The 72,089-nt window shown below is 40.0% G+C and overlaps 1 protein-coding gene and 1 long non-coding RNA gene across 3 annotated transcripts; one reads left to right on the forward strand and one right to left on the reverse strand.

The window, feature by feature from the left end:
• Positions 1-13,131: 13,131 nt before the first annotated feature.
• On the reverse strand, positions 13,132-14,911 carry LOC127106124 (uncharacterized). 2 transcript variants are annotated; one of them, XR_007795280.1, is made up of 2 exons: positions 14,369-14,911; positions 13,132-13,488 (listed from the first exon to the last, which is right to left on the reverse strand). It is a non-coding gene; the product is annotated as an uncharacterized LOC127106124 (long non-coding RNA). The 2 variants fall into 2 exon arrangements; XR_007795279.1 differs by having other exon boundaries at positions 13,132-13,511.
• A 35,755-nt stretch (positions 14,912-50,666) lies between these two features.
• LOC127103844 (uncharacterized) lies at positions 50,667-51,518 on the forward strand. Its single transcript, XM_051041085.1, has 2 exons — positions 50,667-50,857; positions 51,122-51,518. The coding sequence occupies exons 1-2, from the start codon at positions 50,667-50,669 to the stop codon at positions 51,516-51,518; spliced, it is 588 nt and encodes a 195-aa protein (XP_050897042.1).
• The last annotated feature ends 20,571 nt before the right edge of the window (positions 51,519-72,089 follow it).

Genomic DNA, 72,089 nt, shown 5'->3' on the forward strand with positions numbered 1-72,089 from the left:
AGGATATCTGGTGAATATCCTAACTCCCTTGTGGAGGTCTTGAAGACTCAATCAGAATATATATATAGGCTCTAAATATGGAGATATATATGGAGAGAGTTTAGGAACTTGAAGACCTTGTTTGTAGCAGAATTTTTCTGCTGAAGTTGCAACAGCAAAGAACAAGTCTGCTGCAATTTTCTGAAGGCCCAAATCCAGTTGGGTGATTAGTTTATAAATAGCTGATTGTAATCTAGTATTGGTAAGCCTCTTAGAATGAATTTTTAGGGGTGTGTGTAAGGTAAACCTCCCAATCTGTGGGAAGGGTACCATGTGTTTCTCAGTGGTAAACCTGAGAGTGTTTGTTACTCAAAGCCTGTAGGCAAGAGTAATTATGTTCTTGAATGAAGTTGTGAAGCAAGTTCAAGGTGTTTGCACATTACATTGTATTTGTAGTGATAGGAATGGAAACTGGAGGTTTCTATCTAGGAGTTCCTAGGTATAGATTGCATTGGGTAGGGATTAAGTGATGAGTTGTAAACGGGGGAGTTTAACTCTGAATTGATACTACTAATAGTGGATCTTCTTCCTGGCTTGGTAGCCCCCAGATGTAGGTCATGTTGGATTGAACTGGGTTAACAATTTCCTGTGTTTGTTTTCCTTCTGTATGATATAATCATGTCTGCCAAACTGAGCATGTAATTCAGTCTGTTCAGCAAGATAATAGTAGACCTGATACATAGCCTTCTGTTGGAATGTCAAGCAGAGTGTTTTGACATTCATCAACAACAGCACATACTGTATAATAAGCTGATGATCTCAGTTCAGTATGTAGTGAAGTCTGGATTTCAAAATCATCACAGACCTGGCCAAAAGATCATTGTGAACCTGTCAAACTGGGTGTCTTGACAGTTCTTCCAGAAAGCTAATACTGATGTAGAGACTGGTTGGTCTTTTACAGTACAGCAAATTTAGCTCAGTCTGTTTTCAGGAACCAAACAGACTTAGCATATGGTTCTGGACTTGGATGTCAAACGGAATGTTGTGACATTCACTCCTCACTGCATATGCTAAATTGTTGGATGGTTAGTTTTCTGTTTCAGGATTTTTCTCAGGCTATTCTTCAGGAATCCACCAGCTGATCTAAAATCTAGGAAACTAACAACTAAGCCACAATTAATGAACCTGGCAAATAATCTATTTGCTAGCTCCTTAATAAGTGAAGATTAGTTTAACTTGTTATAACCTTTAATTTAGGAAATACAAGTACATGACCAACAAACTGGAACAATGTAACAGATGATGTTCAAAACAGGATTGAGACATCGTGCTGATATCTGTGTAGGAAAACAACAGAAGTGAAGGTTATGGTGCACATAACTAAGGGTTCCTCCTTTCTAGGATGACATAGAAGGAGAGGTCGTGACACTGTGAAAAGGTGCACATTAGTACAGAGTGTAATAACTGTCTTGCTGTAATAGGTACAATGTTAGATCAGATGTCGTGACTTGAAGTAGAACATCTGAATACTGACTACGCCAGAATTTCAATTGGTATCAGAGCAGGCATCCTGTTCTGTCTCTGGATGAGATCCATGGGTGATACTTTCTGGTAGCTGGCAAGGAGTTATGTTAGTACTGATGCTGGAACCTGTGTAAGGTTCTGTAATTCCCTGAATGGTCCCTTGAAGTAGGTGGATGGACTACGCCAGAATTTCACTCCTATTTAAGTTTCCTCCATTAGGAGATATGAAGGTTGAAATCTTCATCTCGATGATATTGGGGAGACTTAAATATTAAAATGCAAAATTTTTGACCCTAAGATGCCGCAATGATGCTTATGATATGAATTATCTCGTAATAAATTATCTCAAATAAATAGAAAAGAAAAAGTGATAATTTTTGACAAACTTCTCTGACGGGATTTTTTCGGAGAGATAGTCATTTGACGGAAGAGTAATTGATATGTTGATAAACTTCAACTGGGGAACGGATAAACTTCTCGGAGAAGAGATTGTCATTTGTTATTCAGAATGAAACAAGCTTCTCAAATAAGATACTGCCACTTGTCGCCAGATAATAAACTTCAACCATGATTTGGATTGTATGCCCAAAATGGGTTTCCATTTCTTCTTTAATAAAGTATTCCACTTGAAAAGGGTAAATAAATTTCAACAAACTATTATGGTTGTATGCCGCGAACGAGTCTCTGTCTCTTCTTTAATCAAGTATTCCACTTAAAAAGGGTAAAAAGAGCTCCAACAAACTTCTCTGACGGGAATTTTCCGGAGAGATAACCATTTGGTGAAAGGACCTCACTGGGGATAAACAAACTCATCGGAAAAGACTTCCATTTGTCATCCAAAACAAAATAAGCTTCTCAAATAAAGAGACCACCACTTGTATTCGAATAAATTTCCACACGATTTTGGTTATATGCCACGAATGGGTTTCAATTTCTTCTTTAATCAAGTCTTCAACTTGAAAAGGGTAAAATAAACTTCAACAAATGATTCGAGTTGTATGCCACAAACAAGTCTTGGTTTCTTATTTAATCAAGACTTTCTCTTAAAAAGGGCAAATGAATTTCAACAAACTTCTCTTACGGGAATTTTACAGAGAGATAACCATTTAATGGAAGAATGAGGAAGTTGATATGTGTGCTAGCTCCACTGGGAAGAGACAAACTTCTCGGAAAAGAGACCTCCATTTGTCATACGAAACAAAATCTGGGAACAAAATAAGCTTTTCAAATAAAGAGACTGCCACTTCTTGTAGAGATTTCAAAGGGAGTGTTACAAGAACACTAATGGGGAACAAAATTCTTCTTTGATGGGGAACCATAAATAAGTTTTTCACGGGGGATCGAAGTATTTGGAGGTACAAAATAAATGTACCATCAGTCTAGGTTTTTACAGCTTAGAGAGATTCAATATCAAACCTGTCAAAGATCAGGTTCAATCCAGGAATAAACTGGAGAGGGATAGTCAGACAACACTATTCTCAGTGAGGAATGATCTCAAACTGGGGATTTATCCCATCCAAGTATGAAAAGGAGAGCTAAAGCAAAATCTTCCACGAGGAATAAACTCAGTGGGGATTTAGAAAGGGTATACACTTTCTGCTTAAGGTCGACAACATTACTGAAGAGAGGAAATATATATCACTTGGGGATAAACGCAATCAAGTAAAGTAAAGCAACACAGGGGATGCAATATGAAGTTGAACTATAAATTTAATTACACATGATGTATATGCATGCGCAAATGCGTGTTATGACAAAACAAACAATAAAAGATGAATTGGAGATTAAGTAAACATTTCGGTAAAAATGAACACTCGGCTAATACCAACAGGATGGAAACCTCACTGAGATAAAACAAGAAGTCGTAAATGGAGTAAAGGCCCAATCTTCTCTAGGGATACTAACATAATGGTGCAAAATGGGGGAAGGTCTCCTATAGAAGCAAGAATCATCCAATGCTGCAATTTTATTGGGGATAACAAAGACATTATTTTAAGAAAGCGCTGGGCTCCACACATCAGGATCCAACCTTTTATGGGATTACTGTCGATATTCCTTATTGTGTTCATAAATTAAAAGAAACACACACACACTTCTTAAAAGCAAGAACAAATTTTTTTAAACTTTTTGTTTCAAGAATTTCTCATCAAAAGTAAAAAAAGTCATTTTGCAATAAGGAAGTAAAATAAGAGTTGTAAACAAATGGATAAAGTCTTGAATTTTATTGATGGAATGGTAGTCCACGAATGGAGGGACTCCATAGATCATTTACAAAGGTGGAAAATGGTAAATACAAGAAAAGGCTACATTAAAATGCAATGGCCACTATTCTCCCTATCAATTTTGAAATCCATTGTGTTCGAGCTTCTGGAGAGAGTAATTTGATTGAGAAGTCTTTGATGGGCGGGGTCGCTTTAAATTGATCAAGTCTGGCCTGATGCAATTACTCTCCATAATCCCTAACTTTTGCCTAGATTTTCCCTTGCGGGTATCAATCTACCGGGATAATCATTTTCTGTTTATGTCTCTAACATTTTCCCGGACCGCCCTTTCGGGTTTTCAGTCCACTGAGACGTTCTTTTTTTTGCCTAAGCTGCCTTTTCGGGTTTTCAAATTAGCGAGTTATTCTTTTATGTTATTTTAGATGAAGTATTTCTTGATTGCATCAGCATTCACATGACGAATGAGCTCCTCACCATCCATGGTCGTAAGGATTAAATCCCCGCCCAAGAAGGCTTTCTTAACAACATATGGTCCTTCATAATTAGGAGTCCACTTGCCCATAGAATAAATAATGAAAGACAAGACCTTCTTGAGTACAAGGTTGCCTTCTCTGAACACACGAGGTCAAACCTTCTTATCAAAAGCTTTCTTCATTCTTTGTTGATACAATTGACCATAACATAAAGCCGTCATATTCTTTTAATTAAATTCAACTGATCAAATTTACTCTGACACCATTCAGCCTCAGACAATTCTGCTTCCATCAAGACTCTCATTGACGGGATCTCAACCTCCACGGGGAGTATTTCTTCCATGCCATATACAAGAGAGAAAGGGTTTTCCCCAGTTGAAGTAAGGACAGGTGTATGATACCCATGTAGAGAAAAAGGGAGCATCTCATGCCAGTCATTGTAAGTCATAACCATTTTCTGGATGATCTTCTTTATATTCTTATTCGCAGCTTCAATGGCCCCATTCATCTTGGGTCTATAAGGAGATGAGTTATGGTATTCAATCTTGAATTCTGCACACATTTCTTTTATCATCTTGTTGTTCAAGTTTGATCCATTATCACTAATGATCTTACTTGGAACACTATAACGGTAGATTAGTTGATTCTTGATAAATCATACCACCACTTGCATGGTTACATTGGCGTACGATGCAACTTCTACCCATTTGGTAAAGTAATCAATGGCCACTAGAATGAAATGAAGTCGGTTCGAAGCTTTAGGTTATATCATACCAATCATGTCAATTCCCCATATAGACAAAGGCCAAAGATAGGAGATAACATTGAGAAGAGTTAACGGTACATGAATCTTATCAGCATAAACCTGACATTTATGGAACTTCTTCACATATTTGCAGCAGTCAGATTCTATTATTAGCGAATAGTAACCTGATCTTAACATCCTTTTAGCCATTTCATGTCCATTGGCATGGGTACCAAAGGATCCTTCATGAATTTCCGTCATCGGCATGTTTGCTTCGTGTCTATCCATACATACGAGCAAGACCATGTCAAAGTTTCTCTTGTACAACACGTCTTCATTAAAAACTAAGGTACCAACCAACCTTCCAAGAGTCTTCTTATCTTTGTTTGATGACCCAGGTGGGTACTCTTGTCTTTGAATAAAGCATTTAATATCATGATACCATGGCTTGTCATTAATGACCTCTTCTGCAGCGAACACATGAGCAAGTTTGTCAAGGCGCATAACATTTATTATGGGCACATCATTCTACCGGTTCATAACAATCATGGAGGATAAAGTTTCCAAAGCATCTTCTATTTGATTCTCCCCACGAGGTATATGATAAAATTCAATTTGGTTGAAGAAAGTTGACAACCTCCTCACATAATCTTTGTAAGGAATTGATCGGTCACCATTTTCACTATGTTTTCGTTGCTTATCCGACAAAAAACCAAGGATTTTGGGACACGGTGTACGCATTATGGTACCTTTAAAGTTAATTTTCATTTCCGTAAGTTATTTAAGCATTTTTATTAATTTTCAGTTTTATTTTATGTTTTTGCAATTTTATGTGTTGGTTGTCTGTGTTTATGTCCTCCAGGTCCAGGTAGAAGATCCAAGGGATTCGAGGAAAGACAGTGAGAAGTTCCGACAATCGAGGAAAAAAGAATTCTCAACACACGAGGCCTGACACGGCCACCCGTGTCACCTGACACGGGCAGTGTCAGGAAGAAGGCAACTCAACGCAGGAAGGACCAAGATAGGGGCCTGACACGGCCGCCCGTGTCAGCTGACATGACATGTGTCAGGTCACCTAGGGCGTGTCAGGAAAGGAAGAGAGCTGACACAACCACCCGTGTCAGCTGACACGGGCCATGTTAGCCCAGACGCACATTTTTCCAATTTTCGGGCTTTTCGCCGGGCTTGAGTTGCAGGGACGTTTTGGAGTTTTCCACCTTTTGCCAAGGGATTTTTCACTATATTGGGAGAGTTTCTACAAGAGAAAAGGATATCTGGGAACGAGGCGAACACATAATTGTCATACGATCGAGGATTACCGAGATCAAGGAATTCGGAGAGCGGAAGGTTTTCATGAGCAGAAGCGATTGAAGATCCAAGTCATCCAATTACTTGTAATGTGTATTTTTTATCTTGAATCTGTTTTGAATAATATGAATATCTAAACCCCCCAATGCTAGTGGGGTGTCCCTGATTTATAGTTGTAATAACTTTGAGTTTACGATTGCATTTATAATATTGTTTTTACGGTAATCTTTTGATGTGTTTAATGCTTTCTCTTTCGGACCAATCGAGATTGTTATATGGTTATCAATTAGACTGGACCGCCATTGATAAGATTTTCATAAGATTACTCTGCAGTAGATATCACCTAGGACTAGGGATTATTAAAGGTTTTCTCACAAAGGACTTGGGAGAAAATACACTTGAGAATTGATAGTAATTGATATTTGTTGATGCAATAGTGTCTCAGAGTTGTTATAGGGACAAATTATACACCTTTCCTGGCATTGTTTCTCTTCCCTTGCAAACCCTTATTTTTCATTATTATTTTCCTTTGCCTTTAGTTTTATAATTTTGAATAAAAAAGCCCTACACCAGTTTTTGTTTAATTGAAGATGATTTGAACTCAATATTAGCTTGCAGTCCTTGAGATCGACATTCGGGGAATTTCCCCTTTATTACTATAACATGCAAAATAGTACACTTGCTATTTTTTCGATCAAGAATCCAACCGGAGTGATGGGTTTCCCATTCTCCTTTGATCTGATTAATCATAAAAGTTCAATCTCCATATATGTCCAGAATTTTGATTCTCAAGTCGATAGCCTCTTCAAGACCCATAATGCACGCTTCATACTCTGCCACGTTGTTCGTACAAGTGAACGTCAATCTTGCGGTAAATGAAATATTAGAACCTTGACGACTGACAATGACTTCCCCAATTCCATTTCCATAAGCATTAATAACTCCATCAAATATCAAGCCCCAACGGGATTCTGGATTTGGCCCTTCACTTGGCAACAGTTCATCATAATCTTTCGCTTTTAAGTACATTACATCCTCATTGGGGAAGTCAAATTGAATGGATTGATAGTCGTCAATTGGCGGGTGAGCTAAATGGTCAGCCAATATACTTCCTTTTATTGCCTTCTGGGTATGATACTCAATATTGTATTCTAACAACAACATCTGCCAACGAGCAATTCTTCCAGTTAAAGCAGGCTTTTCAAAGATGTACTTGATTGGATCCATTTTGGAGATCAACCAAGTAGTACGATTGAGCATATATTTGCGAAGACAACGGGAAGCCCAAGCTAAATCATAATAAGTCTTTTCGAGCATAGAGTATTGAGACTCACCATCTGTGAATTTCTTACTCAAATAGTAAATGGCATGCTCCTTTCTTCCAGTTTCATATTGTTGACCGAGCACACAACCCATGGAATCTTCTAATATGGTGAAATACATAATCAAAGATCTTCCTTCCATTGGAGGAATCAGAATAGGAGGCTCCAGCAGGTACTCCTTGATACTATAAAAAGCTTTCTGGCAGTCTTCAGTCCACACACAACCTTGATATTTGCGAAGAAGCTTGAAAATTGGCCCACATGTAGCAGTCATGTGAGATATAAATCTGGCCATGTAATTCAAACGTTCGAGGAATCCTCTGACTTGTTTCTATATTTTAGGTGCGGGCATTTCTTGAATGGCTCTGACTTTATCAGGGTCCACCTCAATACCTTGCTGACTGACGATAAAGCCTATGAGCTATCCTGAACGGACGTCAAAAGTACATTTGTTGGGATTTAGACGGAGTTTGTACTTCCTCATACATTGAAACAACTTTAATAAATACTAAACATGTTCTTCTTCAGTCTTGGATTTAGCAATCATGTCGTCTACATAGACCTCAATTTCCTTGTGCATCATGTCATGAAAGAGCATTGTCATGGCTCGTCGATAGGTTGCACCAACATTCTTCAAGCCGAAAGGAATCACTCTGTAGTAAAATGTTCCCCAAGGTGTAATAAATGATGTTTACTCCCTATCTTTGGGCGCCATTATGACCTGATTGTATCCAGAGAATCCATCCATGAAAAAAAGCCCTTGAATTTGGTAGTGCTTTCGACCTACATATCAATATTAGGAAAAGGGAAATCATCCTTTGGTCTGGCCTTGTTCAAATCTCTGTAGTCGACACACATTCAAACTTTACCATCTTTCTTTGGAACGGGCACTATGTTGGCCAACCATTGAGGATACTCAGATGTAACAAGAAAACCGACATCAATTTGCTTTTGAACCTCTTCTTTGATCTTGAGAGCCATGTCTGGGCGTGTTCTTCTTAATTTCTGTTTGACCAGTGGACGTTCTGATTTTAATGGCAAATGGTGCTCCACAATATCAGTATCAAGACCTGACATGTCTTAATAAGACCAAGCAAACACATCTGTATATTCTCTTAGTAGATCTACCATTTTCTCCTTGACATTCGGGACAAGCGATATCCCAATCTTGACCTCCTTTCTATCTTCTTCGGAACCCAAGTTAATCACTTCTATTGGCTCTTTGTGAGGTTGAATGGCCTTTTCTTCTTGCTCAAGTAGCCGGGAGATCTCATATGGAATCTCTTCATCACTTTCTTCTTCGGCCTCAAATACAGGGAAATCAAAGTTAGGATAGGGCATAGGGTCATTGCTTTCAATGGGTGTGACATTGCTTAATCTGCAAACATGATTTATGCTTGTTTTTTAGGATAAAATAAAAATGGAATTTGCATGCAGATATTGAAAATGATTTTGTTTGTTTGTTTTAGGTTACCATTTTCTCGAAAGGAAAAAAGTAAAACAAAATGGAAGATAAATTGAATATTTTTATTAATGATAATGGGAAATTGAAACAAAGCCCAACAAAATACTCTTTCGTCTTGGGTAGAGCAAAAGATTTTTTTTTTTGAAATAACGACAAAATATCACTTAGAAACATGAACAATTGTAAGAACATCAACAAATATCCATTTTTGGTAGACCATCCCATGCGTCACAAAGCTTTATGCATCCTCTTCGAGATTCTCTTCAATGACAACATTTGTTTCAAGTTGAGTAGGGTCGATGAATCCTCCACTTCGGAAAGTCTCTTGAATAGGACGGAGAATCGTGTCTCGTTGAGCAACCATTGAAGATGTAGGTGAGAAGCCATGGCCTTCACGAAATTTGTTTTCAGGGAGACTCACAACTTGTCCCCGTCCACCTGCTGAACCATCTTTGACTAACTGTCGTGCATCGTTGAAGGAACGAATGGAAGCTCCATTCTCTTGTACATTCTTGTTAGTCATAGATAGAGTCTGAAATTGGGTTCCCACCTCGTCCTCGGCATCGATGAAAGAAAATGATGATAGGTGACTCACCACTAAAGCTTCTCCTCAACATATTGTGACCAACTTCCCCTTCATTACAAACTTGATCCTCTGGTGAAGAATTGAAGTGACATCCATTGCCTCATTGATCCATTGTCATCACTTGGAAGGTGACTTGAAATGTATGTGAGCCAATGGTTATGGGGAGATCGACCTCGCCGATGACAGTCTTTTTGGAGCCTTCTAAAGCTTTAACAATAACCCCACTAGGTCTCATAGGAGCTCCTTGAAAAGTCAATCTAGACAAGGTTGATTTTGGCATGACATTGAGTGAAGAACTCGTGTCCACTAACACACCGGATAGAGAATCAGTAAAGAAATTCGTGAAAATATGCAAAGCTATGTTGTGATTCTTGCCTTCTACTGGGAGTTCTTCATGACTGAAACTCAAATTATTGCAGGCAGTTATATTGGCGATGATGTTGTCAAATTGGTCAATTGTTACGTCATGGTCGACATAAGCTTGCTCAAGAACCTTTTGTAGAGCCTCCCTATGAGCCTCAAAATTTACCAGCATGGATAAAACAGATATCTTGGAAGGGGTTTGTAGGAGCTGATCTACAATTTTGTATTCGCTCTTCTTGATTAATCTTAGAACCTCATCAAATTTTGAGTTGATATTATCCCCAATGGACTCTCCCACAACATCAGGTTTATTATTCACAATTGGCGTCTCAACTTGCGTTTTCTTCCCAACTGAAGCTTCAATATTTCTTGGCGGTACCATAGCGAATACGCGCCCGCTTCTCATGACCCCACTTACATCGACAATGTTAACGACGAAAGGCATAGGGGGAAGAGGAACCTCTTTTACATCTTCGATCATGGTAGCTTGTCCCTTGTAGGGTACGGCTTTGTCAGATTGGTAAGAAGCTGGACCTAGAAAATAGATAACCAAAGGCAAAATCACAGAGTTGCGACTATCGAATGTATTCTCCAAGGGTTCGGGAATGTTGAACTAAGGGATTATAACATTGACATCGTTCTCGAGATCTATGGGATAAGTAATAGTGATAGTTCTTGCGTCCAAATTCTTGGATATCCTGTCGTACAAGGGGACATGTGTATGAGTTTATTGAACAAACTCTGCAGGCGGTATAATCATGTGATAAAATAAAAGCAAGCCGAAATAAACTTTTGTGCATCCTAACCAAAGATCCTCTCATGAATCTCACATCATAGACTTGGTAATTACCCTGGCATCCTTCAACCATATTGATAGGAGCTTTCTCAGGTTGGGGTAAAGGGTTAGCTTGTACAATGTTGACTTGATTGAAGTTTCGGTCCCTATCAACTTGGATAATCCCGTTGTCTACTTCTCTTTGCAAATCTTCCCTTACAATACGGAAACCACGAAGGGTTGAACGACAAAGTCTGCAAGCCGCGTAGTTGTGTGGTGTCATATGGATGAGCTCACCCAATTTAAGGTGCATCTCAACCAGATCTCCTTATAAATAATGTACATCGTAAACTCTGAAAGTGTCAAGACAACCTTCCACCATGTTGATAGAAGCTCCTCCATGTTGAGGTAGGGGATTGACTTGTACATTTGGGTTGACATCTCTGAAAGACTGAATTCCGCTCTTGATCAATCTTTGGACATCAGACTTCAAGCTATAACAATCTTCTAAATTGTGTCTGGGTGCCCCTTAGTGGTAGGCACAAAACTGGTCAGCTTTGTACCAATATGGAAGTTTGTTTGGAACAGGGGGAAAAGGTTTGGTTTGAATGTGCTTCTTGGCAACCAGAGATGGGAATAGTTCTGTGTAAGTCATAGGTATCTGATCGAATTGCGACCTTCTTTGAACTTGATTATTGTTGTATTATGGACGAGCCTGTTGTTGAGGTTGTTGTTGCGGTTGCGGGATATTCTGCTTAATGTATTGAGGTTATTGTTGTGTAAATTGTGGTTGTTGTTGTCGTTGTTGAACTTGTGGTTGAGATTGTTTTAAGAACTATGGCTGGTAGGCTAGAGCTACCGCTGCTGAGTTGAGAACTGGAGTAGTTGCTGCAATATGTTGTTGTTGATATCTCTGCCTTGGTCTTCTGTGTACCACCGCACTGACATCTTGCACTTTCTTCTTAGGGAACCTAACTCTGAACTTTTTGACGTCGTTAGATGAACCACCTTCCTTAGCCAATCGTACCTCACAGACACCTTCCTCGAGACGTATCCCCATATTCACCATGTCAGTGAAATCACTTGGTTCACTCGCTATCATTCGTTCATATTAGAAAGGACTTAGAGTCTTCAAGTAGATTTTAGTCATTTCGCTTTCTTCGAGAGGGGGACAAATAAGGGCGTCAACCTCGCACCACCTTTGTGCATATTCGTTGAAAGTTTCCTTGTCTCTTTGGGACATAGCCTGTAATTGATCTCTGTCCGGCTGTCATACCCCAAAGTTTACCATACCCTTCACAAGTTCATCTAGGTCACCAACCCTAAGCATTTTCATCTCATGATAAGCACTCATCTCATATACATATCCATGGTATCATAACACATTCTGCTTGCACTTGAAAGAGCATAAAATCATGAATTCAAGGGTTTTTATCACACATGGAATTGAATAAGCTGTGAGCCCTTCATCGTGGGTGTATGCATCATGGAGCATAGCTTGAAACCCTAGTTCTTGGATGTGAGCATCATCAAGATCATTTCAAATCCCTAAAACCTTAGTTATTGGTTGTGGCATCATCACCATTTGTGTACAGTCAATTTGAGGATTCATCTTATTCATTTGGTCTGTTATGGATGGTTCATTTGCTTGATAAAAATTCATGGTTCTGATTCATTGTTTAGGATTCATTCAAGGTGTTACAATTTATTGCTTGATTAAGTACAATTTGGTTGGTTTGACATGATTGAACTTGAAGTCTTGGAACTTGACATGTTTCATTTGGTTTAAGAACATTGGACTTTCCAGTCATATCCATATTCGGTCATGGTGCATTCATGTTCATAGTTAGTCAAGACTTTAGCTTATGTTTGGTTCATTAGATAATCAATTCACAATAGTTCCAGTTCATCAATGCGTTTCATTGTCATCATGGTCCACATTCATTTGTCCACAAGAAATTACACATTTTTACATAAGTTGACTTTTGGTCAACTATTGACTTTTTGGTCAACCAGTTGACCAAAGTCAACCATCTTATTTTTCAAATCATAATACATGAACCCACTTTCCATCTTTTTAAGCACTGAACATTTCAACATCATTTCATTCTAAATCATAAACCAAACTCATACTACAAAATAATCCCAAATTCCATTCAATTTACATCAATAACCATTTTCAATTCAATTTCCATTCTAGAACATAGACCATTACACTTTCAATTTCAAAATTTCATTCATACAAAAATTATATACAAATCACATACAATTTCTATGATATACCATGTTCATTTTATAAATCAACATTCAAATTACAACCACATTTTTCATCACAAATCACTAAATCCAATTCTATAGGACACTCAAAATAGCATACATTCCAATTTTTCCATTTATAAATCAACATTCAATTTCACTACATCGTTTAATTCCAATTCCATACAACAATGACCCAATTCAAGAAGCGGATCGAGAGGTGGTGGAAGAACTAAGATCCATTTCAGAATTGAAAAGAAGGTTCTTGAAAAAAGAGCTTGATCTTTCACCTCAAGTTACAATAATGCTGGCAGAGATTCAAGAATCAGCAAATCACTTGAGAAAACGCTGAATTCAAATGCTTCTTTGTCACTCTTTGTTAACCTTGAACTTTCATTGTTGAAGCATACTCACTTTGTTTTTTCTTCACCATACATTACATCAATAGCATGTCCAATGAACGAACCTACCTGCAAGTGCAAACCAAATGATCCTACAATGCATCAGTAACAACAAGTCAGCAATAAGGCAATACAATACCAACTAAATTTAGGTCAGGAGCATAACAATTCAAATGCAAAATCGAGCAGAGCCAATTAAAGCATCACAACTGAACTTACATTCAGCATTAACTAACTCGAGCCAATTCCACAGCAGAAAATTAACTAACTCGAAATTAACACAAAGTCAGTTAAATTTCCTAACCGAGATTGTTAACTGAATTCATCAATCCCTAAAACACTAGCAACCTATATAATTCTCTCATCATTCATTTTCTCTCACCCGGGATCATTCTTCACTCAAACTTCTATAACCACTCAACCATCATTCCTCATTCTATTTGACATAACCCCCCTTTATCTCAACCTTTCACTCCAACCAGATCCTCCTTCAACCTATCCCATAACCTGTAACCAAAAAATGGCAGAATCAATCCCTCACTGAAACCAATTTTTCAAGAACTCCTACACAACTTGATAATAACTCCTCAACCTCCACCAAAACTCTTCATAACCACAATTATTCAACCTACATAATTTTCCGCAGCCACCAATCTAACCCTCTTTCAACCAAACTCTCAACCTTCATCACCCTCCTCCAAAACAGAATCGCGAACCACTGCAACACCTAATGGAATTCGCCGACAAACACACAACCGACAAGAAAACCAATCTCCTGAATCATCTTCGATCCCTAACCGATCTCACCAAGAAAAAGCAATAACATAAAGGAACAGATTCAAGACAGGAACACAAGAAATCGGTGACAGGAAATCGGGAAACAAACAGAGGCATAATAGAGAAGAAGAAGAGAGGGGAGGAGATCGCAGAAAGAAAAAGGGGGAAGTACCGAAAACTCAGGCATTTCTTGGAGAGGAGGGAACGAAACTCTTCGATGTGTATCATCGTGAATCCTTCAACAAACGATTCATGAAGAAATTAATTCACTGCTTCAACCACAGATCTCATCATATTTCCAACGCGGTACACGAATACGAACATGTTCGTCCTTATCTCCATGCAATGTCGGCAACACAAACGATAAAGTAACAGAAGTGAAATTGAAGGCGCAAAGAAGAGTACTGAAGGAATAGGTTACCCATAGCCACCGCACCGGAATCAATCGGTAAATATCTCTCCCTCCGACTTCTTCGATTTACGCGCGAGAAAGAACCTCCATTGGTTATGATGTCGATGTTGATTCACGGTGTCTTGTTCTTGCCATCGATTGTTTACTTGAATTTCGAAAGGAGGTATTTTGAATTGAACATTTGAAAGTTTTCTCAGTATGCCGCGTTGATTGGCGACGGTGCGTTGGGTTTGAGGATACACTGATTTCTTTAGCAGGTTCTTGGGTTGCATATGTTTGAACCCGGGTGCAAGACTTGGAATTTGGGCCTTTTGGCCCAAGAAAACTTCTCTTTGCTTTTCCACCCCTTCAATCTGTTTTCACACCCCCATGGCCCATCTTTAATTTATTTCCTAATCTTTTGTTAATCCTTTGATTAATTCTTAATCTGTTTTAATTCCAATTTTTTGTATTAATCTTTCTAATTAGATTAGTTTAATCTTGTAATTTCTTGATCTTTAGAGTTTAGATATTAGGATTAGTTCATTAATTGTTAGATTAGATAATATGGTTAGTTGTAGACTTTTACCATGTTAGATTATATTGAATTCTCCTTAATTTTCCTAAATTTACTTGATTTGATTAACCATGCCATGAGTAGAATTTAGTCATTAGGGCTTGATATTCCTTTTTGTGGATTTTGTTTTGAGATTAAGATGGTTAAATATTGATTTTACTATGATTTTCCCATTAGGTTAATTTGCATTCAATTGGACTATTGTGTAATTCATTTGTATGATCATATTCATTAGAATTCAATTCTTGATTCGGATTATTAATTTACCATTTTGGTTAATTTTTATCCTATTCTTGTTTAGGTATATTTAGAATTAATAGTCACTTTAATTGTCCATTTAATCGATTCCTTTAGTTTGTCATCATATTGTAAATTGAAAATCTCATTTCAATTTAGGTGATGGATGTCTTGTATGTCTATTTTCATTTGTCATGATCACATGATAGATCTTTGATCGGTTTTCATTGATTAATCCATTCCCTTTTGAATTGATTTTAACCATTGAATGTGCTTACATATTTTTGCATCATTCTCATTCATTTGACTTGATCTCATGCTAACCCGTTTGTTGTTTTGTGTCCACATGTGACTTTAAGATTCAAGCTCACTCCTAGCTAGTCATGCTCCTAACCATTTCAGTCTCATTCAATAGCCTTGTATTGTTTGAAGTACTGATCGGTCTCCAATTCTACTTGTTTTCTGACACTTATTCGACACCTTTTCACGAAATCGATAACACATTAGTCTACTTATTTTATTATTCTATTTAGTAAATTAGATGTTTTGCATTGTTGTTTCCAGTTGTTGATTACATTTGGTTTGCATCATTATACTCCATTTTATGTCTCTTTGTGGTAGTTCTATTGGTTTCAGGTGTAAGTAAGAGTACCAGAGGGATTGACAAGCGAATCGGACGTTCCGGGTCCGTCGGAGGAGGAAATTGGGCAACACAATAGTCCTGACACGACCACCTGTGTTGCCCAACACGGGCCGTGTCAGGAGAGGACAACTAGAAGAAGAAAACAGGGAGCTGACACAGCTTGTGTCAATCTCCCTAGAGGGGCGTGTCAAGGCTTCTTCATCAGACAGCCAACACGGCATGTCGTGTTGCCTGACACGGCCAGTGTTGGCTTGTACACCTCATTTTCCAATTTTTGTTGTATTTTGGTATTGCTGATCCCGAAGGACATTTTGGACTTTTTCTACATCAAATTAGTCATCAGGAACTATTTAGGGGATTTTTGAATATGGAGAAGGAACTTTTCATGATCACAAATTGGAGACGATAAAGATTGAAGCGGTCAAAAGCGGCGAAGAACGGAGATCCTTCAAGAGCGGATGCAATTGAAGATCAATGGAATTCCCATTCTTTTGTAATGTCTCGTTTTCATTTTGTATCTTATTTGAATAATATGAGAGGCTAAACCCCCAAATGCCAGGGGAGTGTCCTTGAATTAATCGTGTAATGACTGAAGTTTTAATTTCCTTAATACATGTTATTTGTTGTTAATTTCACTGTGTAATTTGCGTAATGCTTTCTTTATCAGAAAAATCAAGATTGATGTATGGTTAACGATTAGAAGGATTGCAATTGTTAAGGTTTTTATATAGTGAAACCATAGTAGATATCACCTAGGACTAGGGATACCCTATGGTTACCGGGTTATTCTTGTTAAAGAAAAAATTGTTTGGTTTCATCATAATCACCTAAGGACTTAGAGGTTAGATTGAATACCAAAGGTTTCCCTCCGAGGTCTTAGGGGGAAACAATCTTAAGATACAGTAATTGAAACAATTTTCATTATTAAAGAGATATACACTCAAGGATCATTATAGGAGATTTTCACACACTAACCTTGGCATATTATTATAATCTGTGAAAATATTTGTTCTGTGTTATTTTCTCTTACAATGATTTTTACAAAACCCCCAACTATTAGTTTTGTTCAATTGAGTTACAATATACACATATATTTTTGCGCAATCCTCGAGATCGATCTTTGGGAAACATCCCTATTATTACTACATCAGCAAAATAGTACACTTGTTATTTTCCCGATCAAGTTTTTGGCGTCGTTGCCGGGGATTGCCAAATATAAGTTTAAATTATCACAATTGAAATTTTGTTGCTCTGCAACTAAAATTTACTTTTCATTATTGTAATAATTTATTTCAATTATATCAACTAATATGTGTCTGATATTTGTATGCGAGGTAATGCCTCAGTTGATTTTCCTTTTGACTCAAAAATCGAGAGAACCTTGCGGGCGAGGCTCAGGCAAGCTCGATTGGCCAAATTGGAATCAAACAAAGAACAATTTTCCATTCATTCAGGTTCAGATTCAGGTTCCGATAGAGAGATCGAAATTATGGCTAATGCTCCACCGCCACCAGAAAGATTGTTGGGTGACTACGGAGGTGCAAATGCACCAACCGGCAGATTAACTATTCTCAACCAACTAGTGAACGTGGCTAATTTCCAGTTGTATGCTAGTACTATTAATCAGCTTGAAAGGAAGCATTTTACTGGAAAAGTGAATGAAGATGCAAACAAGCATTTGCAGAGGTTTCAGACCATGAGCAACACTCTAAAAATTGATGGTCACACCGAAGAAGCCAAGAAATTGAGAATGTTCACGTTTACCTTAGCGGAAGAAGCCGAAGAATGGTTTTATTCTCTACCTGCCGGTAGCATCACATCTTGGGAAGAAATGGAAAAAGCCTTCCTGAATGAGTATTTTCCAGCGTCGGTATTTCTGCGGAAGAGGTATGAAATTCTGAATTTTAAGCAGAAGGATGGGGAAACTTTGGGAGACGCTTACAAGAGATTCAAGAGAGTCTTGTTCGCCTGCCCAACTCATAATATGGATCCAACTGAACAGATGCAGATGTTTGTGAATGGTCTCAAAATAAAGACCAAACAACTGATTGATACCTTAGCCGGTGGTTGCACAAATTTTTCAACAGCCACCGGTGTCAAGAAGATCATTGAAGCTATTGCTGCTAATGAGCACTTGGAGTTGTAAGATAGATGTCAAAGCAAACCAGAAGGGGTTATAGATTTAAAGATGGAAACTAATAAAATCTGTATTAAAGATACTATAGTTGCTGAAGTTAAGAAGAAGCTGAAGGCGATGAATATAGGTACCCAACAGGTTGTGTAGGTCCAACCGGCCCCTACAGTCTGTTGTGAAATTTTTTAGTGGTCCGCACCAAACTGTTTATTGTTTTGCAACTCCTTAACAAGTGGAGGAAATCAAATTTTTGAAGCAGAATAATCCTTATTCCAACACGTACAATCCGGGTTGGAAGAATCATCCCAACTTCTCATGGAAAGACCAAAAAGGAACCACTCCTCAACATGGTCGGTACCAAACTCAATATCAACAATAGGAGCAACAATAGGCCCCTAAGAAAGTTGATTGGGAAATTGCAATTAAAAGGATGGAAGCTCATAATGTTCAATTTCAAGAAGAAACCCAGAACAATTAGAAAAACACCACAACATCCATAAAGAATCTTGAAGTCCAAATGGGTCAAATCGCTCAACAATTAGCTTCGATTTATCAAGCACAAGGTGCTCTACCGAGTGAAACCGTGACAAATCCTAGAGAGTATAATAATGTGAGTGTTGTGACAACAAGAAGTGGTAAATCTGATGAAGTAGTCGAGGAGGTGGATGAAGAGGAAGATCAATTGATCAAAGTGGATCTTGAGATCAAAGTAAATGAAGTTGTGAGGGAAGAAGTGGTAGCACTGAAACCTATTGTGAAAGAAACAGTCATTGAGCCTAAACCGATTGTTAAGCTTCCCTTCCCCACTAGGAACAATAAAAAGGGACAACATGAGAAAAAATTTGAAAAATTCTTAGAGTTGTTCAAGAAGCTGGAGATCAACATTCCTCTGTTGGAGGCACTTGAACAAATGCCTACTTATGCCAAGTTCATGAAAGACATCATTTCGAAGAGGCAAACCGCCGACACCAACCCAATTATCCTAACCGAAACTTATAGTTATATTTTACAGGGTAGGAAGATTCTGATAAAGAAGAAAGATCGAGGAGTTGTTACCATCCCTTGTACTATTGGAGATAGGTCATTCAACACAGCTCTTATTGATATGGGAGCTAGTGTGAGTCTTATGCCGTTATCCATTTACAAGAAGCTTGGTATAGGAATTGTGCAAGACACCAGGATGACACTCCAATTCGTTGATCATTTGGTCAAGAAATTGTATGGTATTGTTGAAGATGTTCTTGTGAAAATTGACAAGTTTGTATTTCCGGTAGATTTTGTAATTCTTGAAATGTCGGAAGATGAAGAGATCCCTCTCATTCTTGGGAGACCCTTTTTAGAAATGGGACGGTACTTGATAAACATAGAAGAAAGAACTATGACGTTGAAGGTTTACGATGAGGAATTGAAAATCGATGTTTGAAACACCATGAGGTACAAGGATGATATTTGTACCAGTCACACTATAGAGGTTCTGGATCAGGTGATGACATATGATAGTCCTTTGAATTCACCACACTCACCTTTGGAAAGAGTGTTGAGTTTGTCCATTTTCGATAGTGATAAAGAAGTGGACAATGGGGAATCTGAAGTGCTGGCCTTATTAGACGCACAACCTCCGTGGAAAGGACCTCGACCACACCGGTGGGAGGATTTACGCCCACCTCAATCTAGTGAGGAGGATGAAGAGCCAAAGAAGGGAACGAGGTTGAAACAATTTCCTGAGAATCTTAAATATATCTTTCTCGATCCTGAAGGAAAATGTCCTGCTATCATAAACTCGAGCCTACAGAATATCCAAGAAGAAAATCTCATCCAAGTCTTGAAAAAGTACAAAAATGCTATTGGATGGGCAATTGAAGATTTGAAAGGTATTAGCCCTATTGTGTACATGCATAAAATTCTCATGGAAGAAGACCACAAACCGGTAGTCCAACCACAGAGAAGACTCAATCTTGCAATGAAAGAATCAGTTCGGAAAGAGGTGGTAAAAATTTTAGACGCAGGTCTTATATATCCTATTTCTGACAACCCTTAGGTGAGCCCGGTGCATGTTATCCCTAAGAAAGGCGGGACCACCATAATAAGGAATGAAAAAAATGAGTTAATTCCTACTCGGACAATTACCGGGTGGTACGTTTGCGTTAACTATAGAAGGTTGAACACAACAACTAGGAATGACCACTTCCCTTTGCCATTTATTGACCAGATGTTGGAAAGGTTAGCTGGACATGATTACTACTGTTTTCTAGATGGATACTACGGGTATAATCAGATTGTTGTCGCTCCGGAAGACCAAGAAAAGACAACATTCACATGCCCGTATGGTGTATTTGCTTACCGAAGAATGCCATTCGGGTTATGTAATGCCCCAACCACCTTCCAACGATGTATGACTTCCATTTTCATCGACATGCTCGAAAAGCATATGGAAGTCTTCATGGATGACTTCTCGGTCTTTGGATCCTTATTTGATAGTTGTTTAACTAATCTCTCTCTCTCTCTCTCTCTTGTTTTAGACAGGTGCCAAAAAACAAATTTAATTATGAACTGGGAGAAATGTCACTTCATGGTGCGAGAAGGGATAATATTGGGTCAATAAATTTCCTACAAGGGAATTGAAGTTGACCAAGCAAAAGTGGAAGTGATATCTAAACTCCCACCTCCTGTTAATGAGAAGGGTATCAGGAGTTTCTTAGGACACGCAGGTTTTTACCACAGGTTCATAAGAGATTTCTCAAAAATCACAAAACCGCTGACAACTATATTGGTTAAGGATAAGGCATTTCTGTTCGACAAAGAATGCACCATGGACTTTGCGACATTGAAGAGCAAACTGGTTAGTGATATTGCTGTAGGGGCAGTTCTAGGACAATGAAGAGAGAAGTTATTACATGTCATTTACTATGCTAGTCATGTGTTGAATCCTGTACAGATGAACTACGCAACCACTGAGAAAGAGTTGTTGGTCGTGGTTTACGCATTTGACAAGTTCAGGAAATATTTGTTAGGATCAAAGGTTGTCGTGTATACGGACCATGCCGCTTTGAAATATCTGTTTTCTAAACAAGACTCTAAGTCGAGACTTCTTAGGTGGATCTCACTCCTCCAAGAATTTGATGTAGAGATCCGGGACAAAAGAGGGTGTGAAAACACAATGGAGGATCATTTATATCGCATGTCACCAATTGAAGAAACAGAAGAGAAAAGACCGATAAAGGATGGGTTCGTTGATGAACAGATCCTCACTATTATCGGTATCCCGTGGTTCGCAGACTACGCGAATTATTTGGTAGGAGGTGTAATCCCCAACGATTTTGATTCTAACAAAAAGAAAAAATTTGTTCATGATTGCAGGTTTTACTTGTGGGATGACCCATTCCTATACAAGAGAGGAGTGGATGTGCTGGTCAGAAGATTCATCCTGGAGAAGGAACAAAGGGATGTACTTAGAGCTTGTCATGACTCGGATTATGGAGGACACTTCAGTGGTGACCGAACAGCGGCCAAAGTTCTTCAGTCAGGTCTATATTGGCCTACATTGTTCAAAGATGCCCAAGACATCGTCGAAGAATGCGACAGATGTCAAAGAACGGTGAACATTTCTAAGAGAAATCAAATGCCGCAGAATGCTATGTTGGAGATTGAATTGTTTGATGTCTGGGGAATAGACTTCATGGGGCTATTTCCACCATCCTTTGGGAATAATTACATCTTGGTAGCAGTAGACTACGTATCGAAATGGGTGGAAGCAGTGGCATTGCCCACCAATGACTTTAAAGTGGTTGTGACTTTTCTAAAGAACAATATCTTTTCGAGATTCGTCGTGCCGAGAGAACTTATTAGCGATGAAGGTACTCACTTTTTGAACAAACTGATGGAGAATATACTGAAGAAGTACAATGTTAAACACAAGATCTCCACTCCGTATCACCCTCAAACGATTGGCCAGGTCGAACTATCCAATAGGCAGATAAAGCAAATATTGGAAAAGACTGTTTGCACATCTAGAAAATGCTAGGCACTAAAGTTAGAAGATGCACTATGGGCGTACATAACGGCTTTCAAAACGCCCATAAGTATGTCTCCATATCAGTTGGTTTACGGTAAAGCTTTTCACTTGCCACTAGAGTTGGAGCACAAAGCATTTTGGACATCCAAATTCTTGAATTATGATCTGGCTAAAGCGGGTGAATCCCGAATCCTTCAGATCCACGAGTTAGAGGAGTTTCAGAATCAAGCATATGAGAACGCCAAACTCTACAAAGAAAAGACAAAAAGATGGCACGATCAGAAGCTGCAGAGAAAGGAGTTTGTCGAGGGACAAATGGTGCTCTTGTTCAACTCCAGATTAAAGCTCTTTCCAGGAAAGTTGAAATCCAAGTGGTCAGGTTCGTTTGTGGTTCACAAAGTGTTTCCCCATGGAGCAATAGAACTTAAAAATCCAAATAATGGGGATACATTCAAGGTAAATGGACAAAGGTTGAAGCACTATTATAAGGGGCAGGAAAGTGGTTTGATCGATAATGTTCGTCTCCAAGGATGATGGAGACGACCGTCGAGCCATGCGCCGTTAAACACAATGCTTCGTGGGAGGCAACCCACGCGGTTTTATTCTAATTATTTCAGTGTTTGGTGTGTTTCCAAGTTTATTTGTAGGTTCACAGGTACACCGCATAGTGAAGAAGAAGAAGGTTGAGCGAAACTCATAAAAGACGGTTGGATACCAGAGAACAGGAAAACAATGAAAAAACACCAAATTTTTGAAAAAACAGGGCCCTGACACGGGTGCCCATGTCACCTGACATGGCCCGTGTCAGGAAAGCAGCTGAGATGAGGAATTTTACAGTTGGCTGACACGGCCGCCCGTGTCAGCCCTACTAGAGGAACACACAAAAAATAGTGGCCTGACACGGCCGCTCGCGTCAGTTGACACGGCCCATGTCAGACCCAACAACCATATTTTTTCAAATTGTGGATTTTTTGATTTTATGGACCCCACCTGGATTTTCCACCACTTAAACTCATTCTACCCTAAATTAACCAATTAAATCTGATTTTCTCACCTTCTCTCTCCCATTTTCAACAAATTTTTCTCCTTCCTCCATTGTTATTCAACTTTCTTCATAACCTCACCTCCAAAAAGCTCTCAACTTTGCCACTCTACTTTGTCCAAATCGCCGACAACCTTCACAAAAGTCGCTCTACTCTCCATCCTCTACACGACTACGGTTATCGTTTTTCCATTTTCCATACTTATTTTTTGGGTGATAAAATTTTTGTTGCAGGTATCAATAATGCCGTCGAAGCGAATTTCCAAGGGGAAGAAAACAGAAGCGAAATCATCCCATCCTCGGAAATGGACCATCCATCATCCAAATTCACATGATATCATCTTTGATAACCCGGAGCATGAACGGAGGTACTCTTCTCACGTGGAATGGAAGATAACTCCGACAAGGTACCTATGCTCTGATACTTTATTTCAATTGGGTTTGTCGGAAGAATTGGATAGGATGTTCCATGTCCTCATAATGCTTGAATTTGTGCATTATGAAGCACCATTGAGTTCACCATTGAGTTCAAGTTGAAAAAAGGTTGGACAGGTGTAGCACCTCAAATTTGCACCCCCCATTTGTACATTCATTTCATTTTTAGGTCATTAACATTGCATTAACATTGCATTGCATCTTATTAGTCAAAACTGATATCAGGAGAATTCATATGTGCAAAGGAGCAAAGCATTTCCATGAGAAAAAGGCCCTATGGTTGTTCTAGAGAGCTTATGTGAACCCAAGGTTCATTTTGAAGCAACTTGACCAGGTGCTAGAGGCTCAAAGTCCACAGTGCAGTTTCAGGTCATCTGGGCCCCATAAAAGTCAACTGCAAGTCAACTGAGGGCTAAGAAATGGAGAAATGGTTTGAGACACTTCATTCATGTCCCAAAGAGGTTTATTCAACATGTCAAACATCTACCTTGAAGATTTTGAAGTCAGATCAAAGGTTTCCAAAAATGGAAAGTGACCTGTAATTTCAAGTTTCCAAAAATGGCAAGTTTTTGAACCAACTTCAACTTGACTTTCCAACATCAAAGAGGCTTCAAATGAAATTTTGTCCAACATTAAAGTTTAAGATCTTTCTCTCCCATTTCCAAAAAGTCTAAGATCATGAGCATCTGATGAATGGTTGAGAAGATATGATCAAATCATTGCCAAGTGTGCATGGAACTTCAAAAGGCCATATCTTTTGACTCATAACTCCAAATTGAGTGGCTCTTTTTGCATTTTGCTCCTCATGACATGTAGTTTCTAAAGGATTCATCACATTGCATGAAAATTCATCACATGGCCATTTGTTATTTCATGACTATTTTGGAGGGAAAATGCTAAATTTAAAATTGGTGCATCATGAGAACAAATCACCATTGCCATTGTGTTCTTTAGAAGTTTTTAAGTGAAATTAATCATGCATTGGCTACTGTTCACGTGAGAATGCTTCATGCACCACCAATTTTCCAAATTTGCCAAAACACCTTATTTTCACTTAATCACACTTAACCATGCTTAATTTTAATTAGAAGGTGATTAAGACATCATATAAATACATAATCCTAACAGAATTGGAGGATTTTCACCATTTCTAGATCTAAATTTTCTTTCCCTCCAATTTTCTCTCTCCATTGAAATTCAAATTTCTTCCACATAACCTTGCTATTTTCTTGCATATTCTTGTTCTCTGGTATGGATTTGGTGTAGATCAAGCATTGGATCATCAAAATTGGACCAGATTCGAGTGGTGCCACCTCAAGAACACAAGTATGGAAGTTCAGATTTGAGCAAGATCTAAGTTGTTCCAAGCCTCAATTCCTTCATCAAGCTTCATAACAAGTGATCAGGAGTGGATTTGCACGATTGCCAAGCCTTGAATCCCCAGATTTCACCGTTCTGCTCTTCAAGAGGTAAGAACTCGAATCTCTCAATTCTTCAAATAATTGCCATGAAGTTGTAGATCCTTGCTTGCTGATAATTCTGGTATAAAATTCGTGTGAAATGGATGAGAAATGGCTGAGATATGCTTGATTAAAGTTTTGAATCCAAAAATGTTTTTGCTCGATTTGCTTTGTACATGATGAATTGATGTGAATTATTAGTGGATTCGTGTTCCTTGTGTGATAACGGTTCGAATGATGTAAAGTTTGGCCAATTCTGGAAATTTTTTTGATGTTGCTTACTGTTCCCTCACCGTCTTCGCGAAGAAGACGGTTGTTTCTGCCTTGCCCCGCCGCTAGCACCTCCGTCTGCAATTGATGAGGTGGACTAGGGTTTTGTCCCATTCAGATGCTTGCGTGTGCACTTCGTGGCACAATGATTGGCCTAGCTTCTTTTGACCGCTGCCACATATGCGTTTGACCTTGACTAGACGCGCCAGCTCATTTAAATGAAACTCAGTGTTTTGATACGCACGCGGTTCGATCCTGGCCGGTTCCATATTTTCAAATTACTTTCCATTTCCCTCCAATTTCTTCATATACTTTGTCACATTTTATTTCATTTTTTATCCAACTTTGAAAATGCATATCAAATTGAAAAATGATCCAATTAGTTCCAGGTTTTTGCTAAATGATCCTTGAAATGTCTAGAATTTTATGGTTTTGATTTTATGATTTTACCATTTCTGGATTTTGAATTGTGGTTGATTGATTGAACATGTATGCTTTTGTGACCTTGCTTCATTCTTTCTATCATAAAATGCTCAATAATGATCCAAGTGCCATGAAATTTTGCATGATGATTTCTAACATGTTGTTGGATTTGTGTGATTTTATTTGGCATTTTTTGCTATTGTCTTCACTGTTTGGGACACATGTACTTTAGGTGTGACAAATTGTGTCACACAATTGGATGTCTTGCTTGTGCATTTTCATTTCTAGGTCAAATGGATTCTGTTGATTATAATTTTTGACATGATGATTGTACTTGACATGTTGTATGCTCATGAAAATTTCCAGAATTGTTTGAGTCTTTTCTGTTTTAATATGGAATTTTGATTCTCAATGGTCAATTGTGAGCTTTGAATTTGCCTTTGCCTTCTCTTGCACATGAAATGACTTTGTTTGATGATTTTAACTTGGTCCTTTTTAGGACATGTCCATATGTGTTTAAAGTTGCTTTAGGTTGAATATTGGTTGCTGTTTTGACTTTTTTCTCCATCTTTGACCCTAGGATTTGCCCTAGGGGTTTAGACTCACATTTGCGCTTTTGTATTTCAGTATCAAGCCTTTAGCTCCATGGTTGATGTTGCTTCCTCATTTGAGATTTTGATTTTGCTTTGTTTAACTAATGTTGATTGTGTTGTAGGTCCTTGGGTGGACTCACTTGAGTTGCATTTGGCTTGCATTGTGTATATTGGTTGTCTGACTGTTGTTTGTCTGTTAATAGTTCGTCTGAATACCATACTGATTGATTGGTTGTTTACACAGGTACTTTAGCCGCTTTAACTCATTGCTTGAGTTGCTTTGCTTGTGGTTGGCATACCACCTAGGTAACTTCCTATTCTCCATGTAGTCTGGAAGACCTGTCATGTTATTTTGGCAGGCACCTATCTGAAGCCCTCCTTAAGAGGCAATGTTTGTGTTTGTTTATCTTTGTGCCTTGTACATGTAAAGACCTCCTAAGTGAAGAGGCATTGGCAGATAGAAGGGATGTGCAATCCATCCCCTGCTATTCAGTTGAGTCTTTCATATTGCTCGCACTACGTGCTGATGCATTTTGACTATACACCCAAGATCATTGTATATCGAGTCAGTCATGTGGAGTAGAGTTCCTCATTCTGGACTCCCACACTTTCATTGATTGAAGCTCTCCCAGGCCAGGGATAAGAGCTATGAGGTCTGACCCTCATTACCTTTTCATCCGCTTCACCCTAACTCTCAATGTTAGGGTTTAGAGCTAATAACACCTCATTCCAGTTGGCTTGTTTGTCGAGGTTGATTTGACCCCTTGACTAAAGCTCAGCCTTGTATGAGCCACTTGTTTGCATATAGTGTGTGTGCTTGCTCTCTGGTGCATGTGTTTGCTTATTTGCTGTTTAGGCTAGCTTGCTCCCTGTGCGAGTTAGGTGCTGATTAGAGACCTCAACATAGGGATCGTATGCATGACAACTTCTAGGCTCGAGTCGTAGTCTCCCTAGTAGCTTGTTATCTCCCTAGTCTCTAGTTAGGATAGAAGTTTCTTTCCCTGTTAAGGGGAACTACGTCGCCCTGATCCTCATACCAGATGAGGTATATAGGCAGGAGATGAGCAGATCTCTCCGGGCGCCCCTTTTTCTTTTTCAACCTTCTTGTCTGCTTGTTGGAGTCTGACGTAAGTCCAGCGATTGGTAGTCGGTTTCCTATGTGTATTTGTCTGGAGTCTGACATAAGTCCAGCGATTGGCAGTCGGTTTCCCGTGTGTGGTTGTGCGTTTGGAGTCTGACGTAAGTCCAGCGATTGGCAGTCGGTTTCCTGGTTGTGTTTTGTTTGGCGTGCGTTAGCCGAACTACGACAACTCTGATTCTCATGTTCAGATGAGATACGTAGGCACGAGATGCGATGTCTTGTCGAGTTTGACTGACGACTAACACTAATCCTTGCTGGTTTTCGCCCTTGTTGTGATCCTTTTCTCTCGCCCTCGTTGCGATCGAGACCTTCCTTTTCTCTTGCCCTAGTTGCAATCGAGACCCTTCTTCTTTTTGTGTGTGTTTGTTAGGAGTCGGATGTAAGTCCATTTATTGGCACTCCGTTTCCTGTTTCCTTGGAGTTTGTTTGGAGTCGGATGTAAGTCCATTTATTGGCAGTCTATTTCCTGTTTGCGTTTGTTTGTTGTTTGTTTAGAGTCTGATGTAAGTCCATCTATTGGCATTTGGTTTCATGTTTGTGTTTGCTTGTCTGGAGTTGGATGTAAGCCCATTTATTGGCATTCCGTTTCATGTTGTGTGTTTCGTTTGACGTCTTAGTGTCTCCTTTCAGTGTTTTGTTTCGGCGTGTGTTAGCCGAGCTACGAGTGCTCTGATTCTTCTCTGGTTAAAGAAGATACGTATGCATAGGATGCGACGTCCTAGCGAGCACGTTTCCCATTTCCCCGAACTACGTCGACTCTGATGTTTGTGTCTGACAAACTACGTAGGCCCAGGATGCGACATCCTGCCGAGTCCGCTTTCTCCGTTTTCTTTCACCTGTTTTTATTCCAGTGTGTGTGCAGTTTTTGAGCAGTTATTTAGCAACCTTTCGTCTATTCTTTCTGAGCATGGATCCCGTCGAGTACGAAGGATGCGTAGGGGTGCTAATACCTTCCCTTCGCATAACCGACTCCCGATCCTATCAATATCTGGTCGTAAGACCATTTCCTTTCCAGGTTTACTTCGAGCGTTTCCTTTCCCTCCTTTGGGATAAATAACGCACGGTGGCGACTCTGTGTCTTTTCCCGCCGGTTTTTCGCGTAATGCGACAACTGGCGACTCTGCTGGGGACCTAAAGAAGTTGACCTCCTGCTGGTCCATCTTCCCTAAGCGAGTCAATCCTAGCGCTCTTTAGGATAGTGTTGTGGTTGCTTTTACTGTTTTATTTATGGCATTTATGATTATGATGTGGCTGTATATATGTACATTATGTGTTTGCATGCATCATATTATCATTATGCTGGCTGTGTATCTGTTTCTCTGTTGGGTGGGAGTTACAAGAGGTAAAAGGCCCAATACCCAGGCTATGAGTGAACTTTAGGACACCTAGGAATAAAGTGATTCATGGGAAGCGGGTGGTATAACGCCACTTAGCGGAACATGGCATCACGAGCAGTTCAGATCCTGATGGGGTATTATCGTTGCATACATCTGGTGTGTATATGATGATATTCTTGAAAGGGTTGTTTATCTTGCGTTTCTCTTGACCTTACCCTGGCCTAGATGACACCCGTGAGCGGGGAGGGTTTGAATCATTTACAGGTACCGTGGGTGACTTGATCTGTTGGTGACTGTATCCTGTTGGTGACTCTTGGGTCCTGTTGGTGACTTAGTTCTGAAGTTTGGGTCTCAGATGACTTTGGGTTCCAAATGACTTTGATTTGTGGTTTCCGGTTCCGAATTCATGCCGAAGTTCTGAACCTGTGCCTTGTGATACACAGTCAACCAGTCATATTTGCATCATTTGCATCATATCATGTTTATTTTTAAAAAAATAATGCAACAAAAAAATAAAAATAAAAGAAATGAAAAAAAAAAGAAAAGAGAAAAGAAAAAAGCTAATATCCTCATGCATATCATTTCTTAGGTTCATTCAGGAGTCTGTTCACTGTGAGAGATGGCAGCCATTCCAGAGTTGAAGAGGAAGACTTGCACCTACAGTTTTCACCGTGAGCCATTGCCATCTCTGGTAGAGTTGAGCAATCTTGTGACCGGGGGTAATCAGAAGGTGTTTGATGATCAGTATGGGGATATCTTGACATTGTTGAAGATGGTGGTAGATCCAGTACCTCTGCAGACTCTCCTACAGTTCTATGATCTAGAGCTCCGTTGTTTCACCTTTCAGGATTATCAGTTAGCTCCCACTCTTGAAGAGTATTCCATTCTGATGAATGTCCCGATCAGATATCAGGTGCCCTTCTTGGATGTGCCCAAGGAGGTTGATTTCAGGGTTGTTGCTAAGGCTCTTTATTTGAGTATCAAAGAAGTGAGTGATAATTGGAAACCGAGTGGTGATGTTGTGGGTTTGCCTTTGAAGTACTTGGTGAGAATGGCTAAGGAAGAAGCGAAGAAAGGGAATTGGGAAGCTTTCAACGCTCAGTTGGCTGTCATGATCTATGGAGTTGTCTTGTTCCCAAGCATGCCTAATTTTGTGGATCTTGCTGCTATCACTATTTTCATTGGAGGAAACCCGGTTCCTACCTTGTTAGCTGACACTTATTATGCTATACACAGCAGGCATGGTAAGGGTGGAGCTATCAGGTGTTGTCTCCCATTGCTACTCAAATGGTTCTTGTCCTTTCTGCCAACCAGTGGACCTTTTGTGGATACCCAGAGTACTCATAAGTGGACTCAGAGGATCATGTCTCTCACATCCTATGATATCAGGTGGCAAGCTTACAGGTTGAATGTGCGCAATGTCATCATGAGTTGTGGAGAGTTCCGTAATGTGCCACTCATAGGGACTAAGGGTTGCATCAATTACAATCTGGTTCTTTCTCTCCGTCAGTTGGGGTTTGTTATGAATGAAAGACCACTCGATGCTGAGATAGTTGAGAGTGTGTACTTTGAGAAGCGGAGTGACCCAGCTAGATTGGAGCAAGTGGGAAGGGCTTGGAAGAACATTGGTGTCAAGGATGGATCTGTTCTAGGGAAGAAGTTTGGAGTTGCTATGCCTGCTTACCTTGATTGGGTCAAGGATAGAGTTGGAACTTTGTTGTTACCCTATGATAGGATGGAGCCATTGCAAGAACAACCACCTTTGATACATTCTGAGAATGTGCCCGCTGAGTATTACAAACGAGCTTTAATGGAGAATCGCCAGTTGAAAGAGAAGGAACAAGATACCCAGATGGAGCTTTACAAAGCCAAAACTGATAAGTTGAACTTGACTCATCAACTCAAAGGAGTGCAAGGTGAAGATGCTAGCAGATTGAGGAGCAAGAAGAGGTCTTATGAGGAGATAGAGACAATGCTGAATGAAGAACACCATGAGCGTTTGAGGTTGCAAAAAGCGGAAGCTAACTACCAAAAGAAGATACGAGACTTGGAAAAGCAGCTTAGGGACAAAGATGTTCAGTTGAAGAAGGAAGTGGACCTAAGACATGCATCAGAGAGGCAGCTAAGAGGAGAAGTAGTGGAACTCAGGGAGAAACTGAAGGAGAAGCTCACTCCTTTACCTGAGTGTTCAGAGTGTGACCTGTTGATAGACCAGTGCCAGTATCTGAAGACTCTCATCCCGGGAGGACGACTTTCTTAGATTGTATTTGTTGTTTATGTTGAGAATCACCTCCAGGATTGTTGGATGGGATTCCTTGTTTCTACTCTGATGATTTGAATCTTTGCCTGAACTCTGTTGTATGATCCTTGTTGCTCATGTCTATAGATGAGATTGTTGATGTTTCACCTTGTGCTCATCATCCTGTGTAGGTTGCTTCTTTGTTGTTCATGTTGCAGGTTGCCATTTCTTGAAAGATGGATAAGACTCTTGAATACCTGAGAAATGAACATATCATATGCATCATACGCATCATAAGCATCATACACATATCATTCTTGCATTACAGGTGTTCTTGAACGAGACTTCTCACTTTGGTTCCTGTCTTAGGCAGGATTGCTGATCGTCGTCCCCACCGCTACGCTACAAGACTGAATCAACAGAGAAGTATGGACCAAGTTCAAGCTGAGTTGGCTGAGATGAGGGCTAACATGGCCCAGTTTATGACCATGATGCAAGGGGTCGTTCAAGGGCAAGAGGAGCTGTGTGCCTTAGCCCAGAGACAGGAAGCTGTGATTCCGCCGGTCAACCGGGCTTCACCAGAGGGGGTCCCTATTAATGACCACGTTGCTGCTGCTACTATTCCCGTCAACAACTATGCTGTGGGTGATGAGTTGAGGGGTATTAGAATCAATGGACAACCTATTGCTGCAGAGACTGCTAATGTTAGAGCAACCCATGCTCCAGTGCGCCATCCTGCTCCGTTGGTTGATAGACAGGAGGACATGTTTACTCTCCTTAGTGATGAAGACGAAGTTGTAAGAACTGAAGAGAGGGATAGGAAGGTTGATGCCCTAGCTGAGAAGATCAGAGCTATGGAGTGTCAGAACTCTTTGGGTTTTGATGTAACAAACATGGGATTGGTTGATGGATTGAGAATTCCTTACAAATTCAAGGCGCCATCTTTTGACAAATATAATGGCACTTCTTGTCCTCGCACCCATGTGCAGGCTTACTACAGAAAGATCTCCGCATATACTGACGATGAGAAGATGTGGATATACTTTTTCCAAGACAGTTTGTCGGGAGCGTCCTTGGACTGGTATATGGACCTGAAGAAAGAATCTGTTAGAAGTTGGAGGGACTTGGGGAGAAGCCTTCTTGAGGCAGTATAAGCATAATATGGATATGGCTCCGAGCAGAACCCAACTGCAGAGTCTGTTTCAAAAGTCTGGTGAAAGTTTCAAGGAGTACGCCCAGAGGTGGCGCGAGTTAGTTGCAAGAGTGCAACCTCCTATGCTGGAGAGAGAACTGACAGATATGTTTATTGGGACCCTACAGGAGGTGTTCATGGACCGTATGGGAAGTTGCCCGTTCGGTAGCTTTTCTGATGTGGTAATCTGCGGAGAGAGGACTGAGAGCCTTATTAAAGCAGGGAAGATTCAGGATTCTGGTTCCTCGTCTTCCAGTTCTAAAAAGCCATTTTCTGGGGCACCCCGAAGGAGGGAGGGTGAGACTAATGTTGTGCAACACAGAAGGAATACAAATAGAGGACAGTATCGTCAAGTGGCCGCTGTGACCATCCCAACTCAACCTCAGCAACAACAACAAAGAGCTTCACAACAACACCAACAACAACAACAACGCCCGTTTCAACCAAGACAGAGGATGCCCGAACGTCATTTTGACCCGTTGCCCATGATATATGCTGAATTGCTTCCTGAATTGCTTAGGTTGAAATTTGTTGAGCTTCACACCATGGCTTCGTTGACAAGAATTCCTGCTGGGTATGATGCTAACGTCCGTTGTGACTTTCATTCTGGTGCACCGGGGCACCATATTGAGAACTGTCGGGCTTTCCATCATAAAGTCCAGGATCTGATTGATGCTAAGACAATCAACTTTGCTCTTGTGCCGAATGTTGTGAATAACCCTATGCCTCAACATGGTGGGCCCAGGGTGAACAATGTGGAAGGTGAAGACGCTGTGGATTTGATAGTCAGGGTTGATGAGGTTCATACGTCGTTGCTTGTGGTAAAAGAGTGTCTGCTGAAAGGGGGAGTGTTCCCGGACTGTGATGAGGGCTGTTCAGATTGTGCTGATCAAGATAATGGTTGTGGCAAGCTGAGGAGAGGTATCCAGGGTCTGATTGATGATGGTTGCCTGCATTTTAGTCGGGCTGTGAGAGATCGTGGGGTGGTGTCAACTGTCACCATTTACTTCAAACCGTCTGAGGGTCCGGGACGTGCTCCGAGAACTGTTAATGCACCTGTAACTATTGGTACCCCTGTCACCATATCTGCTCCAGTAACGGTTGGTACTCCTACTACTATTGTTGCTTCTAATAGAAGACCTGTTGAGAACAGTAGGGTCGTTCCTTGGAGGTATGACAACGCTTACCGTAACAACAGAAGGTCAGAAGGTCAAACCAGAACAGTGAATCAGGCCTCAGTGACAATTGGTGTGCCAAATAGAACTCCAGTAACTGTGGGTCCGGCTGTGGACAATGTGGGAGGACCTGGAGGGTTTACAAGGAGTGGTCGTCTGTTTGCGCCACAGACTTTGAGAGATAACAATGCTGAAGCTCTTGCTAAGGCGAGGGGGAAACAAGCTGTGGTGGAAGAAGGACCTGTGCAGAAGGAAGTGCCTGAGGGTTTCTTTGAAAAGGATGTGGAGGAGTTCATGAAGATCATTAAGAAGAGTGACTATAAGATTGTGGACCAGCTGAACCAGACTCCGTCCAAAATCTCTATCCTCTCATTGTTATTGTGCTCTGAGGCACACCGTAACGCCTTGCTGAAAATGTTGAATCTGGCTTACGTGCCTCAAGAGATTTCTGTCAACCAACTCGAGGGTGTTATTGCTAATGTGAGCACGAGACATGGGTTGAGGCTCACAGACTTGGATTTGACACCTGAAGGTCGTAATCATAACAAAGCCCTGCATATCACCATGGAGTGCAAAGGCGCAGTATTGTCGCATGTGTTGGTGGACACCGGTTCTTCCTTGAACGTATTGCCCAAGAAATTTTTGAGTAAGATTGATGTTGAAGGGGTTGTCCTCACTCCGAGTGATCTTATCGTCCGTGCTTTCGATGGGTCCAAGCGATCAGTGTTCGGTGAAGTCACGTTGCCAATAAAGATTGACCCGGAGGTATTTGATATTGTCTTCTATGTGATGGATATTCAACCAGCATATAGTTGTTTATTGGGGCGTCCCTGGATACATGGGGCTGGAGCCGTGTCGTCAACTCTCCATTAGAAGCTGAAGTATGTTTGGAATGGCCAGGTTCTGACTGTGTGCGGCGAGGAGGACATTCTGGTCAGTCATCTATCTTCCTTCAAGTATGTGGAGATGGATGGCGAGATCCATGAAACTCTTTGCCAGGCTTTTGAGACCATTGAGATTGAGAGGTTGGCTTTTGCTGAGCAGAAGAAGCCAGGTGTCTCAATTGCTTCCTACAAGCAGGCCTTGGAGGTTGTCAGCTCTGGTAATGCAGAAGGCTGGGGCAAGATGGTTGACCTTCCCGTCAAAGAAGACAAGTTCGGTATTGGTTACCAGCCGCTTCAGTCAGAGCAGGGTGTTCAGAAAGGGCCGAGTACCTTCACCAGCGCGGGGTTGATGAATCATGGAAACGTCTTTGCAGCCGGTAGTGAAGACGGAGACAGTGATTATGATGTGGACAACTGGGTGCGCCCGTGTGCTCCAGGGGAGATGGTGAATAATTGGATAGCCGAAGAAATAGTCCAAGTTACTCTTCATACAAAGTAATTTTCTTTTGTTTTTAATTTTGCACAAAACCCTACTTTCTGCCCGGGGCGTAGTGGTTCATTGTAGGGCCACATCATGTTTTCAATGACATCATTAATAAAGGACGTTTTGCAATCAAATTTGTGCTCACTGTCTTTCTGTTTTTATTTTCATTTTCAAAACAATAAAAATGGAAATGTTTTTTGTGTTTGTGACTTTCTTGAACTCTTTTTCTAAAATAAAACATTAAACATGCAGAATCGATCTCTCGGACTCCACTAAAAACAGTTATGTTATGGCTCAGTATGATTTCGATAATCCCATTTACCAAGCTGAAGAGGAGAGTGAGGAAGATTGTGAACTCCCCAAAGAATTGGTCATATTATTGAAGCAGGAGGAAAGGCTCATCCAACCTCATCAGGAAAAGTTGGAGATTATTAACCTAGGTACTGAGGACGCCAGGAGAGAGATCAAGATCGGGGCTACTTTGAAGGAAAATGTCAAGAGAGGGCTGATCGAGATGCTGCGTGAATATGTGGAGATATTCGCATGGTCGTATCAAGATATGCCTGGTTTGGATACAGATATTGTGGTGCACAGGCTACCTCTCAGAGAAGATTGTCCTTCGGTAAAGCAGAAGCTTCGTAGAACTAGTCCTGATATGGCTGTCAAAATCAAAGAGGAAGTTCAGAAGCAGTTGGATGCAGGTTTTCTGGCAGTTACCAACTATCCCCCATGGGTGGCCAACATCGTTCCCGTGCCGAAGAAGGATGGTAAAGTCAGGATGTGTGTCGATTACCGGGATTTAAACAGAGCCAGTCCGAAAGATGACTTCCCATTACCTCACATTGATGTATTGGTTGATAACACGGCTCAATCCTCGGTTTTCTCTTTCATGGATGGTTTCTCTGGCTATAATCAGATTAAGATGGCACCAGAAGACATGGAAAAGACGACATTCATTACACCTTGGGGAACGTTCTGCTATAAGGTGATGCCATTTGGGCTGAAGAATGCCGGTACTACCTATCAGAGGGCTATGACGACTCTCTTTCATGACATGATGCACAAAGAAATCGAAGTGTACGTGGATGATATGATTGCGAAGTCTTAGACAGAAGAGGAGCACCTGGTAAACCTGCAGAAGTTGTTTGAAAGACTGAGAAAGTTCAAACTGAGGCTGAATCCAAACAAGTGTACGTTTGGGGTGAGATCCGGGAAGCTGTTAGGCTTCATTATCAGTGAGAAAGGGATTGAGGTTGATCCAGCGAAAGTAAAAGCTATTCAAGAAATGCCTGAACCAAGAACAGAAAAGCAGGTTCGTGGGTTTTTAGGGAGATTGAACTACATTGCACGGTTCGTATCTCACCTAACTGCCACGTGTGAACCGATATTCAAATTGCTAAGAAAAGATCAAGCAATCAGGTGGAATGATGACTGTCAAAAAGCTTTTGATAAAATAAAAGAGTATTTGCAGAAACCTCCAATCCTTATACCTTCAGTTCCTGGGAGGCCTCTGATAATGTACCTTTCAGTGATTGAGAATTCGATGGGGTGTGTATTGGGACAGCATGACGAGTCTGGTCGAAAAGAGCATGCTATATACTACCTTAGAAAAAAGTTTACCGACTGTGAAATAAGATATTCGCAGCTCGAGAAAACTTGTTGTGCTTTGGCATGGGCTGCTCGCCGACTGAGACAGTATATGTTGAACCATACTACCTTGTTGATTTCTAAGATGGATCCAGTGAAATACATCTTTGAAAAGCCGGCTCTCACCGGACCTGTGGCTCGTTGGCAGATGATTTTGACTGAGTATGATATCTAGTACACGTCGCAGAAGGCCATCAAAGGTAGTGTTCTGTCTGATTACCTTGCCGAGCAACCGATCGATGATTATCAACCGATGATGTTTGAATTCCCCGATGAAGACGTCATGTATTTAAAGATGAAGGATTGCGAGGAGCCTCTTGTCGAGGAAGGACCGGATCCTGATGACAAGTGGACATTGATGTTTGACGGGGCTGTGAATGTGAATGGCAACGGTGTTGGGGCAGTACTCATTAATCCCAAAGGTTCACATATACCTTTTTCTGCCAGATTGACTTTTGACGTAACCAACAACGAGGCTGAGTATGAGGCTTGTATCATGGGGATTGAAGAAGCCATCGATCTGAGGATCAAAACTCTGGACATCTATGGAGATTCCGCTCTAGTGATTAACCAAGTCAATGGAGATTGGAATACTCATCAGCCGCATTTGATTCCTTATCGAGATTACACCAGAAGGATCCTGACTTTCTTCAAGACAGTGAAGCTGTATCATGTACCCCGAGATGAAAATCAGATGGCTAATGCCTTGGCTACTTTGTATTCTATGATCAAAGTACATTGGTGGAATCATGTGCCACATGTTGCTGTGAATCGACTCGAGAGGCCTGTGTATGTGTTTGCAGCCGAGTCTGTTGTGGATGAGAAGCCGTGGTACTATGATATCAAGAATTTCCTCAAGAGTCAGGAGTATCCTGAGGGAGCGTCAAAGAATGACAAGAAAACCCCGAGAAGGCTAGCTGGAAGCTTTTATTTGAATCAGGATGATGTGTTGTACAAGAGGAACTTTGACATGGTTCTGCTCAGATGCGTGGATATACACGAAGCAGACATGTTAATGCAGGAAGTACATGAGGGATCTTTCGGTACCCATGCTGGTGGTTATGCAATGGACAAGAAGTTGTTGAGAGCTGGTTATTACTGGATGACTATGGAATCTGATTGTTTCAAATACGCTCGGAAGTGCCATAAATGTCAGATCTATGCAGATAAAGTGCATGTGCCACCAAGCCCTCTGAATGTCATGAATTCGCCTTGGCCATTCGCGATGTGGGGCATCGATATGATTGGGAAGATTGGACCTACTGCTTCTAATGGACATCGCTTCATCCTGGTCGCGATTGATTACTTCACCAAGTGGGTGGAAGCAGCTTCATATACTAATCTTACCAAGCAAGTGGTTGCCCGATTCATCAAGAAGGAGATTATCTGTCGTTATGGGGTCCCCGAGAGAATCATCACTGACAATGGTTCGAATCTCAATAACAAGATGATGAAAGAGCTTTGCAAAGATTTTAAGATTGAACATCACAATTCTTCTCCTTACAGACCGAAGATGAATGGTGTTATAGAGGCGGCAAACAAGAACATTAAGAAGATTGTGCAGAAGATGGTCGTGATGTACAAGGATTGGCATGAGATGCTACCTTTCGCTTTGCATGGGTACCGTACCTCAGTACGTACGTCGACCGGGGCAACCCCTTACTCCCTTGCGTATGGTATGGAGGCAGTCCTACCTGTTGAAGTGGAGATTCCTTCTTTGAGAGTCCTGTTGGATGTCAAGCTGGACGAAGCTGAATGGATTCGAACAAGGTTTAATGAGTTAAGCCTTATTGAGTAGAGGCGATTAGCAGCTGTATGCCATGGGCAGCTGTATCAGAGAAGGATGAAGAAGGCCTTTGATCAGAAGGTGCGTCCTCGAAGCTATCAGACAGGTGATTTGGTGTTGAAGAGGATCCTTCCTCCCGGTATAGATAACAGGGGCAAGTGGACTCCGAATTATGAAGGTCCATATGTGGTAAAGAAGGTTTTCTCTGGTGGAGCCTTGATGCTTACAACGATGGATGGTGAAGATTTTCCGTCCCCTGTAAACTCAGATGTAGTCAAAAAATACTTCGTATAAATTGACCCGCTGGACAAAAAGAATAAAAAAAAGTCCAGGCAAAAAAGGGCATCCCGGCGAACCAAGAAAAAAAAGAAAAGGTTCGGGCAAAAGTTAGGGATAAAGAATGAAAAGAATATGTGCACCCGGTAAGTCGAAAACCCGCAAGGGCGACTTAGGCAAAAATGGGTATCCCGGTGGATTGAAAACCTGAAAAGGCGATCCAGGCAAAAGAGGGATTAAAGCGAAGACTACAATCTGAGTTATTTATACTTCATCGCGCTTCAGTGTCTACCATCTCGAAGGATATGACCGGTCCAATCATTCCTCTCAGAAAGCAAGGAATTTGGGGGAAATTGAGGATCTGTGAGTCATAACAGAATTGGGAAAATAGTGGATGCCGTGTTCACATTGCCAATAGGATAGTTTATTTCCTTTTGTGCGCAATTACCTCTTCCTAGGAATTGCTTCCTGATGTATTCGCCTTTACAGGCCCATTTTCAATTAATAAAAGTCGTTATTCAGTTAAATTGCTCTCTTGTTTTTATTTTACTGTTTTGTTTGCAAAAACGTCCGAATTTTTTATAAACATTGCATCTAAAAACATGAAGGCTAGACAATAACGTGCGGAAAGATAAAACATTTGAAAATCATTTTGAATGTTGAGTATGCTTGGGTGTATCTTGTCCATGCAATCCCCTGGGGCATGTATGTCTTGCTGTTTTGCAGGTTATTATCTTTGATTGCTGGCTAGAGCAGATAAGCCGCGGTGGTGCCTGTGGGTAGTTTTGTTCCTCGGCAGTTAGGCATGGAGTTGATTGCAATCCCCAGCGGGTTGAGGATATTTGTATTCCCCAGCAGGTTCAAAGGCTACCCTCTCCCCAGCAAGTCTGAAGACTGTTAGTCCCCGCTGAGTCTGAAGGTTGCTATTTCCCCAGCGGTGGTGCCTGTGGGTAGTTTTGTTCCTCAGCAGTCGGGTCTGAAGTACTGTAATCCTCAACAGGGTCGTGAATGCCTTTCCCCAGCAGGGTTGTGAATGTTTTCCCCTAGCAAGTCTGAAGTGGGCAGTTTCCCCAGCGGAGGTTTGTGTTGATGGTTTTCCCCAGCGAAGTCCCCGAGCGGATCAGGTTCGGTGAAAATTATCCCTAGTAGAGTTAATCCTGCCCGTGGGTTGGCAGTTATCCCCAGCGGAGGTAAGCATTGGTTGTTTCCCCTAGCGGAGTCCCCAAGTGGATTGGATTCAGCGAAAGTTGTCCCCGGTGGGATTTATCCTTTCTCCAGCAGCAATGTTATTCCCCAGCACGTTTGAGAGGTTAGTGTGTTCCCTAGCCAGAGGCTCCCCAGTTGAGTTGGCTTCTCTGCCGTCCCCAGAGTGTCAGATCAGCAAAGCACCCCCAGCAGTGCGTCTCCCCACAGAGTTGGAAGAGCAGATCAGAATTGTGTGCTCAGCAGAGCAACCGGTTCTCCCCGGCAGGAGTTTTCTCCATTTGCATCTTGCATATAGTAATCATTGCATCCTCAAATAGCGTAGCATTTCCATTCAACATGGAGCATTACGCCATAGTATCTCAAACATATGCATACATGTGTTAAACCGGATTGGGTCATATTCCCAACAGAGGCGGACCGTTTTGCAACGTCTGTACGTCACGTTTGCTACAGTGGCTCTTGATAGACAGCATGCAGAGTTGACAATCCCTAGAGAGGTTTATTTCCTCACCCGCTTGTGAAAAGAAAGCTTGACTCCCCAGCGTAGTCCCCGACAAGTGTGTGGCTTTGTCCTGGCATATGTAGATGTCATCCTTATGATACCAATAGGTGTCGTGTTGATCCCCGTGTGGGTCCTTCCTTTTTTGGTGTCAGTAGACATCGTCTTTCGATGTCCGTAACATCGATTTGTTATTCCTATTCGCCTTTTGGCGTCTAGTCGTGGTTTCTCTTTCTCCTATTCGTTCGTTGGCGTCTAGTCGTGGTTTCTCTTCCCATTCATCATCTTTCGATGTTTGGTCGTGGTTCCTTCCTCCCATTCATCCGTTGATGTCTGGTTGAGCCTTTCCTATTCGTCCGTTGACGTCTAGTCATGGTTCCTTTCTCCCATTCATCCGTTGATGTCTGGTCGAGCCTTTCCTAGTCGTCCTAAGACGTCTAGTCGTGGTTTCTCTTTCTCCTATTCGTCCGTTGACGTCTAGTCGTGGTTTCTCTTTCTCCTATTCGTCCGTTGACGTCTAGTCGTGGTTTCTCTTTTTCCTATTCGTCAGTTGGCGTCTAGTCGTGGTTTCTCTTCCCGTTCATCATCTTTCGATGTCTGGTCGTGGTTTCTTTCTGCCATTCATCCGTTGATGTCTGGTTGAGTTTCCTATTCGCCCTTTGGCGTCGAGTCGTGGTTTCTCTTCCCATTCATCGTCTTTCGATGTCTGGTCGTGGCTTCTTTCTCCCTTTCATCCGTTGATGTCTGGTTGAGTTTCCTATTCGCCCTTTGGCGTCTAGTCGTGGTTTCTCTTCCCATTCATCGTCTTTCGATGTCTGGTCGTGGCTTCTTTCTCCCTTTCATCCGTTGATGTCTGGTTGAGTTTCCTGTTCGCCCTTTGGCGTCTAGTCGTGGTTTCTCTTTCTCCTATTCGTCCGTTGACGTCTAGTCGTGGTTTCTCTTATTCCTATTCGCCTTTTGGCGTCTAGTCGTGGTTTCGCTTTCTCCTATTCGTCCGTTGGCGTCTAGTCGTGGTTTCTCTTCCCACTCATTGTCTTTCGATGTTTGGTCGTGGTTTCTTTCTCCCATTCATCCGTTGATGTCTGGTCGAGTCTTTCCCATTCATCTGGTGATGTCTGGTCGTGGTTCCTCTTTCCGATAAATATCAAAATCGCCAGTAGAGTCGTCGGTAAACGTCTTGTCGGGTCCAGTGGTCCATATCAAATCCCCAGTGGAAGTTGCCATTGGTGAACATTCTTTTCTTTGATCATCCCCCGCAGAGTGCAAATTTCTACGGTTCTTTGGTATTCAATCCCTGTGTACCTTAAAGGTCTGACAGCCGTTGCTCTCATCCGTTCATGTTCCCAGCTGATTGAATAGGGGCAGCTGTAGCACCTCAAATTTGTACCCCCCATTTGTACATTCATTTCATTTTTAGGTCATTAACATTGCATTAACATTGCATTGCATCTTATCAGTCAAAACTGATATCAGGAGAATTCATCTGTGCAAAGGAGCAAAGCATTTCCATGAGAAAAAGGCCCTATGGTTGTTCTAGAGAGCTTATGTGAACCCAAGGTTCATTTTGAAGCAACTTGACCAGGTGCTAGAGGCTCAAAGTCCACAGTGCAGTTTTAGGTCATCTGGGGCCCATAAAAGTCAACTGCAAGTCAACTGAGGGCTAAGAGGTGGAGAAATGGTTTGAGACACTTCATTCATGTCCCAAAGAGGTTTATTCAACATGTCAAACATCTACCTTGAAGATTTTGAAGCCAGATCAAAGGTTTCCAAAAATGGAAAGTGACCTGTAATTTCAAGTTTCCAAAAATGGCAAGTTTTTGGACCAACTTCAACTTGACTTTCCAACATCAAAGAAGCTTCAAATGAACTTTTGTCCAGCATGAAAGTTGAATATCTTTCTCTCCCATTTCCAAAAAATCCAAGATCATGAGCATCTGATGAATGGTTGAGAAGATATGATCAAATCATTGCCAAGTGTGCATGGAACTTCAAAAGGCCATATCTTTTGACTCATAACTCCAAATTGAGTGGCTCTTTTTGCATTTTGCTCCTCATGACATGTAGTTTCCAAATGATTCATCACATTGCATGAAAATTCATCACATGGCCATTTGTTCTTTCATGACTATTTTAGAGGGAAAATGCTAAATTTAAAATTGGTGCATCATGGGAACAAATCACCATTGCCGTTGTGTTCTTTAGAAGTTTTTAAGTGAAATTGATCATGCATTGGCTACTGTTCACATGAGAATGCTTCATGCACCACCAATTTTCCAAATTTGCCAAAACACCTTATTTTCACTTAATCACACTTAACCATGCTTAATTTTAATTAGAAGGTGATTAAGACATCATATAAATACATAATCCTAACAGAATTGGAGGATTTTCACCATTTCTAGATCTAAATTTTCTTTCCCTCCAATTTTCTCTCTCCATTGAAATTCAAATTTCTTCCATATAACCTTGCTATTTTCTTGCATATTCTTGTTCTCTGGTATGGATTTGGTGTAGATCAAGCATTGGATCATCAAAATTGGACCAGATTCATGTGGTGCAAGCTCAAGAACACAAGTATGGAAGTTCAGATTTGAGCAAGATCTAAGCTGTTCCAAGCCTCAATTCCTTCATCAAGCTTCATAACAAGTGATCAGGAGTGGATTTGCACGATTGCCAAGCCTTGAATCACCAGATTTCACCGTTTTGCTCTTCAAGAGGTAAGAACTCGAATCTCTCAATTCTTCAAATAATTGCCATGAAGTTGTAGATCCTTGCTTGCTGATAATTCTGGTATAAAATTCGTGTGAAATGGATGAGAAATGGCAGAGATATGCTTGATTAAAGTTTTGAATCCAAAAATGTTTTTTCTCGATTTGCTTTGTACATGATGAATTGATGTGAATTATTAGTGGATTCGTGTTCCTTGTGTGATAACGGTTCGAATGATGTAAAGTTTGGCCAATTCTTGAATTTTTTTTGATGTTGCTTAATGTTCCCTCACCGTCTTCGCGAAGAAGACGGTTGTTTCTGCCTTGCCCCGCCGCTAGCACCTCCGTCTGCAATTGATGAGGTGGACTAGGGTTTTGTCCCATTCAGATGCTTGCGGGTGCACTTCGTGGCACAATGATTGGCCTAGCTACTTTTGACCGCTGCCACATATGCGTTTGACCTTGACTGGACGCGCCAGCTCATTTAAATGAAACTCAGCGTTTTGATACGCACGCGGTTCGATCCTGGCCGGTTCCATATTTTCAAATTAATTTCCATTTCCCTCCAATTTCTTCATATACTTTGTCACATTTTATTTCATTTTTTATCCAACTTTGAAAATGCATATCAAATTGAAAAGTGATCCAATTAATTCCAGGTTTTTTGCTAAATGATCCTTGAAATGTCTAGAATTTTATGGTTTTGATTTTATGATTCTACCATTTCTGGATTTTGAATTGTGGTTGATTGATTGAACATGTATGCTTTTGTGACCTTGCTTTATTCTTTCTATCATAAAATGCTAAATAATGATCCAAGTGCCATGAATTTGCATGATGATTGCTAACATGTTGTTGGATTTGTGTGATTTTATTTGGCATTTTTTGCTATTGTCTTCACTGTTTGGGACAAATGTACTTTAGGTGTGACAAATTGTGTCACACAATTGGATGTCTTGCTTGTGCATTTTCATTTCTAGGTCAAATGGATTCTGTTGATTATAATTTTTGACATGATGATTGTACTTGACATGTTGTATGCTCATGAAAATTTCCAGAATTATTTGAGTCTTTTCTGTTTTAATATGGAATTTTGATTCTCAATGGTCAATTGTGAGCTTTGAATTCGCCTTTGCCTTCTCTTGCACATGAAATGACTTTGTTTGATGATTTTGACTTGGTCCTTTTTAGGACATGTCCATATGTGTTTAAAGTTGCTTTAGGTTGAATATTGGTTGCTGTTTTGACTTTTTTCTCCATCTTTGACCCTAGGCTTTGCCCTAGGGGTTTAGACTCACATTTGAGCTTTTGTATTTCAGGATCAAGCCTTTAGCTCCATGGTTGATGTTGCTTCCTCATTTGAGATTTTGATTTTGCTTTGTTTAACTAATGTTGATTGTGTTGTAGGTCCTTGGGTGGACTCACTTGAGTTGCATTTGGCTTGCATTGTGTATATTGGTTGTCTGACTGTTGTTTGTCTGTTAATAGTTTGTCTGAATACCATACTGATTGATTGGTTGTTTACACAGGTACTTTAGCCGCTTTAACTCATTGCTTGAGTTGCTTTGCTTGTGGTTGGCATACCACCTAGGTAACTTCCTATTCTCTATGTAGTCTGGAAGACCTGTCATGTTATTTTGGCAGGCACCTGTCTGAAGCCCTCCTTAAGAGGCAATGTTTGTGCTTGTTTATCTATGTGCCTTGTACATGTAAAGACGTCCTAAGTGAAGAGGCATTGGCAGATAGAAGGGATGTGCAATCCATCCCCTGCTATTCAGTTGAGTCTTTCATATTGCTCGCACTACGTGCTGATGCATTTTGACTACACACCCAAGATCATTGTATATCGAGTCAGTCATGTGGAGTAGAGTTCCTCATTCTAGACTCCCACACTTTCATTGATTGAAGCTCTCCCAGGCCAGGGATAAGAACTATGAGGTCTGACCCTCATTACCTTTTCACCCGCTTCACCCTAACTCTCAATGTTAGGGTTAAAAGCTAATAACACCTCCTTCCAGTTGGCTTGTTTGTCGAGGTTGATTTGACCCCTTGACTAAAGCTCAGCCTTGTATGAGCCACTTGTTTGTATATAATGTGTGTGCTTGCTCTCTGGTGCATGTGTTTGCTTATTTGCTGTTTAGGCTAGCTTGCTCCCTGTGCGAGTTAGGTGCTGATTAGAGACCTCAACATAGGGATCGTATGCATGACAACTTCTAGGCTCGAGTCGTAGTCTCCCTAGTAGCTTGTTATCTCCCTAGTCTCTGGTTAGGATAGAAGTTTCTTTCCCTGTTAAGGGGAACTACGTCGCCCTGATCCTCATACCAGATGAGGTACGTAGGCAGGAGATGAGCAGATCTCTCTGGGCGCCCCTTTTTCTTTTTCAACCTTCTTGTCTGCTTGTTGGAGTCTGACGTAAGTCCAACGATTGGCAGTCGGTTTCCTGTGTGTGTTTGTCTGGAGTCTGACATAAGTCCAGCGATTGGCAGTCGGTTTCCCGTGTGTGGTTGTGCGTTTGGAGTCTGACGTAAGTCCAGCGATTGGCAGTCGGTTTCCTGGTTGTGTTTTGTCTGGCGTGCGTTAGCCGAACTACGACAACTCTGATTCTCATGTTCAGATGAGATACGTAGGCACGAGATGCGATGTCTTGTCGAGTTTGACTGACGACTAACACTAATCCTTGCTGGTTTTCGCCCTTGTTGTGATCCTTTTCTCTCGCCCTCGTTGCGATCGAGACCTTCCTTTTCTCTTGCCCTAGTTGCAATCGAGACCCTTCTTCTTTTTGTGTGTGTTTGTTAGGAGTCGGATGTAAGTCCATTTATTGGCACTCCGTTTCCTGTTTCCTTGGAGTTTGTTTGGAGTCGGATGTAAGTCCATTTATTGGCAGTCTGTTTCCTGTTTGCGTTTGTTTGTTGTTTGTTTGGAGTCTGATGTAAGTCCATCTATTGGCATTTGGTTTCCTGTTTGCGTTTGCTTGTCTGGAGTTGGATGTAAGCCCATTTATTGGCATTCCGTTTCATGTTGTGTGTTTCGTTTGACGTCTTAGCGTCTCCTTTCAGTGTTTTGTTTCGGCGTGTGTTAGCCGAGCTACGAGTGCTCTAATTCTTCTCTAGTTAGAGAAGATACGTATGCATAGGATGCGACGTCCTAGCGAGCACGTTTCCCATTTCCTCGAACTACGTCGACTCTGATGTTTGTGTCTGACAAACTACGTAGGCCCAGGATGTGACATCCTGCCGAGTCCACTTTCTCCGTTTTCTTTCACCTGTTTTTATTCCAGTGTGTGTGTAGTTTTTGAGCAGTTATTTAGCAACCTTTCTTCTATTCTTTCTGAGCGTGGATCCCGTCGAGTACGACGGATGCGTAGGGGTGCTAATACCTTCCCTTTGCATAACCGACTCCCGATCCTATCAATCTCTGGTCGTAAGACCATTTCCTTTCCAGGTTTACTTCGAGCGTTTCCTTTCCCTCCTTTGGGATAAATAACGCACGGTGGCGGCTCTGTGTCTTTTCCCGCCGGTTTTTCGCGTAATGCGACAACAGGTACAACAATGTACTTTGGAGGAACGATGACTTTCATGTTTTACAATGTCAACCACGAGTTGACAGTGGAGCAGCTGGGTGAAATTCTCCGCCTACCCCTATATGACCCCGGAGCAGTACCAAATAGTTTTGATGCTAAGACTTTCTGGTTGGCCATTACGGGACGATCAGATTATGTGGCTAAAGGGGAGAAAGCATCTGGCATTCAGAACCCTTGTTTCAGGTATGCCTAAAAGGTGCTGACTTTCATGCTTTTTGGTAGGGGTGATAGCACAGGTGTAGCCACCCAGAGGGAACTCTTCTTTTTGTTTGCCATGGCAAACTGGGTAGTTGTGAGCGTTGCAACATTTGCAGTGGATTACCTGGGTTGAATGGGGAGAGCATCCCAAGGGGTAATTTCCACAAGGGGCATCATCACACAGATTGCCCACCATTTCAGATATGATCCTGCTGTACTTAATGAGACACCGGTGGCATGTAAGCATAAATTGGACATGAACGCATTGGTTCAGCAAGGTATGATATCACAATATTCTGATTTTATGCTTTAATGAGTTCTGGTCAGTTTATTATGGCTTTTCCTGACCCTGCACAAATTAACATTTCCAACACGACCAATTGGCTATATGAGAGTGTTGTCCAAGATGATATGGACGAGCACAATGCTGACACATTTGCTGCAGGTGACCCACAAGAGTAAGAGGTGCAGGAACAGGAGCAGTTTGTTGCTCCACCAGAGGACACCATGCACCCAGGTGTCGGATCGTCATATGTGACGTCGGACCAATGATCGTGGATGCAAACAGAAATTGACGATCTCCGAGCGGAGCAAACACGCCAAGGCCTAGAGCAAGCTCGTCAAGGGACTCTTATGGAGGAGATTCACGCGATGATGCAACAACTAATGTTGCAATTTCCGCCACTGTGGTGAACCTGAGTGAGTCCCTCTCTATCTTGGATTAAAATAATTAATTGTGTGGTATTCTGTATGTTATAAATAAAGGACATTTGTGCCGGATGAATAATGAGGCTTGGAGCGATTGGATGAAAGACACACTCCTCTACTTGCTCTTTTGGAAACCCCCAAAAGTTGATGCTACTGATCCGAACAATCGAACGCGACTCTCTGTCACTAGACTTCTAAGGAATACTCTGCAACCGAAGCGAAGACGAAGCTGCATCACACTGAGAGGTATCTTGGAAACCTGCAAGTTATACCAAACATGGTGAGGACTACAAAAAGCCAAACACTTTTCATCATGAGAGCTTTCCAGGTATGTCTCTATCTCTCTGGGTTTGCATAAGAGATACTGGAATTTCATAACACACTTGTACACACTGAGGCATTGTTTTTATTTTAACCCTGATCCTTTCCAACCAACCCACCATTATTATCCTTCGTTCACCCAAGTTAAGCCTTATTTCCTTTTATTTGTTAGCTAACCACTGTATTTAACCGCAAGCCCATACACTACCACACCTTGCTTAGATAAGTGTTGTTTACCCCGAATCAGTGAAAAAGCCTAAGTTTGGGGTTTCATCAAAATATTGGGAAACCGATAAAAAGTAGATAAGTGCAGAAAAATGAGAAAAGTACGAAACTTCAAAGAAAAAAAAAAGAGAAATGAAAAAAATATTATGAGAAGTATGATGAAGCACTTATCTAGAAGAATTGAGGTTGGCAAAAAGCATGCTCAAAAGAGCAATAAAAAAAAGAGCCAATGAATTCCTACATGAACGATGCCCAATAGGAATACCCCCTGATTAAAAGATTGACCATAGTTATGAGGGTAGCAACATGGATTCTGAGCCTGAACCCCTAGTATTTCCCCTTTTTGTTTTGACTCCCCACCTTACACCTTAGCCCCGCTACAACCCAAAAAGCCCTCGAATAGTGTGTGTTGTGTGTTTCTTTTTATGAAGGTATCTGTGTTTCAAACCTAAGAGTTGACTTTGCATGCTCTGTTTTTCTTGAGTGAAAACACTTTGATCCCGAGAGATTTCGTGAGAGTGTGAAAAGCTGCAGGCCAAAAGGTATGTCAAGGTGAAAGTGTAGCGGAAGTTGGAAGTTGGGAAAGAGTAAAACATTGAATGAAAAGTGAACAAGAGATCGTGAAAGATCACAATAGCATTGTGGATGCAAAATTTGGGGGTGATCGTCCTGATGTCTCGAGCATCACTTGAGGATAAGCAATGAGATAAGTTTGAGGTTGTGATCAGTCTCCAATTCTACTTGTTTTCTAACACTCATTCGACACCTTTTCACGAAGTCCATAACACATTAGTTTACTTGTTTTATTGTTCTGTTTAGTAAATTAGATGTTTTTCATTGTTGTTTCCAATTGTTGATTACATTTGGTTTGCATAATTATACTCCATTTTATGTCTCTTTGTGGTAGTTCTATTGGTTTCAGGTGTAAGCAAGAGTACCAGAGGGATTGACAAGCGAATCGGACGTTCCGAGCCCGTCGGAGGAGGAAATTGGGCAACACAGTAGTTCTGACACGGCCACCCGTGTTGCCCAACACGGGTCGTGTCAGGAGAGGACAACTAGAAGAAGAAAACAGTGAGCTGACATGGATGCCCGTGCAGCTGCCACAACCCGTGTCAGCCTCCTTGGAGGGGCGTGTCAAGGCTTCTTCATCAGATAGCCAACACGGCCTGTCGTGTTGCCTGACACGGCCAGTGTTGGCTTGGACACCTTATTTTCCAGTTTTTGCTGTATTTTGGCACGGCTGATCTCGAAGGGCATTTTAGACTTTTGCTACATCAAATTAGTCATCAGGAACTATTTAGGGGATTTTTGAATATGGAGAAGAAACTTTTCACGATCACAAATTGGAGACGATAAAGATTAAAGCGGTCAAAGGCGAAGAAGAATGGAGATCCTTCAAGAGCGGATGCAATTGAAGATCAACGGAATTCCCATTCTTTTGTAATGTCTCGTTTTTATTTTGTATCTTATTTGAATAATATGAGAGGCTAAACCCCCCAATGCCAGGGGAGTGTCCCTGAATTGATCGTGTAATGACTCTGAAGTTTTAATTTCCTTATTACATGTTATTTGTTGTTAATTTCACTGTGTAATTTGCATAATGCTTTCTTTATCAGAAAAATCAAGATTGATGTATGATTAACGATTAGCAGGATTGCAATTGTTAAGGTTTTTATACAGTGAAATCATAGTAGATATCACCTAGGACTACGGATACCCTATGGTTACCGGGTTATTCTTGTTAAAGTAAAATTGCTTGGTTTCATCATAATCACCAAAGGACTTAGAGGTTAGATTGAATACCAAAGGTTTCCCTCCAAGGTCTTAGGGGGAAACAATCTTAAGATCCGGTAATTGAAACAGTTTTCATTATTAAGAAGATATACACTCAAGGGTCATTATAGGATATTTTCACACACCAACCTAGGCATATTATTATAATTTGTGAAATTATTTGTTCTGTGTTATTTTCTCTTACATTGATTTTTACAAAACCCCAAACTATTAGTTTTGTTCAATTGAGTAACAATTTACACATATATTGCTGCGCAATCCTCGAGATCCATCTTAGGGAAACATCCCTATTATTACAACATCGGAAAAATAGTACACTTGCTATTTTCCCGATCAAGTTTTTGGCACCGTTGCCGAGGATTGCCAAATATAAGTTTAAATTATCTCAATTGAAATTTTGTTGCTCTGCAACTAAAATTTATTTTTCGTTATTGTAATAATTTATTTCAATTATATCTACTAATTTGTGTCTGATATTTGTATGCGAGGTAAGGCCTCAACTGATTTTCCTTTTGATGCAGAAATCGAGAGAACCTTGTGGGCAAGACTCAGGCAAGCTCGATTGGCCAAATTGGAATCTGACGAAGAACAATTTTCCATTCATTCAGATTCAGATTCAGGTTCTGATAGAAAGATCAAAATTATGGCTGATGCTCCACCGCCACCAGAAAGACTGTTGGGTGACTACGGAGGTGCAAATGCACCAACCGGTAGATTAACTATTATCAACCAACCAGTGAACGTGGCTAATTTCCAGTTGCATCCTAGTACTATTAATCATCTTGAAAGGAAGCATTTTACTGAAAAAGTGAATGAAGATGCAAACAAGCATTTGTAGAGGTTTCTAACCATGAGCAATACTCTAAAAATTGATGGTCACACCGAAGAAGCCAAGAAATTGAGAATGTTCCCGTTTACCTTAGCGGAAGAAGCCGAAGAATGGTTTTATTCTCTACCTGCCGGTAGCATCACATCTTGGGAAGAAATGGAAAAAGCCTTCCTTATTGAGTATTTTCTAGCATCAGTATTTCTGCGGAAGAGGTATGAAATTCTGAATTTTAAGTAGAAGGACGGGGAAACTTTGGGAGACGCTTACAAGAGATTCAAGAGAGTCCTGGTCGCCTGCCCAACTCATAATATGGATCCAACTGAACAGATGCAGATGTTTGTGAATAGTCTCAAAATAAAGACCAAACAACTGATTGATACCGCAGCCGTTGGTTCCACAAAATTTTCAACAGCCACCAGTATCAAGAAGATCATTTAAGCTATTGCTGCTAATGAGCACTTAGAGTTTTACGATAGATGTCAAAGCAAACTAGAAGGGGTTATAGATTTAAAGCTGGAAACTAATAAAATTTGTATTGAAGATACTATAGTTGCTGAAGTTGAGAAGAAGCTGAAGGCGATGAATATAGGTATCCAACAGGTGGCGCAGGTCCAACCGACCCCTACTGTCTTTTGTGAAATTTATAGTGGTCCGCACCAAACTGTTTATTGTTTTGCAACTCCTCAACAAGTGGAGGAAATCAAATTTTTAAAGCAGAATAATCCTTATTCCAACACGTATAACCCGGGTTGGAAGAATCATCCCAACTTCTCATGGAAATACCAAAAAGGAACCGCTCCTCAACATGGTCAGTACCAAACTCAATATCAACAACAACAGCAACAACAGACCCCTAAGAAAGTTGATTGGTAAATTTCAAGGGGTACTTCATATTACATAATATTACACATATATGATCCTCCATGAGTCCCAAATATCAAGATAATGTCAAGTTTGCAAGTTGGTTCATGGTGGTTGACCAGAGAAAGTCAACTGGTCAAAACTGGGGTTCCCTAGACCCTATCTCCTACAATTTTTGTCATATGAAAATGAGTCCAAGAGAAGAGTTACTCCTTATGACATTCCAAACAAAGTTCATTTTGAAGTCAATAGCTAGTTTTGCTTGGAAAGTAATTTGTTATGATGCAATATTATAGGTCATTTTGTCTGAACCCTAGTTAGGAGGTCAACTTCCAAGGACCATAACTTGCTCTATTTTTATGATATTAAATACATTCAAGTTCCATAATCAAATACAAGACTTCCTCTCCAACTTTGAGGTTTGGAATAAGGTAAAATTCAACTTGAAAATGCATGTGCTAAGAGGAAACATTATAGGTCGTTTTGGGCCATTACCATTGAACAAGTGATTTTCCTCAACTTCTAAAATGAATAACTTCTTCATGCCAAATCCAAATGAGGTCAAATTTGTAACCAAATTGAAGATGTTTGAAATAGATATAACTTTTATGAAGGAACTGTTTCCATTTGAAGCTCATAGCAAAAGTTATTCAAGGTGGAAGAAGTGAACATTTGACTTGGTACTTAGAAAATTTTCAAATATATTTGATTTTCCAAACTTCCACCTCAAAATTTATCATGATAAAAACTTAAAATGGTAAAGTGTTCAACATGAAAGTTGTTCCCCCTGATCTCACCTTTCTAAAAAGTCCAAGATCGTCTCATTTGGCTAAGAAATGAAGGACTTGTGCATGGTTTCTTTTCTAAGGTTCATGGATGGATTTCACTTTCACTTTTAAATTTCAAATGCATGGCCACGTGACATGATTTCATCATTTCACATTGTTGAATTTGGACCTTAATACATCACTTGATGGGCCTATCACACGCCTATGCAAGGCAAATTGCTAAATTTGGAAAATTTTGGAAATGTGTGGAAATGAATTGAAATGCCTATAAATACAACCCTCGTGGCTTAGAATTAAGGACCTGGTGCCCAAGTTTTGAACCTGCAATCCAAACCCTCACCATTAAAGGATGATCATGAAGGTTTTCATAAGTTCAATTATTGCCCGACCTCAGATAGCTGTGACTTCTACATAAGTCCAATTACGATTGCTTAACATAGAGCTAAATTTGACCCTAAAGGCATAGCATTCTAGTAAGTGAGATTGTAAGTCTCCCATCCTTCATGGTATTGTGTGGAAACTTGACCTTTTTTCCTTTCCATGGAAGATGTCTTGGTTCAAGGATCCATGCTTGTGAATGGATGGTTGAGTGTTCTCCAAAGAATGGCTTAATCAAAAATAAAAACATCACTAACACTTGACTAACCTTTGACTAACATTTGACTAACTCTTATTAACATTGCTTTACTTTCAAGTCATTTAATTTATGCAGTTTAAATTTTAATCATTTACCATTCATTGCCATTTACATTTTATTTAACTTGTTTATGTTTATGCCATTTTTACTTTGCTCATTTGAGCCATATCTTGTGATTGTATATATTGTTTGTGAATTTTGATTTAGTTTGTGCTCTTAGGACCTTAAAACACTTAATAAACAACAAATACCCTAAAAAACATTTGGTGGAGTATTGATCTTGATCTGAACTTTTGGACTTAAGATTAGGCAACGTTCCCTGTGCAAAAAGGACTTGGTCAATGGCAATATTTTGAGGCCAAGTTATTGTGAACTGAGCCTTCATCTGATGGAAGTCTTGGGATTTATTTTAATCCATATGCTACTTTATCTTGGTGCTAATTGTTATTTTGATCTTGTGTCTGATGCTTTATTCTGAGTTGATCAAGGAATATTTCATCTGGTACACGAGAAGATAAAGAAGACGGCTAGCTGTGGGATTTGCTTGCTTGGATGCGACTATCTTTATTTGATGCCTTAATCTTCTTGATGTTTGGATATTGCTAATTGCTTGTTGAGTACTGCTTGATTCAATGTCCAAAGCAAAAATGGGTTTTCTATATGCCATTCTCGTCTGTTGGATTGCATCCCATTGGTCAGATCTTTTCAACTCTTCACTTTTAATTTTATGCTTAGGGTAGCCTCTTCATCTCCTCCCACTTCTTAAATTTCAAAATCTCTTCCCTTTTCAAAAACTTTCTTTCCTTGTGGTTTCAAAATTAGACCTTATTTTAAATAGAAACTTTGTCCTTATGCCAATGAATTTTCAAACTTTTTCTTAAATCAAATTTGTAAATAAACTTAATCATATTGACTTAAAGTTTCAAAATACAAAAAGAACTAACAACTTCATTCAAAATTTTGGCCAGTTGTGCCCTTTTTGGTTTAAACTTTTTATTAAAAGATATTCACTAACTTTGAAACTATTACCACGAACTACAAGGTTTTGATCCCTCATTTTTATGTTGGTACGTAGGCACAAGTCCGGAGGTCTTGTCAAACACAAAAATATAATTAATGAATTCTTTTCTCATCCCCACACTCTATTTTTCTCAAACATCATTTATACCAAAAACACATACACACATAAAAAAGGGCTCCCTAGGAGCACCTAGGACACTTTGGGTGCTAACACCTTCCCTCTGTGTAACCAACCCCCTTACCTGTAATCTTTGGCATTTTATTAGTTTTGATTTGAAAACTTCTTATCTTTAGGTTTTGTTCATACTTTTCCCTTTTTCTTTGGAAACAATAAAAACGCGGTGGAGACTCTGGTTTTATTGACGTCAAGCTTATCCATAGCTTGATGGTCATGAATTTACCGCTACACTAGTACCTTCCCCTTGTATAAACGACTTCCGAATCCGCTCTTGGTTGCGAGATCATTTCAGTCATTTGGGGTTTTATTTCTATTTTCCATATCCTTTGGAATAAATAAAATCCGGTGGCGACTCTGTAATATTTGCGGCACGACACCGACGCCATGTCGACATTGTATTTGTACTGCCTGATGAAAGCTTCACCTAGATCATTGAATATGCGGGTATAGGCACTATCCAAGTTCGTGCACCATTTGAGAGCGGCACCAGTCAGACTATCTTGAAAATAGTGAATTAGTAATTGGTGGTTGTCAGTTTGAGTGGACATTTTTCGGGCATACATAGTTAAGTGGCTCCTAGGACAAGAATCCCCCTTGTACTTTTCAAATTCATGTACTTTGAATTTGGCAGGTATTTTGACATTTGGCTCAAGACAGAGGTCGTGGGCATTCTTCCCAAATAGGTCTTTCCCCTAAGGGCTTTAATATCTTTTTGCATCTCGGCGAATTGATCTTGGAATTCGTCCATTTTCCCATATGCTCCCATACTCTCACTTGGAGTGGCATGAAAGATGGGCTCTTCGTGGTATGGAGTAGTTTGTATCACAGGAGGTGGTACCTACATGACAACAGGAATTACGGGAGCTTCAAGAACTTATGGGTGGTAAGCTTCTGGTATATAATTTGGTGGCATGCCCCAAGGGAAGTTGGGGTGCATCTGATACACAGGAGCGTTCACAGGTGCCACAGAAATGGGCGTAGACACGACCTCCGAAATTACAGTTCTTTAAACAGGCTCTAGGGGTGGCTGATTCTAAGCAGCCACCAGCGTTTCCATCATTATTGTGAGTCTCTCCAAATTGACTTTGAGTGAAGCAACTTCTTTTCGGAGTTCCTGGTTTTCCTGCTCAAGTTGTTCCATCCTTTTCTGATGACTAGCTCGAGTGTTGTACCAGTGAAACAACTTTTCTATTGGTGAAAGACAGGGATAATTTTTTTTTAGGAATGCAAAAATGTAATGTTTAGAATGATGCATGATATGCAATGCAACTGAATTTCAAGGAACTTTAATAAACATAATTATTGCAAACATCAGGGAGAGAAGTGTTACTCTTTTGATAGCTGAAAAAAAATCTCATTTCATTAATATTAGAAAGATTACGATTTTTGAAGTACACTTTCAAAAGATACAAGGAAAATAGCTAGAATCCTAAGGAATTTGCTGAGAAGAAGATCTCATCCCTCTTTGTAGCTTCCTATTAAGCTCCTTGATTCGGTCCTTCATCTGAGTATTTTCAACCACTAGCTTGTCGACAATCATCTTCCAAGCGCCTTAAATAGGAGGATTATCTGAACCAGGAACTGGCTTAATACTAGAGGAAAATAAATCCTCTTGCACCTTTCTTTTCTTATTAGCAAGCTCTTCATCATTCCTTTGCTTCAGGTGACTTTGAAGCTCTTCATTCTCTACGTGGAAGATCTAATACTTGTTCTTCCAAGCATCCTTTTCTCGTTGTACCCTAGCCAAAGCAATCTTGAGTTTCTCCATGTTGTAAAACCCCAATTTTGACCCTAAGATCCCTCATGTTATCTCATCATATGCATTAGCATTGGGATCACACCTTGGCATCCTCCTTACCCCTCATCCATTGGGTTTGCATTGGGAGAGATCACCAAGAACTTTTGATTGTATCATACTTTATTTACTAACCAAAATACCAAAAAATGTCAATGTATAGTTTGTTTCTTTTGTAGGTAGTGTGTATGCCCACCTATGCTCTATCAAGCTCATATTTAGGGTTTAAGACCCTCAATGCAAGGAGCACAATCAAACAATGGTTTACATTGGCTCTAATCGTCATATATGGTTGCCCATGATCTTCACATGTTATTTTTATCAAATAATTATCAAGACTTTGGAGTTTGTTTGCCTTGGAAACCCTAGTTCATCTAGGTATCTGATGTGACTTCTTCAACAAGTTTCTTCAACAATTGATAAAATATTTCAAGGGATACTTAATATTACACCATCTTATGCATATATGATCCTCCACGAGTCCCAAAAGTCAAGAGAATATCAAGCTAGCAAGTTGGTTCATGGTGGTTGATCAGAGAAAGTCAATTGGTCAAAATTGGGGTTCCCTAGACTCCATCTCCTACAATATTTGTCATATGAAAATTATTCCAAGAGAACAGTTACTATAAATGACATTTGAAACAACTTTCATGTTGAGGTCTATAGCTAATTTTGATTGTAAATTCATTTTTTATGGTGAATGATTCTAGGTCATTTTGTCCAAACCCTAGTTTGGAGGTCAACTTCCCAAGACCATAAGTTGCTCAATGTTTGTGAGATGAAAGCCATTCAAATTGTATGATCAAATTCAGGATGTCTACATCAACTTTTATGTTTGTAGTAAGTGCAAATTCAACTTTAAAGTGCATGTGCCAATAGGAAATATTATAGGTCATTTTGGGCCAATACCATTGAACAAGTGATTTTCCTTAACTTCTAAAATGCATAACTCCTTCATGCCAAATCCAAATGAGGTCAAATTCATGACTAAATTGAAGAGGTTTGAAAGATATACAACTTTTAAGAAGGAATGTTTCTCATTTGAAGTCCATAGAAAAAGTTATTCAAGGTGGAAGAAGTGAACATTTGACTTGGGACTTATAAATTTTTCAAACATGTTTGATTTACCAAACTTCCACCTTAAAATTCATCATGATCCAAGCTTCAAATGAAACAATGTTCAACATGAAACTTTCTCCCCTTTATCTCACCTTTCCAAAACATCTAAGATCCTCTCATTTGGAGTAAAATTAAGGGACTTGCGCATGGGTGTAAGTTAAGGTATCATTTGGATAATTTCAAGTTCCACTTTTCATATACATTTGCATGAGCTTCTAACATGATTTCAGCATGAAGTACATTGGATTATGGATCAGAATACATCATTTCATGGGCCTAATGCACGCCCATGCATCCATGCAAGGGAGAATTTGAAAATTTTCCAAATTTAGAAGTGTGCAAATATCATTCACATTGGCTATAAATAGAACTCTTGGTTATCAGAAATGGGATCCTTCTTGCCCAAGCTTCGATCTCCTCCGCAAACCCCATTGGAAGGATAATCTTGAAGGTTTCTTGAGAAACCGAGTTTCAATTCTCCTTCTGTTTTAGGATTGAAACTCCAAGAGTCCAAGCCTTTTAATCATTCAAATAATCTTCTACAAGCTTCTAGAGTCAAGCCAAGCCAAATTGGAATCCAGATCAAGCAATTCTGAAGCTCCTCGAAGGTGAGATTTTCAGCAACTTCTTCTCTTCGATTTGTCTCTCAATTCGCCATGATTCTTGTTGATTTTTGCTTTGCTGAAGTCCTACCAATGTAGGCAACAAGATTGAGTTGCTTTGAGGTCAAATCGAAGCAACTCAGTTCATGATCCTTAAAATTCAACTCCCTGTATCTTTTCATATACTTGGAATTAGATTAAATTGAGGCCAGATTCGAGCTCCTGAGCATTTTTATTTAAATCCATGTCTTACTTTTTTGTTTTGGTGATGGTTGGTGGTGGACCAGTCCGGTGAGGTCCACCGGAGAAGAAGACGGAGCTCTGGCTCCGGCTATGAAGTGTCTTGCTTCCCAACCACATGATCCTTTCAATTTGTTTTAATCTCGTGCGTTAGTTCTGATTAGCACACGTGCATCTCAGTTGATCAAGGCATATGGGGAACGCGCGATCACCATCTGATCTGCCACCTCAATTAATGAGGGAGATCAGATGGTCCACGTTTTTTTTTGAGTTTTTGAATTTTTCTTTTAATTATTTATTTTTAATTAATTCATATTAATTTCATTATTCATCCAAAAAATATGGGACTTTCACCCAAAAATTTCAAATAGATTTCTCTTTCATTTTCTGAACTAAAATTATTTTTTGGATCAATATTGATATTTTTTATGATTTAATTGTTTTTATGCATATTATTAATTGTTTAAAAATACTTCTGACTTTTCAAAAATAATGAATTTTTTTCTCCAAGGTCCTTTGACCTTGTTTGACGTATGATAAATCTTTTGGGCATTTATTTGGTGTTTTGAAGAGTTTTTAGGTTTTTGATCAAACATAACTTAATTTTATGCATTTTTATTTGATTTTTAATTGTTTAATTGTGTAAAAATTATGTTGAGTCATTTTTATTGACTTGTGAAGTTTGACTATGTGTTTGGGCCTTGGTCCAGGTTGATTTGACTTTTGTTGGATTAAAATCATTGGATTTAGAGGATTGATGAAATTTATATTTCATCTCCAAAAATGAATGAATGATTTTAATTTGATAAAATTCTTCCCATGACCAATTTGTGTTTGTCTCATTCCCCCTCCCTCTTCATCTTCAATCCCATTCTATCCCATCCCTTCCATTGACCAATGATATCTCAATATCCTAAGGCTAATTGATTCATAAATCAATACAAGTATGGATGAGATTAGGTCTACCATTTGATCATTTTATTTTTGAGTGTGGTATGTTTTAGGAGTGTGGTTCACTACCATATCTCTAACATGCATTAACACCAAAATTTCTATTTCCCGGCCTCAGATAGTTGTGACTTCTACATAAGTCAAATTACGATTGCTTAACATAGTGATAAATTTTGACTCAAAGGCATAACATTCTAGTAAGTGAGATTGTAAGTCTCCCCCCTTTCATGGTATTCTATGGAAACTTGGCCTTTTTTCCTTCCTTTGGAAGATGTCTTGGTTCAAGGATCCATGCTTGTGAATAGAGGGTTGAGTGTTCTTCAAAGAATGACTTAAACAATTGAAAAGCAAAACCACTAACATTTGACTAACTCTTATTATTAATTGCTTTTAATTTCAAGTCATTTACTTTATGCCATTTAAATAGAAGTCATTTATCATTTACCATTATACATATCATTTAACTTGTTTATTTTAAAGTCATTTTACCTTTGCTCACTTGAGCTTTATATTGTGATTGTATATATTTGTTTGTATTATTTTGTTTGTGCTTGTGGTCTTAGGATCTTAAAATACTTAATAAAAAACAAAAACCCCTAAAAAATGTTTGTGTGGACTGTTGGATTTGATCTGAGCTTTGGACTTAGAATTAGGCAACATTCCTTATGCAAAAGGACTTGGTCAATGCCAACATTTCTGAAACCAAGTTCTTGTGATTTGAACTTTCATCTGATGTAAGTATTGAGATCCACTTGAGTTCATCTGCTACATGATCTTGATGGAAATGTTACTTTGAACCAGTGTCTAATGCCTTATTCTGAGCCTTTCAAGGAGTATGTCATCTGATACATGGGGAAGATTATGAAGAAAACTATGAAGTTGCTAGCTTGGATGTGGCTATCTTTATTTGACGCCTTGCTCTTCGTTGTACTACTTGCTTATTGATATTGCTTGATTATAAGTCCAAAGGAAAAACGGGTTTCTATATGACATTCTTGTCTATTGAATTGCATCCCATTAGTCAGATCTTTTCAACTCTTAACTTTTAAATTTTTGCTTACGATTAGTCTCTTCATCTCCCCCCACTTCTTAAATTTCAAATCTCTCCCCCTTTTCAAAACCTTCTTTGCTTGTGATTTGAAATTTAGACCTTATTGCAAATTAGAAACTTTGGCCTTATGCCATTGGATTTTTTTAAACTTTTTTTCTTAATCAAACTTGTAAATGAATCTAACCATATTAGACTAAAAATTTCAAAAGACAAAAATAACTAACACTCATTCAAACTATTTTAGGCCTTTTATACCTCTCTTAAACTTAAATTTTTGTTAAAATAAACTCACTCACTTCGAAATTGATACCACAAACTACGAGGTTTTGATCCCTCATTTTATGTTGGTACATAGGTACAAGTCCGAAGGTCTTGTCAAACACAAATATAATCAATGAATTATTTTGTCATCCCCACACTCTATTTATTGCAAACATCTTTTATACCAAAACACATACACATATGAAAAATGGCTTCCTATAAGTACCTAGGACACTTTGGACGCTAACACCTTCCCTCTGTGTAACCAACCCCCTTACCTGCAATCTCTGGCATTTTATTAGTTTTGATTTGAAAACTTCTTATCTTTGGGTTTTGTTCGTACTTTTCCCTTTTCCTTTGGAAATAATAAAAACGCGGTGGTGACTCTAGTTTTATTGACGTTAAGTTTATCTATAGCTTAATGGTCATGAATTTACCGCTACAGAAATTAAGTGGTGACTCTGCTGGGGAAATAGTCCTCAATGGGTTTAGCCTACTTTTTTATGTGTATATATTTGCGTCTTTGATATTTTTATATTTTTTTTGTGTGATATAATCTTGTTGTTATGCTTGGTGATCTCTGAGTGGTGAGATAAGCTCTAACCCGAACTTGAGTGCAATTAAGATAGGAGGATAGTATAGTCATGTTCGACTTGTGTGGAGTAGTCCTTAACAAGTTGGCTTAAGACCCATCTACTCAGTGGAGACCCTTTTGGAGCTATTGATGTCACACAAGTCATTTGTGGTTAGGCATTACTTTCTCTGATTTGGGGTCCGAGAAGTTGAGGACAGTAGAACATTTAACCCAACTTGGCCTATTTAGGACGTAGTGCAGAGACTGTTCAAGTGTAGACTTGATAACATTTGTTACACGATACTACACTCAGACGAGTTTCTCTTGAGAATATTATGGGTTGATGAGTCAGTCATCCTAACCTGTAATATCCGATAGATGGAATTAAGACTCTGGGAACTTTTTAGAACATGATTTATAGGTTTTATCCTTAGTACACTCTTTTGGGACGGTTCTTAACCCGACTCCATGCTCGTGACTCACAACAAACCCTTTGATTCTTGGTTGATCCGATCATGTCTTGTCAATATCAATGGAACTTGGGTGTTGATAAAGTGAAAACCATAATCCACCAAAATGGATGATTGATCTTGACAATGACCTGATTCATCCCCTGACCTTTGTTTGTTTGCCTTGTGTGTGATCCCTTATTTTTTTATTGTTGCATTCATCCATACATGTGCAACATAACATTCATCACCCGAAAAATAACTTCAAGGAACTGAGGTTTTATTTTCAAATATTTTCAGACCATGGATTATGGACGAAGGAACACTAAGAAGTACAGTTCCAGATGTCTCGACTTGAAAGAGCTAAGGAATCTATCATCTTTTGTATTAGATCCCTTGGACTTCAAACAACGTCATGGGAAGCCTTTGTCTGTATTGTCTGTTGATGTAGTGGAAGGACTCTTGAGTGTGTTGGTTCAGTTTTATGACCCTCTCTACCGTTGCTTCACTTTTCCTGATTATCATCTTATGCCTATGTTGGAGGAGTATGCCCATCTCTTAGGAATACCTGTTTCTGACAAAGTGCATTTTAGTGGATTGGAGGAGATTCCCAGATCTCATCTTATAGCTGAAGCTCTTCACATGAAGAAGTATGAGATTGAGGCTCATTGGGTGAAGAAAGGAGGAATATTTGGGTTGACTTCTGAGTTTCTCATAGGGAAAGCTACTACCTTTGCTCAAGTCGGTAGTATGGATGCTTTTGAAGCTATCTTTGTATTGCTCATCTATGGTTTGGCTTTGTTCCCCAACATTGACGATTTTGTTGATGTTAACGCCATTAGGATCTTCTTAATTGGGAATCATATGCCCACTCTATTGGGTGATATGTACTTATATTTGAATTTGAGGAATTCTAAAAGTGGTGAGACTATTGTATATTATGTTCCTCTTCTGTACAAGTGGTTTATTTCGCACTTGCCTCAGACACCTGCTTCTATGGAGAACAAACAATGTCTACGGTGGTCTCAGAGACTCATGTCTCTCACTAATGATGATATTGTTTGGTTTGATTCTGCATTGAGTAACTTGGATATTATTGATAGTTGTGGTGAATTCTCTAATGTGTCTCTCATTGGTACACAAGGAGGAATCAACTACAATCCTGCTTTGGCTTGTCGTCAACTTGGGTTCCCCTTGAGAGACAAACCTAATAACACTCAGTAATAAGGTCTTTTCTATCAAGAGAGTAAAGATCCCCAACATTTGAAGAAGAAGACGGTGCATGCTTGGCATAACGTGCATAGGAAAGAAAGATCCGAGCTTGGTCCATGCAACTATGTAGCTTTGGAAGCTTACACTATTTGGGTGAAGAAGAGAGCTTTGGAGTTGAAGATGCCTTATGCTTGTGAGAGACCTATGTATATGGTTGTGGTTGAGCAATTAACTCTCTCTAACCAAGATGTAGAGGAGTTGGAAGACACACTCGCCAAGATGAAGCAAGAGAAGGATATGTGGGAAGAGTTGTTCCATGCTTTGAGCCGAAAGCATAAGGAGTTGCAGCTTGAGTCTAAGAACAAGGACGCACTTATTGAACTTCTTGAAGATCGAGCAGTAAAGAGACAGAGAGAGCCAGAGTGTCCATCTTCCTCTAGTATGCCTCATCCTTTCGGTGCTTGGAAGAAGATTGTCGATCAGCTAGTTCTTAAGAAGGCTCAGATGAAGACTTTTTTTGAGTCCAAGATTCGACGCATCCGAATGAAGTACGTGCATGCAGCCAGATCATCTGACACTGTTGTTAGGGGATCCTTAGGATGGTTAGTTTCCTTTCCTCTTGTATTTGTATTTTGGTTTCTGAAATTGTACTCAGAGTAATCCATCCAAAATTTTGTGAATAAAAAGAGATTTTTTATGGTCAATCAAATTTGTTATTGTTGTTATTATATATTTGCAAATAAAATAGTATGTTCCTTGAAAATAACAACAATCAAAATATTGCATTTCATGCATCATTTGAATAACAGGTTTTCTTTTGCTAGATGTCTTAATTATTATTATTCTGTGTGAAGCCAAGCTGATTCATCGATATAACACTCGTGCCAATCAACCGAGAATCATGGAACATTTGGAACAAGAGAACCGAGAACTGAAGGATGAGATTTCTCATTTGACTGCCATGATGGAGTCTATTTTAGCTGCTAAGAATTAACCTTCTCCAATGCCTGCAACTCCTCCTCCTTAGAGGACAGTCATTTCAGAGGTTGCTACCTCAACTTTGCCTGCAACTCAGTTTGCTCCAGTTATGCCTGTCGGATTCCCATGGGGAATGCCACCGAACTTTGTGCCTGAAGGGTTTGTGCCTACCTTTGCTTCTATGCCGGCATCTAGCCCGGTCATGTCTGTTCTGCCTCCTGTTGTTCACACTCTGCCTCGTGTCGAGGACACCATCTACCATTCCGTGCCGTCTGAGGGCCCTGATGTTTATGAGAAGATGGATGAGATGAAAGATCAGTTCCTTGAGTTGTGAAAAGAATTGAAGACTCTGAGAGGTACAAATCTGTTTGGTAAGAGTGTTGTTGAACTTTGCTTAGTGCCGAATGTAAAAATCCCGATGAAGTTCAAAGTCCCCAACTTTGAAAAGTATAAGGGAAATACCTGTCCACTTAGCCATCTCGTCATGTATGCCAGGAAAATGTCAACACAAACTGATAATGATCAGTTATTAATTCATTATTTCCAAGACAGTCTGGCTGGTGCTGCTCTGAGGTGGTATATGGGGTTAGATAGTGCAAGTGTTCGTACGTTCAATAATTTAGGTGAAGCTTTTGTGAAGCAGTATAAGTACAACGTGGACATGACGCCTGATAGAGACCAATTGAGGTCTATGTCTCAGAAGGACAAAGAGAAATTCAAAGAGTATGCCCAGAGATGGAGAGAGCTTGTTGCTCAGATTAATCCTCCGTTGGAAGAAAAAGAGATGACCAAGATTTTCCTTAAGACCTTGAGTTCGTTTTATTACAAACGCATGATTGCTAGTGCCCCCAGTGATTTTAACGAAATGGTAAACATGGGGATGAGGTTAGAGGAAGGTGTTCGTGAGGGGCGTTTGTCTAAGGAAGAGGTATCATCAAGTAAGAAGTATGACAGTAGTTTCGCTGGAAAGAAGGAAGGTGAAACCAATACAGTATCTATGGGGAGGAAGAAGAAGCCTCATGTCAAAAGAAATTTGCAACCACGTCAACATCATCATCAAGTTTCATCCGTTATTCCAGTATTTTCAAACAATCAATCAGCACCAGTTCAACAACGACGTCAACAACAGCCGCAACAAAGAACAAACAACTACAACAACACCAACAATAATCAACAACAACAAAATTTCGAGAGGAAGAAGGTCACTTTTGACCCTATTCCTATGTCATACGCTGAACTTTACCCGTCTTTGGTTCTCAAGAACCTGCTTCGACCAAGAAATCCGCCTCAAATTCCAGAACCACTTCCATGGTGGTATAAGCCTGAACTCCATTGTGTCTTTCATCAAGGAGCTCCCAACCATGATATTGAGAACTGATACCCTTTGAAGTATGAGGTCCAAAAGTTAGTAAAGAGTGGGATGGTGTCCTTTGAGGACCATGCGCCGAATGTGAAAGCTAACCCATTACCTGCTCATCGTAATTCTTCTGTTAATATGGTAGATGGTTGTTTGGGAAGTTTCTGAGTGTTTGATGTGCGACATATTCGTCGATCCTTGGTAGAAATGCATAAGACCCTGTGTACCGTCAAGAGAGATATCCAGAAGTTGATGGATGAGAATTAATCCAGATTCAGTAGTCGAGGGATATAGATGATGTCAATGTAATTGTTCCAGTGTTTAAGCCCCCTGAGCGAGTAGTGATTCAGTTTGACAGCAGCAGCAGCAACAACATCAATAGATCGATCTCACCGTTAGTAATACAGTTAGCGGACCCCGCTCTGTATGTATCCGATATAGTTGTTCCTTACCGGTATAATGCTACTATGTTGGAGAATAGTCAAGAGGTTTCGTTGCCTACGACTAATTCTGTTATGAACATTGCCGATATAGCGAAGGTGACTCGTAGCGGTCATGTGTTTGGACCTGTCTTTCCAAAGGAGTTGATAGAAGATGTGTCTATTGGTAAGAAGGTTGATGTACCCGCAACAAATCCGGTTATTGCTCCAAAGTTTCAGTCTGCTGAATCCAGTAATTTGAAGCCTAATGATGATGATAAAGTGTTGAGATTGATTAAGAAGAGTGAATTCAATATGGTGGAGCAGCTGCTCCAGACTCCGTCAAAGATTTTAGTGTTGTCTCTGCTCATGAATTCTGAAGCACACATAAAAGCACTACAAAGAGTGTTTGAGCAAGCCTATGTGGAGCATGATGTGACTATGGATCAATTTGACCATATTGTGGCTAACATCATTTCCTGCAACAATCTAAGTTTTTGTGATGAAGAGCTTCATGAGGAAGGCAGAAATCACAATCTGGCACTACATATATCAATGAATTGCAAGGAAGATACACTGTCAAATGTGTTGGTTGATACTAGTTCTTCGTTGAATATACTCCCCAAGTCAACTTTGTCAAGGTTAACGTATAAAGGCGCCCCTATAAGGTACAGTGGCGTGATCGTCAAAGCATTTGATGGTTCTCGCAAGACTGTTATTGGTGAAGTGGACCTTCTAGTGAAGATAGGTCCGAGTGATTTCCAGATTACTTTCCAAGTAATGGACATCCGCCCGGCCTATAGCTGCTTGTTGGGAAGGCCATGGATACATGAGGCTGGAGCTGTTACATCCACTTTGCACCAGAAGTTGAAATTTGTAAAGAATGGCAAGCTTGTCATCATTAGTAGAGAGAAAGCGCTCTTGGTGAGCCATCTGTCATCTTTTACGTATGTGGAAGTTGAGGAAGAGGTTGGAACTCCGTTCCAAGCTCTATCTATTGCTAAAGTGAAGAAAACCGGGGCACCCATGTCCTCTTTCAAAGATGCTCAGAAAATTGTTGAAGATGGCAGTTCAGATCAGTGGGTCCGTATGGTATAGGTCGTCAAGAACAAGAGTAGAGCTGGTTTGGGATTCCAGCGAGGGACGTCTCATGTTAGAACTGAAGATGTGCAACCTAGTTTATGTAGTGGAGGGTTCATCCATGGTAATGAACAACACTCAGTTGCTGTGATCGAGGGTGATGAAAAGGAAGGCTGTGCCAATTTCGTGACGCATGGAAAGACTTGCAACAATTGGATTGTTGTTGATGTTCCTATTATTTCCCATTGCTCTAAGTAATTTGTTTTTATCATTTTAGAAAAATCATTCTCCTATGCCTAAGGGAGAAGCAAACATTGTTAGGTATTTTCAATTATCATTAATAAAATTCAATTCTATTTCATCCACATCTATGATGTTTTATTTTTACTTTTTGCCTTTTTGAAAATGGTAATCACAAAAAAACCTAAATAAATAAATAATAATTGTCCATCTGCATAATATTTGGTCACAATTCACTTCTCTAAAATCAAAATATCAAATCATTATGCAGGTTGGTTCCCAAACCCATTGAATACAATGATCCTACTCCCTCTCTAAACTTTGATTTCCCTGTGTTTGAGGCTGGGGAAGAGACTGATGATGAAGAAGTATCTGATGAATTATCTCGTCTGCTTGAGCACGAGGAAAAAGCCATTCAGTCGTTCGAAGAGCAGATTGAGCTAGTCAACTTGGGTTCCGAAGATGATGTGAAGGAAGTCAAGATTGAGTCTCAACTGTGTCCAGAGGTTAAGAATGGGTTAATTGATCTTCTTCGAGAGTATTCAGATGTGTTTGCTTGGTCCTATCAAGAAATGCCTGGTTTGGAGTCTGAGATTGTGGAGCATAGATTGCCGTTGAAGCCAGAGTGCCTGCCAGTCAAGAAAAATTTGAGGAGGACTCATCTTGATATGGCATTGAAGATCAAAGAAGAAGTGAAAAAGCATATTGATGCCGGTTTCCTTGTTACTGCTGAGTATCTACAGTGGGTGGCCAATATTGTGCCTGTTTCGAAGAAGAATGGAAAAGACCGTATGTGTGTTGATTATAGAGATTTGAACAAAGCTAGTCCGAAAGATGATTTTCCTCTGCCACACATTGACATGTTGGTAGACAATACAACTAAATTCAATGTGTTTTCATTTATGGACGGATTTTCCGGTTACAATCAGATCAAGATGGCACCCGAGAATATGGAGAAGACCACATTCATTACACCCTAGGGAACATTTTGTTATAGAGTGATGCCTTTCGGTTTGAAGAATGCTGGTGCAACCTACCAGAGAGCTATGACCATTCTTTTTCATGATATGATGCATAAAGAGATCGAAGTCTATGTCGATGAGATGATTGTTAAATCCAAGGACGAAGAAGAGCATGTTAAGCATTTGTTGAAGCTATTCCAGCGTTTGAGGAAGTACAAACTCCACTTGAATCCCAATAAGTGTACATTTGGTGTTCGCTCTAGTAAGTTATTGGGCTTTATTGTCAGTGATAAGGGTATTGAAGTTGATCCTGCCAAGGTCAAAGCAATACAAGAGATGCCTGCGCCCAAAACTGAGAAGCAAGTCAGAGGTTTTCTCGGCCGTTTGAATTATATCTCAGGATTTATTTCACATATGACTGCCACATGAGCACCTATATTAAAGCTTCTTAGGAAATATCAGTCTTGTGATTGGATCGAGGATTGCCAGAAAGCTTTTGAAAGTATCAAAGAGTATCTACTTGAGCCTTCGATTCTGTCTCCTCCTGTTGAAGGAAAACCGTTGATCATGTATTTAACTGTGCTTGAAGAAAGTATATGTTGTGTTCTAGGCCAGCAAGACGAAACTGGAAAGAAAGAATATGCTATTTACTACCTCAGTAAGAAGTTCACCGACTGTGAGACTCGGTATTCTATGTTAGAAAATACTTGTTGCGCATTAACTTGGGCTTCTAAGCATCTGCGCCAGTATATGTTGAATCATACTACTTGGTTGATATCCAAAATGGATCCAATCAAGTACATTTTTGAGAAGCCTGCTTTGACTGGGAGGATTGCCCATTGGCAGATGTTGTTATCAGAGTATGGTATTGAATACCGATCTTAGAAAGCGATCAAGGTTAGTGTTTTGGCTGACCATTTGGCTCACCAACCTATTGAAGATTATCAGTCAGTGCGGTATGATTTTCCTGATGAAGAGATCTTGTACTTGAAAATGAAAGATTGTGACGAACCATTGCTTGAAGAAGGGCCAGAACCTGGTTCCCGTTGGGGCATGGTATTTGATGGAGCTGTTAATTAGTATGGTAATGGCATTGGGGCAGTGATTATTACTCCTCAAGGCACTCATTTTCCGTTTACATCTAGATTGACTTTCAAGTGTACAAATAATATGGCTGAGTATGAAGCTTGCATTATGGGGATTGAAGAGGCCATTGATCTTAGAATCAAGTATCTTGACGTCTATGGAGATTCATCTTTGGTTGTGAATCAAATCAAAGGTGAATGGGAGACGAATCAACCCGGTTTGATACCATATAGAGATTAAGCGAGGAGGATTTCAACTTTCATTACCAAGGTTGAGTTTCATGGTATCCCTCGAGATGAGAACCGGATGGAGGACGCTCTTGCAACGTTGGCTTCAATGATTATGGTGAAGTTCTGAAATGAAATTCCCAATTTGACTGTGATGTCTTGATAGGTCAGCTCATGTGTTTTCTATTGAAGAGATCAAAGATGAAAAGCAGTGGTATTTTGATATCAAGTGTTTTCTCCAAAGTCAGATTTACCCGCCCGGGGCATCTTTGAAAGATAAGAAGACTTTGAGGAGATTAGCTGGCAATTTCTACCTGAATGGTGATGTACTTTACAAGAGAAAATTCGATATGGTCATGCTCAGATGCGTGGATAGACATGAAGCAAACTTATTAATGACTGAAGTCCATGAAGGTTCCTTTGGTACTCATTCCAATGGGCATTCTATGGCTAAGAAGATGTTAAGAACATGTTACTATTGGTTGGCAATGGAATCTGATTATTGCAAGTTTGTGAATAAATGCCACAAGTGTCAAATATATGCAGATAAGATTCATGTTCCTCCGACACTATATAATGTCATTTCCTCTCTATGGACCTTCTCCATTTGGGGAATTGATATGATTGGCATGATTGAGCCTAAAGCTTCAAACGGACATCATTTCATTCTGGTGGCTATTGACTACTTCACAAAGTGGGTTGAAGCGGCGTCATGTGCAAATGTAACCAAGCAAGTTATTGTGAGGTTTATCAAAAATCAGATTATATGCCGGTATGGTGTGCCAAGTAAGATCATTACTGATAATGGATCAAACTTGAATAACACTATGGTGGAAGCTCTTTGCAAAGACTTCAACATTGCACATCATAATTCTTCTCCCTACAGACCTAAGATGAATGGGGTTATTGAAGCTGCAAATTAGAACATCAAGAAGATCATCTAGAAGATGGTTGTGATGTACAAAGATTGGCATGAGATGCTCCCATTTGCTTTACATGGGTACCGTACATCCATCCGCACTTCAACAGGAGCAACCCCCTTCTCACTTGTTTATGGCATGGAAGTTGTGCTCCTAGTAGAGGTTGAGATCCCATCACTGCGTGTCCTGATGGAAGCCAAGTTGACAGAAGTTGAATGGTGTCAGACCAAGTATGACCAGCTAAATTTGATTGAAGAGAAGAGACTAATTGCCATGTGTCATGGTCAGTTATATCAGCAGAGTATGAAGAAAGCATTTGATAAGAAGGTCAGGCCTCGTGTGTTCAGAGAAGGTGACCTTGTGCTCAAGAAGATTCTATCTTTCAAACTAGATTCTAGGGGAAAATGGACTCCTAATTATGAAGGCTCATATGTTATTAAGAGAGCCTTTTCAAGCGGTGCTTTGATTCTTACAACTATGGATGGTGAAGAGTTCACTCGTCCTGTGAACGCCGATGCAGTCAAGAAATACTCGCCTAAAAGGAAAAGAACAACTCGCTAAGTTGAAATCCTGAACGGGCAGCTTAGGCAAACATGAACGTCTCTGTGGATTGAAAACCCGAAAGGGAGATCCAGGCAAAAGTTAGAGACATAAAACAAAAGAAATTATCCCGATAAATTGAGTACCCTACCTTGGGGCAATTTATGCAAAAATTAGGGATTATGGCAAGTAACTGCATTCGGCTGCTCTTCAGTCTTGAAGACATTCTTGAGCACAATGTTTGGTTCTGATTCATATTCAACCAAAGCCAAGAGCACAGTGGATATTGAAGTCGGTAGAAGAATTAGTGATCATTGTATTCAATGTAGCCCTTTTCCATGTAAATTGCCATTTTTCAACTTTTGTAAAGATCTATGGAGTCTTGTCATTTACAGACTACCATTCAATTAAATAAAGTTGAGCTTTTTATCCAATTGTTTCTACTCTTATTTATTCAGCAAAATAAAATTAAATTTTAAGGTGATCATTTTGAAATTGAATTTTTAAAATCAAAATCTTGTTTTTTTAAATAATAAAAGCAGTGACTTTTAAGAGTAATCGATTTCATTTAAGGAATATCAACAGCAGTTTGAGAACAGGTGACCCGTAAAAAGTAAAACATAGTTAGTTTTCCCCTAAGCAGTTGGCGTGATCCCTGTTTCCTCGCCAGCAACATTTCAACATCTCCAACTGAGTTTTGTTGGTTCCCCCAGCTGAGTTTGTAATGGCCTCCTTCATTTGTAAGTGCATTTTCTCAGCGGTTTGCATAGATCCAGTATAAAATTTTGATTCCCCTCCAGTCTCCAGCAGATTCCAATTAGAACTGATTCTTGAGCAATATGTCTGATCCTCTACAAGGTTGTCTCCCATTTGATATGGTGTTGTCCTAAAATTCCCCACAGAGTTGATGGTGTGGATCCTCGGCAGATCTTTCCCTTTTCCCCAGCCAGGGTTGAGCCTTTGTGATAGATAGTTTGCATTCATCCTTTACCTCTCTTTCTCCAGTTGGTCCCCTCTTGTTAAGATTGGCTGAGTTGTTGTATTGATGATTCAGATCGGCGACATTTGTATCCTTTGTGATCATTTTGTCAGCACGATCATCATATGTACATATACATATACATATACCTATACATCTATTATTAAATTATTGCATTTTGTGATTCGTGATTTCTCTGATCCTCTGCTATGGTGGTATCCTTCCCCCACGCAGTTTCGGTGTGTCTGTCCTCTTTCGATTATAGAGTGTCAGCCCCTTAAGCAGAAAGAATTCAACCTTTCTCATTCCCCACTAAGTTATTTCCTCGTGAATGATTGTTATTTCAACTTCCTCCCTAGTTGATTATTTGGATGGAACCACTCCCCCTTAGTTCTATCCTCATTGTGTTGAGTCTTTGATTGACCTTATCTTTCTAGATCTTGCCTAAATATATGCTTTTGGGTCCCCTGAGAGTCTGTTACCCAGTAACTGGTAATGTCCTTCTCAATTTATGAGTATTTTACTTTTACCCAATACCCGGTAAAAGTAATCTATTTCCTCTTTCTTCCCAGCAAATTCATTTTCACGTTTCCCCCGAAAGTTTATCCTTGATATGTTCATCCTAACTGATGACGGATATTTTCTCCCCCTGCTTTGAGTCTATCCTTGATATGTTCACTTTAATCAGTGACATATATTCTCTCTCTTTGGTATTTTACCTAGTAAAAAGGTAGTTGTAATCCCTATTTTCCCCAGAGGATTAATCCTTGATATGTTCATCCTAACCGATGACGGGTTTCCTCCTCTTTTTGGTCTTCTGCCCGATAGCCGGTAGTTGTAAATCCTATTCCCCCTTTTGTGGAGTCTACCCTTGATATATTCATCGTAACCGGTGACATATATTATCTTTTGGTATTC

This window comes from Lathyrus oleraceus, chromosome 7, assembly GCF_024323335.1.
Source record: "Lathyrus oleraceus cultivar Zhongwan6 chromosome 7, CAAS_Psat_ZW6_1.0, whole genome shotgun sequence".
In the NCBI taxonomy this organism is placed as follows: domain Eukaryota; kingdom Viridiplantae; phylum Streptophyta; class Magnoliopsida; order Fabales; family Fabaceae; genus Lathyrus; species Lathyrus oleraceus.

Bases quoted from the DNA above. Each gene is read 5' to 3' on its own strand.
- LOC127103844 (XM_051041085.1), top strand. From the start codon at position 50,667: ATGAGCAATACTCTAAAAATTGATGGTCACACCGAAGAAGCCAAGAAA. The intron at 50,858-51,121 runs GTATGAAATTCT...GTTTTACGATAG, and splicing joins TCAGTATTTCTGCGGAAGAG to ATGTCAAAGCAAACTAGAAG.